Genomic DNA, 72,089 nt, shown 5'->3' with positions numbered 1-72,089 from the left:
TGCATGAACAACTACGTAAAGGAAACAGATGTGCTTTATGAGCAGGAGAATAATCTGTGGTTCACAGAAGTAGGTCAATGCAATTAGTGAAATGTTAAGACTCATAATGTAATGTAACATGTGCTGTCTGCCTGATTCCATCCACATCAGTTTCAGCAGGGATAACATTGGATAAATGTGTTACTTAACAAGCAAATAAAAGCTTTTAAAGAGAAGCCTTCTTAAAAACATGAAGCCCCTTCATCTCATCTACAAGTACTGGATGGTCACACTAGGAAGCCCCCAGGGAGCCCTGAGCAGGCACAGGACCTGTTTGCAGATATGCACTTTTACTTCAGCATTTTGAAATTTGAGACTTCTTAAAAATTCTCTTCATGCCATCCTTTGTGACTCCACTAAACGTATCATTAGATATCACAATTGCTTTCAAGGAAACTAAAGTGGATTAAGAAGAACGTTTAAAAACTTGATTGGGTTGGGTGGTTTTCATTGGTTGGTTTGGTTTTGTTTTCATTCTTTTTGGGGGGAAATCCTCAGGGGGTTTTGTTGGTTTGTTGTTGTTGGGTTTTTTTAATTTATTTTTTTTTCTTTTCTGAATTTTTGCTGTAGGAGAAGTCTTCTGTCCCCAGAAGTATGTGAGGCTGATCTATCAGAGTGGGACAAAAGGATCAGTGTCTAAACCTTAAGGTTGTTGCCCCATGGCTCCAGCAGTGACTTTCCAGCACCAACCACTCTAATCACAACGGAAACCAGTACTGGTAAATCCAACATAAATTCACTAAAGAATTGCTTGTATTTTGTCCAGATGACAGAACTTAGCCAGTTCCACAGCCAGCCCACCTCTGAAACTAAGTGTCCCCAGTGCATTGGTATGGTGAAGGAGGTTAGAGGAAGTATAATATATATTTTAAAAAAACCTATTGAAAATACCAGGTAACAAATTAACTTGTATAGCTAAAACACTGGATTCTTTTGATTAAGGAGAAATTTTCAGGAAGAATTAATGCCAATGGACTGAGGTAGTTCTTGGAACTTATTTCAGAGACAAGAGGAAAAAGGGGTAAATCTTTGTGCACCAGACTCAAAAACCAGGGAAGCTGGAGTGTGGAAGTCATTATGAGATTAACAGAATAGAAAATTGCCTTGAATTAATGAGGAAAAAAATGATTTATTTGTTCTTTTGTGCTTAAGGAGAAAGGGACTCTGAATGATCTGCTTCTCAAAATAAAAGTAATCTCACATTTGGATTGCTAGCTGTTCTTCCTTCATCCTGAATTAAGCAATAGTCTGAGGTGCTTAAGAAGAAGTTTCTCAGGTGTTCTTTGAATTTATAGTGGCTATGGAAAAAGTAAAATAGATAGGTAAGAGTGGTTTAATCTCCTCTGTTCTTTGCTCCTTTCAATCTCTCTGGTGGTTTCTGAAGCTCTTACACAAGTGCAGCTCCACCCCTGTGTTGCCAGACAATGTGTCTGCTGTGCATGTGCCACACGCAGCATGAGGTGACACTTCTGTCCAGCTGGGACTCTCAGGGAATTCAGCTGAAATGTGTGCCCCTGCCCCATGGTGCAATCCTTGAACTGACAGCTCAATCCTTGGCCTCAGCCTTTCCTTCACATCCTTTTTGGGGGGGATGCTGTGTTCAGACCAGCAGGCTTGTCTTTAACGGTGCTTGCTTCCAGTGGCTTGAAGCTCAGGGTGCAATCCCCAGGTAACTGTGGTAGGCAGCTGCAATCTTAGCTTGCCCATAGAAAGCAAAGATCTAGGACCATAGAACTGGAGGCCATTTCTAAAGCTAGTTACGAATATTTTATTTTCTTTATCTCTGTCTTGTGCTTCTCTGCAGTAGTTGCAGGCCCAGAGAACAAAGCAGTGTCTTTTGTTTAGTGGTTTAAAGTGCAGAAGAAGGGGAAGAAAGCTACCATTTGGTAGATATTAGACAGATGTAAAATACAAAATTAATTAAAAATTAACAACAACCAGGCACAATTAGAATGAGAATCAGTTGGGAAAAGTTCTTCAGGGAGAGCAACAGGGATTGCCTTTGGCTTCAGACTCACCTCTTGTGGCACTGCGGAGCGGAGGGGTGTTGGTCCTTTTCCTTTTTCTCAGGTGCCAGAGAGCCTAAAATAGCCATGGCAGCATGTTCTGGAAGGGTGATCTGGATCAAAATGCAGCAGTAGTGTTGTTCTCCATGTTCCAACTCTGATAACCAGACATGGTGGTCAATATGAAAGAGCAGAGCAAAACTGCACCGTCTTTTCGCATTGCTTTTGTACACACAAAATGGAAAAAACCCCTATCTTTTCTAGTAATGTGCTCATTTTAGCTTTGGGGAGGTGGTACTAAGTGCCTGATACACTGGATAGACAAGATGTGTCCATCAGCAGCAAGCAACCAGAGGTATTTACTCATAACGGTGCAGTTTCCAAAGTGACAGAGATGGCACCGAGCAAAGTGTCATAGCTGGAAGAAGTCTCTTCAGGGTGAAATGAACTAATACAAAACAAGTTGAATTTCTGTTTTCACCAATGCAAAATTATTTATTAACTTTGTTGATTTGAGATTTAATTCATATGAAGACCAGAGCTTACTCTGTCAGGATTCCTGGATTTGCCTTCTTCTCAGCATAGGAGAAAATAATGTGAAATGCCTCCAGCTTCCCAGAGATGGGACTTTCAAGGTCAGTATCAGTATTTTTACTGCCTCATCAAGGGAAGCCTGAAATTATTCAAGATTCCTGTCTGGTGAATTGTTCCTAAGAGGTTTCTGGTTTTGAGTTCTTGGTACTCTGACAATCATGATATTGTGAAAACATTTATTTCTGCCGGCCCTTCTCTTTCCAACATTCTTTTCAGGAGATACAGATGGCATAACAGTCTCTAAGAGATATTAAGACTTTCAAGCAGCCACTGTTCCTTCATTTATTTGCTTTTGTTCGTTTCTGCATACTTTCAGGGGCTAAAATTAGTAGAGAGCTTCCAGCTTTTCACAGATGCTGCCATATTACTGACTTCATCCATCCAGCAAATGCTGACTGTGACACTGTAAAGGGTCTACACCCATTTTATCATTACATTTATAGAACTTTTTGTTGTTGTTGATTTCAAAATACAGAAAGTCCCAGTGACAAACTGCAGTGGTATTTTGAGAGCAATTCCCTCTTCCTGTTTGCTGTAAGTGGCATTGAATGACTTAGGGGATGAGAGAAGTACAATTGCACTTCAATAGAAAGGTTTCTGGGTTTGGGTGCAAGTGCTTTGCTAGCAGAATGAAAAACAAAATAAAAATTGGAAATGCACTGAGTAAAAAGACCAAGCTCTGTCCTACTTTAGGTTTTGATATTTTTGTCATTATCTAATGCGGAAAGGAAAAAATCTTTGGATGTTGAAGTAAAATACTTGTTTTGAACATATTTTGGACTATTCTGTCTAGCCTGATAAAATTGTAGGAAGACATAAGTTGCTTGAACTACAAATTTTCTGATATTTATCCAAAATATTTGCTGTAATCTCAAGGCTTTTGCAACATCACCTTTATCAGTAAGTATTTTTCTTAGCAAAGATAGATCAATTTTTTTCCATGAGTTTTAAGTACCTGTGTAAGTTGTCCTTTTCTCCATGACGGTTTTTTATTTTACTGTGCCTATAACTAAGATTATTTCTTACCTGAAAATTGTTGTGATGTTATGATCTAGGCAGTGCTATTTTACTGCCGGCACATCATTTGACACTTTATTTTATGCCAAGCATCAGAACTGTGAGTGTACAGCAACCCATGAGCAATAGAGAGCTCCCCCCAGTCTCTATGTGGTAAATAATCACTGCACTTCTGCAGGGGTGCACTGAGAAACTGATAAAAAAAGTGAGACAAGATAATGTATCCATAGGTTTTCTGTTCCATTGTCGAGCTTTTCTGGGAATCCTCATGAAATGATTCACTTGTCCAGACAATGCTGCCTTTTGTTTCCACTGATTCAGAGAGCGCAGGAAGAGAGAAGCGGCCTGGAGGAGCTGGCTGGGTTTTTGAGGTGGGGTTGAACGTAGGTCTGCATCACCCTGGTTTTGTACCTAAAGATAAAGCAAAGGTATTGGTCCAACCCCAAACATTACACTGTCAGTCTGATAGGTTGCCTGCAGGCAGCTTTCTCGCATTTTTACCAATCTCATTATATGTCTGAGTGATCAGGGAGTTTTTGCTCATCCAGGTAGTCTCCTGAATTTGTTAGAAGTTACCCAAGCCAGCCTTGTCTCACACCCCTCTCACTCTTCCTGCTGATCTAGAAGAGAAGCAAGGGCTGCTTCTTTCCCCTCACATAGCAATGGCAGTAGCCCAGACAGACCCCTCCTGGAAGGGGATGGTTTGACTTAGAGTCACAGTCTCCAGTTGTGGCTAAGTGAAATCTGAGATATTCAAGAGACAGCCCTGGTCTGTGTGCAGGCAGAGTTGTAGGCTTGGTGTATGCCTGAGAGAGAGACCCAGAGCTCTGGTACTGCTGTCTCTTTTCAGATGACATTTTCCCCTTATCCTGTTCTCCACATTGCTGTGTTTCCCAACAGGAGAGGATGCTGTAGCACTTCCTTCTGTGCCTTGCATGAAAAACGTAGAGTCTCCTCAAGTGGTGAACATTCTCTTTTTATCATTGCAAAATATGTGCAGAAACATTACAGAATGTATTCACCACACTGTGTACATCTCCTCCTCCATACTAAAATATTTCCTGCTGAGTATTGTCTATTTTGAAATTTCTACTTTTATTAAGAATTTGCTACACTTACTAAGTCTCTTTCACTTTTTAAACTCTGCTTGTGTACAGGCTTCCAGTAATACACTGCTGTTTTTCCTCTAAAGAAATAGAAAAATAACTGGAGAGTTCTGACTTTTTTACCACAATATTAAAGAAATGAAAGTAGCTTTGTGTTCTTGATATATCATAGTTTGCAAATTTTTGAAAGGTGATGAGTTAGTAGCTGAAGTAGAGGAAGTAGCTGAAATAAGATATACATTAATTTCAGAAAGTTGTCCACTTACACCTTGCACTGCTGATCTCTTACCATAATCAAGCATTATTCTGATGACAAAGGAGATAAGAGTCCACAGATGATGAAGTCCAGCTAGTGAGGTAAGAATCCCTCTTTCCTGAGTTGTCTATAGAGATTTCTATCCCCAGTAGAAGCTGAAAAGTGACATTTCTCTTTCCAACCTGAGATGGATCAGTTGCCTTCTGATAAGAAGTCCTTCAAGGACCCTGCTTGAGACACAGCGCAAAAGGAGTAAAAGGAGTAAAAGTACAGTAAGAGTTTACCTCTAAGTATCTGTATGTCCACATTATTGTTTGAAAGCAAGGTAAAATTTTGTCACCTTCAGAAATTCATTTGCTTGTTTAGTTACTCAGTGGCTCAGGAATGTATTCATTTGCATTCTAAGGGAGAGAAATAAAGGTAACAAATTTTAGTACACATTTTCAAAGTCTAGCACAGTTTGTACTTTCTCACAATATTTATTTTGCATGGATCCTTCTAAGCAGAGAACTGAACTGAAAGCAATCACAGGCAATGCAGGGATTATCTCTTTTAGCACAGCAAGTTACTGGAAAGAGGATTTGCCCTTTGTATGACTGGTTGCAAACACTTTAGCTGACCACTAAAGCAGATGTCATGTTTGTTCTATTGCTGAAGCTATCTTTGACCTCATGTTATCCCCAACTAGAGGGCAATCAATTGGAACTATTTGGAGTTACTTGTAGCCCAATGAAAACTACAGACCATCCAAAAATAATGTTACCTGTGCAGGAACATAGCAGTAATAAAATAATTGTACAGTGTTGCTGCTGCAGATTATGGTGTTGATGGTAGAGTAGTTTAAGTTGGAAGGGATCTCTTGAGATCTACTAGTCAAGCCACTCTGCTTAAGCAGGGACAGCTCAGGGCTATGTCCAGTTGGGTTTTTAATAGCTCCACAACCTGTTTCTGTGTTTTACCACCTTCACAGTTTAAATGGTGTATCCTTGATGGAATACAGAACATGGAATTTCATGTGCTTTGCTGTATATCTACTGTTTCTTCTGTAGGCTGAACAGCTCCAGCTCTTTCATCCTCTCCACGTATGACAGATGTTCCAGTTCCTTAGATGTGACTTTGTGACTTTGGGCTGGTCCTAATCCAGTAAATTCACATCTTTCTTGTATTGGGTTGCCCAGAATTGTGACTGGAGCTAGTGAAGGTACACTCACACTCACTGGAAGTAACAATCTTAAACTGTTTGTGGACTTGTGCTGTTCTCTGGGCAAAGCTGGAGTACCCAAGCAAAGTACGCAAATGTAGGACTTATTCCAGGAAGGTGTTGTAGAACCTCCTTTTCTACAGAACTTGGTATGAGCTCTCAGAATTCAGCATAAGACTTTCAAATACTACAGCACAGAAATGTGGAAACAACATGGCCTCTTCATGATTAAGTTAGACTTAAACCCACTTATTCCTACATTATCTCCTTCAAGTGCCAAATGGTGATGGTAATTTTTCATAAATTGAGTAGAGAAGACTGTTCATCAATGTTAAAATCACTGACATTATGACTCATAGCTTTTTTTTTTCTCTCCTCTTTCCTCTTGAAGCACAATCCTAAAAGTGGCCTTTTCTCTAGGTTTGAAATTGATGATTCTCTTCCCAGTCACAGGATGGGAGAGTTATTTAGTGAGCCCTGAATCACTCTTTGATTCCAAAATAGTGAGGGCAGGAGCCTGAAAACAAAGTTTCACATTATTATGGATAATACACATGAGGAAATGTGATTCTCAGCTTATGAGTGCTGTATATATTCAGCCTGATGAAAGTTCATGAAAGTGGTGTTGTAAATAGATTTACCAGAAGAAATAGTTAACTTCTTTTTAGAGGTAAGTATTGATCAAGCAAAGAGAGTGAAGAGTGCTAAATAATCCAGCTGTGCTAGACCTCTATGCCTCAGAGGAATATTGGACCTTGATATTTAAATAAAATTTTCTTCTAGTAGCACATAGATTAAGAAAATAATAAAAAGAAACTTAACAAATCCCTTCTAACTCAAGGGAAATGATCAGTAATTTCGTGAGTCCAAGTGTTTACTTATCCTAATTCCAGAATAGTTTTCATATTGCAGAAGCCAAGGACTTTCCAAATTGGCTTATCTAGCCTAGAGTGTTCGGAGTAAAACCAGTTCTTTCAGACTGTGTTTTCCAGTGCTTCCCAGATGGCATTTACTACCCTCTTCCTGTCTCTCACTACTGACATACCACTCCTACATGGTAGGTAGGGCTCTAGTCAACATGCCAAACATACCAAGCCCCTTGGAGAGTCAGGACAGAAGCTGGATGTGAGCTGGTGTCCCTCAAAGACAGGCTGGCAGCACTCAGGCACTGCAGTGTGCTCCTCACATCGACAGGGACACATCTACTGCTAGATGTTTTCCTCCATGTGACCTCAGCTTACACACTTGGGCTTTTCAGTGGTCTGACAGGTTGGATTAAGGGAATTTCTCTTAAGTAAGCAATGCAGGTAAATGCAGCTTCTGAGGCCTTGTGCTGGCCCTGGAGAACAGAGTAGTAGTGAAGAAGCTACAAGGAATGTAGCATTTACATCAGGATCACTTTCCAGGAATGGATAGAAATGAGACCCTGACCAACAGACATGGACTTATCAGGGAGGATTTGAAGCACTGTGGACTTCAGCTGCTTCTGTGCAAAAGAGGAACACCTAAAACATAAGGTACTGTAAGCTGATTTGAGACTAATATTTCCACCTTGAATACTTGTGTTCTGGGTAAATATTACTTGGCTTGTTGAAAGCCAGCCAGTCACTTGTCGTTCCAGCCATTCCCCTGATTGGCAGGAGGGCACTTGCCAGACTGAAGCCAGGTCCGTGGGGCTGGTCAGATTAACTGGCAGGAGATGTCCTGCCTGACAAAGGCAGTGGGATGCCTTTGTGAGTGTCCAAGTGTGGTTGGACACGCCCTGTACACAGACAGGGCCTTAGGACTCCAAGAAACAGTTTATGTGTTTAGAAATTATTCTACCATCAAAAGGTGCCATCATATCAAGAAAATAAGATAGTAACGTGAGAGGAAACCTAAATCTGCTCTGAATTAAAAGGGAAATAAAGTCATTCTGTAGGCAGCAAGCTATTCCATATCTGCCTCTTTTAAGTCCTGGTGAATGTTCTTTCAAAGAATTAGTGGCTGTCAGTGTCAAAAGCAGGATACTGTGCTCTGGGTGAAGCTCAGCTCTGAGTGCAACTTCTACAGCTTGGATATGAATAAAGAATGGTTTCAAAAGAGATGCAAGACAGACTTCTGTCTATTATTGACACCTCAAAAGTAGGGCAAGGTTAATGTTGTGTGCCACTTCCAAAGAATATTTGTTAATCACAGAAGAAGAGAACATGACAGATTATCAAGGAATAAGCGTAAGGAATATTAGATAAAGATAAATCCTGTTGTACCCCTTGCTGCAACAAATGGCACCTAATGTGGGGTAGCAACTCTAAGGGCCCTGAGGCCCTGATGATACGATGGTCACTGGGGTACCAGACCAGTCCTAGTGCTGAATGGGGGGAAGCTTACGGGGACAAGGATAAAGGAGAAATCCATGGGAACAACAATTACAAAGGAGCAACAGGAGTTTTATAAACATTTTAAGTAGCTTTTAGTTTCCTTTGGGAGAGAGTTTTCTAAAAGGGATCTGAAAAAGATTGTTTGGTGGCTTTACAACACCTTTCCCAGCATGTCTTTAAACTCTGTCTTTAATATCAACTTTTGGGACATAGTTTGTGTGACCATATATGATTTAATAATCAAGAAAGACACTATAGTGCTTTGATTACTGCCCATTTCTTCTACCATCTGAGAAACCCTATACCACCATACAATGTGTAAAAATCTCCTGCTGTCAGTCACCTCTCCCATAAACCCCCTTCTAACTTCTGTGAAGTTCCCCTTATTCTCTTACCCTCTGATTTTCACACACCCTCCTTAGCCCTTTTCCGGGCTAACAACCTAACTCCTCTTCCGGAGTGGTGGTGGCTGTGCCACCTCGGACCCTCCTTTCCAAGACAGTGACAGTTGTGCCACTTGGAACCTGTTTTCCTACTCTTCACCTTCTCTTCCTGCCCCCGATTCCACCTCTGGCTCTCCCTTTTCCCCCAAATGCCCCAACTCTGGAGGTTGTGACCATTCCATTATAGGACATGCCTCTTACAGGTAGGACGGAACCAGAAGCCCCGCTCTGGAAACCATCATTTTGTTTACTACCCCCAAAATGGTGGTGCCCGTAACTCCCCTAATGGAGCCCCTGACAACTTACTGCAGTTATCCAGCACAGGACATCAGTGCTTCCACCCCTTCTTTTGAGAGAGTCTCCCACTTTCTTGCCTCTGCCGGTACAATATGGCCCCTTCGAAACCAGGCTGATCCAAATCCGACTCTAGCCATCAGTTTAAAGCCTGTGTTCCAGGGCCGGGAGCCTCCTTTAGATACAGCTCTTGCTATTCAGACTCTCCCAAGAAATCTTGTGCTCAACAAAATTGTGCCTGTGTTGGTGACCACCGCCCCGATTGTGGCAACAGGCATTCCCAGCAAACTTCTAACCCACGCTACTATTACCGAGAGCAAAGACATGTTAGGGCAAGCTGTGTTCAACAAAGTCTGAGACCCAGAGCTCTCAAGCGCTGCTGACAGAGAAGGAAAAGGAAAAACACATTATTACTACTACCAAGCCTGCTCTATACAACAAATTAATGCAACTGTGAAAGTTTTCTGTGCTAACCCTAACACTCCCCCTCCCTGGTAAATATGTTTTCAGTCATATTTAGATCATTTTAAGTGAGTTCTATATTATGTTGAAGATATGTTTATTTAATTATTTTTGTTGTCTCAAGTCTGAGTTTATTAAATTAAGCTAAATTATTTTTATAGGTGTCAAATTTAGTTTTGCTTTCATTCTCTATTTTACTTTAAAAGGCAATATATTGTTATTAATTTTAGCTTAACAGTATAAATTTCAAGTTCTCCTAAGATAATCTTTATAATACCTTCCTTTTAAGCTTTAGTCATTTAAACTTTAAGTTTCTTCCATTGTTCTTCTAGTTATATTCAAGACCTATTAACTTCAACTGAAATTGATTTTAAGTTCAGTTTAAAATTTTCTGCCGTAATGCTGATTCCACCAGCCTATCAAACATCCCTGCTGCATAAAGCAATTCCGCTGGCAACATCTACCTCAGTGAGTGCTTGCTAAGTGCCTCCTCTAGTCCCTCTGTTAGATAATCTTTTTAGCAGGAGCAGCCAAGAGTAACACCTACACTTCTTAAATACCATTCAAGCCTTCTCCTGCAACCATCTCTTACAGAAAACCATCTTTTACAGCCCCCCAGTCTTCATTAAAATTGAGTAGCTTGATTTAATAGTATTAATTTAAGTCTTATAAGTTAAGTACCTTTTTTGTCATGTCTCTATTCAAAGACATCAGTAGTTTATAATAACTAAAGTTGTATTAAGTATCAGTATTATTATTTAGTTTGTTAATGTTAATTTAGTTATTACAAATTATTAATATCTCTCTTAATTTTCATATATACATAATGTAAATAGTTCTCAGCTGAATTTACAAAAAATTAATGTGACACAAATAATCCTAACTCCCACTATTCATGTTAAGTTTTAAAAATTATTCAAGCGAATTCTATTCCCATAAAGCATAAAATCCCTCTATTTTAATTAATTTGAAGAATAAATTTTCCAGAATACACTCTTTATGCCCTGCCTATTGCCTTTTCTGCAAGGGGCCCAGCAGAATGACAGTATTCATGGCTCTTACGATAAAGAGTAATCTCTAAAAGATTTACTACACCATAACTATCACTTTCCCCCACAAACAATTAAATAATAAAAGAGGGGAGTATGAAGGCATAATAAGTCTAATTTGAGGTTTGAGTTTTCACCAGTTTAAAAATCTTTTTACAAATGATGAGTTTTATTTTGTGTTTTTATAAATGATGTGTTTTACTTTCGCACTTGATGTGTTAAACTACAATTCTTGTTAGTGGAAAAGTAACAGAAGTTTTAATGAGAATGAAAAAGCAAGTGAAGAGGAGGTGTATGTAAGCTGTTTGATGGTACGATGAGGGGTACTAGTGTAGAATACTTAAAAGACTATTAAAAGGAAGATAAACGGAGGAGAAAGAAGGAAAAAGAAAAGGGAGACAATGAGAGAGGGAGCAAAAAGGAAAAGGAGTGGTTTACTAAGAATAAAGGGTATTAAGTTGAGAGCAAAGAAATTAAAAAGAAGGCTTTAGTTATGTGTTACATTAATCATTACATGAAACTTACTTTCTTACCTATACCTTTTAATCTTTACATATGTCAAAATTGATTTCTTGTGTGCATGCCTTTCATGTTTACTCATATAACACCTTGTGTGAGCTTCAAAATAATCTAATCGGTGATATGAGTTCTATATTTCAGAGAAAAAGCAACAAACACAAACGAGGCAACAACTCAAGACAAATTCTAGCTGAGCCACCCTCGCCAAATGTGCTGCGTTTCTTGGTCTAAAAACCCTAACAATCTGTTCCTGAGTACCTAGCAGAACAGAAGAGAAGAAAATAAAGACCACAAGAAGAAAAAACTAAAGACTGATTGAAGGGACTTTTCAAAAGTAGAGTCTTTCCATTGAGACTGTTGTCACAAGTTCAGCTAAGATTATTAGTTTTATAATTGTCATTGTTATTTTAGTATTGTTCTACTGTTCTTTATGTCTCTGGGAAACCCTTTTTGAGTTGTCATAATCGCTCTATAAATTGTCCAATAAATACTAAGTAATTTAAGTTTTTAAGAATACCCTAGGGCCATAACCTGAAGACTATCCTCTGTTTTTAAAAGAAAATAAAAGGGGAAGTTGTGGAGTGCCCCCACCCCAGGAGGTGGGGATTCTACCTACACAGACAACACTGAGTGAGGGGCGTGACTTAAAGAAGATTCTGCCACTCCACCCTGTGGGGTGTGCCCCCTCAAGCCCGGGAAAAGGCACTCCACCCCATTTTGTCAGATAAGGAATGGCCCCAGAATGTTCTTCCTTTCCCATACCCTTGGTGGTTTAAATTTTACTGCAGTGTCCCCACCTTAGTTCTTCCCATTGGTTGTTCTCCTCAATCCACCCCTTTGCAGTCTCCTGCTTGTCTTGCTATTGAACCCTGACCCTAAACTCCACCCCTATACTGGCATATAAAACCCATGACTCTGCCCTTGTTCTTGTCTTGGTCCCTGGCTCAATAAAGGATCCTGAATTTTGCTAAACCAAGACCCATCCTGTGGTCATCTTTTCCTGTTGGTCATTAGTAGCTGCCTGAGGTACAAGACTTCAGGGCCCAGGGGAGTTGTTGCACCCCTCGTTGTGGCAGAATGCAACGAAATCCAACATAAAAAATCAGTTATTTGTTATAGGAGCACTTAACCATGAAGGCTAAGGCAAAATACTCTTTGGAATATGTCCATGGCAACTGGGACAAAAGTTAACATAAAAACAGAAAAGCAGTTTCCAGCCCACGTCACTTGCAAATACTCTCTGCAGGGGTAAAGATACATGCATATTTTTGTAGGGCTGAATCTTAACAACTTATTTCTCTCATTGCTAATGTAAGAATCTCATTTGTCTGACATGAATGTTTCTAATTATATATTCATGGAGCTGCATCTCGAACTTAAATGCATCATGGCTAAGTACTTTACTGAATCTAGATGTAAATGATAAGCTTGATATATATTTATCAATTTATTTATAGTTATTTATAATCTATAAATAACTCCCTTAAAAATCAGCTTCCTTAGGAAATCATGCTTGAATTAATGATTCCATTTTCCATAAACATCCACTCACATTTATGTGTTGCATGGAAAATTAAATCATTATTGCACAGCCACAAAAGAGCCTCATCGTGGCCTAACTTTTCCACATGTCCAGCACATTGTAATGTCTGTACTAATTAATTTGGTGTTTCATGCTTAGTTTCAGTTTCCAGAATACCTCACTGCACTGAAGGTGCTTCTGCTTTCAGCTCTGAGGAGGCTGAGCTCTTGTGCTGGCAAGGGCTTGTGCACTGGCAGAAGGTGAGGCTGAGGGTGGATTTGTGGATGGCCCTTGTCTCTTTGTCACAGGTTGGGAAGGCCCTATGAAAGCAGGGCTTTTAGGCACTCAGGAAAGGCCCCCTGGCTGGTACAATTGATCACACTGCTTTGGATGGTCTGGTGAACTCATTCATGGCATTGGTTTACATATGCTGCATGTCTTAATTTTTCCATTCTTACTGTGAATGGAAAATGCAAAATATCCTGAGTGCCTGCTATCTTTTGAATATCAACACAATATATTCCATAAGAAGCACATAAAATGACTAGGCAATGAAACAATTAATTGATTTTATAATGAAGCATGAAATCAAATAGACTTTGAGATAGAGTTGAGAGAAGCTGGTGTCTGATCTGATTAAGATCAATGTTATTTTCCACTTGTTAGAGCCCAGGGGCCACTGGTGAAGTCATTTGGTCTTAGCTTAGTGGTCATAGAACAGTTTGACAGGTTTGACTTAGTGGTATATGGGTGACAGCTCAGTCTTAGGAGGGTCATCAGTGCAACAGGGATGTGGTTGTTTTGATGTGGCCAGATTTATATCATGGGGAAGAAATGGGACTGGAAATAATTTGATGGGTTCTGTGCCTTTTGATCATGTAAGAAGTTTGCTGAGCTGGAATAGGGAATTCATTGTCCCTTTATGGTTAAACCAATGAGGGTACTTTGCAGAAATGTGAGACATCAGTAGAATCATGAATTTCTTGGGTTTAAATCATTACTGTGAACAGCAGGTCCAAAGAAATTCAAGATGCTCAGCTGCTTTTGCTCTGTGGCGTGGCTTGGTTTTGTTTTCTCCATGGTGCTTTCCATGCAATCACCAGCCTGGGAAAGATCAATTTAAGAGGGCAAGACTTCTCTGCTGTTTTGCATCTACCTGGTTCCCCATGGACTTATATTTGCACAATCAGGATGTAGTTGATGAATGCCTTTCTTTGATTTGTAGACCAATAGGGACATCTCAGCTCCAGAAAACTGCAGCTGTATCATGGAGTGGTAGCCTGGGCAAGGAAAAGTTCTTTACCTTAAAGTATAAGCAGAAAACATTAATAGAAGAATTTCTAGGAGAGTAATAATGACACCTGATGCATGCTACAGAAATCTCTCAGATTGAAGGGGACTATTATGAGAGCTAAGCAGGATTTAGAATTTACCCCTGTAAAAGGAAGTCCTATATTTGCATGCAGAGCTTTGCTGATATAAAATCCTCATGTTTCAAGCTTTTTCCTGGGGATCAAAATTCTTAAAAATCAGGAATTTACCAGTGTAAAAGTCTTTTCAGTGTCAACAAGATATTTTCATACTTCAAAGTCTGTAAAATACACATGACCTGAATTACTGAAAGGCACGTTTTAACTTCTCACCCAGATTTTTCCATTTTCAGTGCCTTGGAGGGGTGGCCAAGGGGAAAAGCATTATTTCAGAAAAAAAAAGATCTTACAGCTATTCTTCCCTTACCAGGTAATTTCTAATTAATCACTTTTTCCGTGACTCCCACACATCAAGCAGTTCAGGCAGAGAAATATTTGTGGTGTCACCCCTGGATGAGAATGGGAGTTAGTATATTCTATCTGGGTCAGAGGGGAAGGTAGTTTTCTGGTTTGTTAACTGCCAGAAATTGTCATGTCAGACAACACAGGAAAATTATTTACACTAATTTCTGTACAAGCCAACCTGAAGTAAAATAAAGGTTTTGATTTTATTTTTTTTTTTTAATATTCTAGTCTAATACAGTAAATTTCCCATGAAATCTGTGCTTCCCTGGAAAATAAAGAGCTCTTGGTTAGTCCGGTGTGATACATTGAAGATGTACCGAGTCCTTTGCTGAGTTCTTGATTTTATCACACTGATATTTTTTTTCATTACATTGCTAACTAAGGTATAACTAGGAAGCAGAATAAAATGTTTTAAATTTTTAGCCAGGATAGGAAACGTGAAAAGGAGCAGTAGGTTAAGTAAAGGAAATGTCTGTCAGTTAATTTTGGAAGACTGCTTGAGAGAGTTCTTAAGTGGGCAAGTCAAAGTTGAAATAGTTTTCACACAATCAAATATGGCTGCAAGAATTAATCAAATTTAATAATTTCTAGCATGTTAACACATGTGTAGCATGCCAGGCCCAGATGGTCTGGCTGGGTGCTACCTCAGGAGCACCTCCTTGGTCAGAGGTCCTCCAGAAGGTGATGAATAAATGAGGGATGGGCACGGTTCAGTGGCCTGAAAAATACTTTTATACAAAAATGACAAACACATAAGCTGGACAACAGTATGGGGTTCACTAAAAAGGCCAGGGTGCAGGGTAGAAAGTAATTTATACACGGTAGGTTGAGGGTGGAGTCTGAGGGGAAGGAACCAATTAGAACCAGGGATTAGGAATATGTAAAATAATGCACCAAATTCTAACCAATAACAACATAGAAACCATAGAACTTTCTAGCAACATTTACATACAACTATTCAGGGGGCAGTGTGGGTAATGTTTTGCTCTGCATGACTAATGGGATTTTTTCCTATGGCCTTAAGTCCATAAGTTAAGAGTTTTCATCATAAGTTAAGAGTTTTCATCATAAGTTAAGAGTTTTCATCAACCCCCAACACATGTGTGGATACATTAAACTTTTAGTGATTTGATCCTTGATTTGCCAGCAGTATTTTAATGTGAAGCTGGATGGTGTTTTGGCACCAAGGGACAAGAGTGTGGGACTGACACCAGGATGTGAACTACTGCAGGAATCTCTCTGCTAAGGGGGGATATCTGTTAGCTAGCTAAGTGAAGGGGGGACCATAGGGTGAGTAAGGTGTCAATTTTGTTGTGAAATGTCCCTCTGGAATAGTGGCACTATTTTAAGATCAAAATGTGGCAGACACTTTACTATGGGAGAAGACAGTGCTCCGTAACTCATTGTCTCTTCACTTTTCACAGATTTATAAAATTTCATCAGTTCTCCACAGCTCAGTGAAATCATCACAGATCCATTTTATTCAGCTGATTCTTGCTGCTCTGTGTTTCTGTTTTGAGCTATGGGTGAGTGCAAAGCAGTAGGTGAGTGTAATTCCATTTTATGAATGTACAACCATTTCATGCTAGACCTGACTAACAAACAGCACTAGCTTTGTTAGCAGACTTTCCTTGTTCTTTATACTAAGCAAAAATCCAGAGGGTTTGAAGTGTCATGGAAATCTATTACCTAACACAGGCTAGCATGTTTTGAGAAATCTGGCTTTTACTACAGTAGTAATACCCTAAAGTTTTAAGCAATTTTTTGTTTAGTGAACATTAAAATTTTATGTATGGATACTTCTTTGGTTTTATCAAACTTTTATTCTTCAAAAGGTACATGGTAAACTTAGAGATTCCATAAACTTATGGAAACTATTGGTCTCTTTTTGGGAATACTTTGCTTCCTATAAAATGTGAAGGACATGCACTAGCTAGCATGCTCATCCTCAGAAACTCTGCTTTTATACTTCTCTCTAAAATCTACCAAATATCCTTTTCTTCAGACCACTGAAGGTTTAGTAGAGTATTTTTTAACTTCAGTTAACCTTAACCAAGAAATTAATCTCTCAGTATAATCATCCAAAACCCCACAGTTTTGGAAAATAAATCTAAATCTCAGGCTAAGTTTCCTGTGTACATATTTCTCAGACCATGGAGTCAAAAGTTTTTTGGAAGATATTTTTGGAACAGCATTTGTAAAACTAAAATTAGGAGTTTGCTGACACCCTGGTTGTTAAGGGTGCTCTCTTACCTCTCTTAAACAAAAATAATTATGAATCATTACATTTTCTAAATCAAAAAGCAGTTCTATATATTCAGAGTTTTGACTGTAGTAAATCTTTTAATGAGACAACTATTAAACCAGATCAGTGGCTGTAATTGTTGCACCACAGAGGAAAGAAAAAGATGCCTTCAACTCTTCTACTTTGACTTTAAAACTTTTTTTTTGTTTCTGCCTGAGATGCATCTTCCCTGCATGATGAGATGTATGATATCACTCAGAATTACCATGTCCAGAAGAATATGGTACCAACTCAACCTTATGTTTCTTGTCCAGATGTGACCACTTCAAATAGGTGGATGTAGAGAAGCTGTGGGGTCAGATAAGAGGTTACAAAATTCTCTGGAGAAAGTAGGAGGCTCTCTGGGTAACACAAAGTCAGTGGTGATCAGGAAGCAGGGAAACAGAAATGCCAGGAAGTGGGTGTAGAAGTCATTATATGTGCCAAATCTGTTAAGACTAATAATTAGTGTTAGCAATAAGTTACGCAGTTATCATCAGATCACGCGGAAATTGTGACAGCAAATTTAACAAGATGTTTATGTAGTTATTCCTTTGGTTGATGTTTTGTTTATAAAGTGCTACAACAGTAATGAATGTGTCATGCCTTCGGTGAGGCCTCTTAAGTGAAATAAAAACAAGTCAGTGCATGGCTAAAATTGAGGCTGCACAGCTTTGCCTGGTGCCGCCCTATGCATCATGCCATATTCCCGTTACACCAAAGCAGGGTCAGGGAGGTCTGAAGCAAGAGACACTGAAAGAAACAAGAAAAGGGAGAAGATACAGCCTCAGCTGCAGAGGGCAGACTTTGGCCTATTCAGGATGTTGATTCCTGTGCCTGGATGACCAAGAAAGCCGATGGCATCCTGGCCTATATCAGGACCTGTGTGGCCAGCAGGACCAGGGAAGTGATTCCTCCCCTGTTGTCAGCACTGGTGAGGTCTTAAGTCCTGCGTCCAGTTCAGGGTGCCTCAGTTCAGGAAGCACATACAGGTGCTGGAGCATGTCCTGAGAGGGGCAACAAAGCTGGTGAAGGGTCTGGAGCACAAGTCCTATTAGCAGTGGCTGAGGGAGCTGGTGTTTAGCCTGGAGAGGAGGAGGCTCAATCACCCTCTACAGCCCCCTGAAACGAAGCTGGAGCCAGGTGGCAGTTGTTCTCTTCTCCCAGGCAACCAGTGACAGGACAAGAGGACACAGTCTTCAGCTGTGCTAGGGGAAGTTTGGGTTAGATATAAAGAAGAAATTATTAACAGAAAGGCTGATTAGACTTTGGAATGGATAACCCGGGAACATGGGAGAGTCACTATCCCTGGAGGTGTTTGAGGAATGACTGGATGTGGCACTTAGTGCAATGGTCTAATTGACAAGGTGGTGCTGTTGGACTTGGTAACCTCAAAGGTTTTTTCCAATCTAACTGATTCTATGACTCAGCTCTGTGTTGGGCAGACTTTTAAAAAGTGAGCTAAGTGAAGGATATAGAACAAGAAGGGCCAATTCTGTCAAAGTAAAGGCCAAATCCTGGTGATTTGTGCCCAGAAATAGCTCTCTTTAGAAAATCCAATAAGGTGTTTTTTTAATGCTTTTATGAGGATCGGTGTTGTAAACCAATTTCTGTTCTCACTATCCTAACACAAATAGATAAGCCAAATGGAAGCTTATGATTTAACAGAAGAAGCTGGTTCCATGACTTAGGAAAAGTGATTTGTTACTCATATCAAAGGCTGAAAGAGAAACTGACAGGAAGGATAATAAAACTGTATTTGTATCAACAACTTTCACTGAAAAGCAACTTAATATTTCTCCTGTGTAACACCAAATCTGAATTTCCCGTCATTCAGCTCAACAAGTTTGAGATGGATGAAGTGACTTTTGGATTTAATTTTTTAATTTAATAGTAACAAAACAACTATGGCAAATCTTGCCATTTGAGCACAGGAATTTTTCCCTCCTTGACTTCTAAAGGTACACTGTGGCTGTGATGCTGAATGAGGTATGTCATCTCTTTCCTCAGCATCAGCTGCTGGTTCCTGGTAGAGCTGCAACACTGAACTTCATGGTGTAGCTGGACTAGTACTACAATTCTAAACATACCTGAAAGCTCACAAACCTGTGCTCTCTGCCTGACAGAATCTGCTATAGGCTGTTTTGATTACTCTGAAGCAAATTGGATTACTTCTTGTATTACAGTTATAAAAGGGAATCCAGTCATTCCTTGAATGGCAGTATGCCATTCTGACTCGTGGAGCTGGCTAGAGAGGATGGATGGTCTAAGATGGAGATGGTTTTCCATCTCTGAATTTTTGGTTTTTCACTGTTCTACTTCTTTATTTTCATCTATAAATTAGTTTGGATAGAAGCGTAGCTGTCGCTAAAGTGTTTAAACCTCAAACTCATGTGCCTTGTTGCCAGAGTGTAGCTCTGACAAATAAACATTGCTTCCTATTCTTTGTGTTGTTTGGGAAAAAGGTGGGGAGAGTACTTATGACTATTGGGAAAAGCTTAACAAGAATAAGGAGACTCAAGAATTTATTTAATACTGTTTATCTGTTGTAATATGCAGCTGTATTTAATGAGTTTAACTGTAGCAAAGCTCACTTTACAATCTAACACCCCTTTATGCTTCTGAAAGAGCAAAAAAATGTTTTTTCTTCTGTAGACCAGCCTTCTGGGCCGAGCAGTTGGATGGAGAGTTCAAAATTGCAGCTGCCAGAATAAATGATCAGTAATGATAGAGATAACTTCAGGAATAAGGCCTGTTCCCTATATTAGGAAATGTTTTTTAATTTAAATTAATTTTTGTTGAAGTATGTGTATGTGTGCACATGCATGCAGGCACTCCCAGAAATTGAGAGTCTGTGATCTGACCTGTGTATAGTTCTAATGCAAAATTTTCTGTAGTATTTCTAAATAAAACTGTGGTTTAAAAAACCCCAAAACACTCTGTTTAAAAGGTTTAGAAGAAACACAAAACCTCTTTTAGTCATACATAAAATGGTCCCTAAGTTGTTCTGTGTAGTTCTCCACATCCCCTGACAAAAATGTCCTTTAAGCCTGCTGTTTTAATATCTTATTCTGTCTTCTTCTCTCTGCCCTGAAGTTTTGAGCTCTGGGGAAAAGTATCCATTCCTGAAAGTCCCTAGAGCAGATAGTTGTTTTTTACATTCTGGCTATCCCTTATTCACAACATGTCTGCGGAAGAAAAAACCAACTCATTTCAAAGCTTTATTTGTTAATGATTTCTAGACCAAGCAAAACTTCGTCTCCTTTTCAGGAAATGTGCATATTTGTCTTATGGTTTCTGTGAGAAAGACGGGAAAGAAGCTACTTGTGGGAGTACCTGTTGCAAAGGGAAGGGGGACACCAGGTGGTTGAAGAAGCCCAGACTTCTGAGTCCCGCTCCAGCTTCTTTTGTGGTGCTCATCAAATCTCCTCATTTGTATGCCCTGCTTCCAGGCAAAGAGTTTTATTCTGAAATGTTTCATTTTAGTGAAGTGCTGGATTTTTTTAATAATATTTGTTTTGCCGAGTAATGTAAGTGCATCCAGATGACATCTGTACCAGATGGGAGAGGGATTACAGGAACTCATGTGGCATTAGACCAAGAAAGCTGAGAAATTATCTATCTATGTCTGAAAGAGAGGGAATTTTAGACCAGAGAATGTTTGGTGAAGGGAAGAACACGTCTTTTACTAACAGGTTTTTTTGTTCTTTCTTCTGGAGAAAAACCCCGTGAATGTAAGTATGAAATCTTTTCCTGAGGTATTACAACCAAGTAGTGTTTCCTCCTTTTCTTCTGGAAGTGAACTGAAATTTTTGAAGACAAAAAGGCAGAGAAGATCCCATTTGAAAGAAAGATTAGGCAATTTGGGTTTATTTTTCTTTACTTTTAGCACCTGTATTTGAAAACCAGATTCACATGTGATACTGGCGTCCAGAAGGTATTAGTGATGGCTTCTTTTTCTAGCAGAGATGAAATTCAAGTTTCTTCTCACCTCAGGATGAATGTACTACTATGCATCTACTTCAGTTACTAGAACACTATTGCTTCTGTTTTCTGAGGTAAGAATCAACAATGGTTTTGGTATTTGTCACTGAGTCTTGAAGATATTCAAGTCAAGAATCAAGCCAAATTTTTAAACAATTTTGTAGTTTAAATTTCATTTTTTTCTTCTGGTTCAGCCAGTGCTTTAAGGGAATGTTATCTGATGAGCAATTCAAACCATAGGATTATTTGGTCTGAAATGGCTGAAGAAATTGTGGGGGATTTTTTTGCATCACAGTACCTCCTGAGATCTTCTGAAGCACATTGCCGTCTCATGCCCATCATTTCAGCAGAACCTGGATTTTAATTCCCCTAATTTAGGAGGTGACTGGTGAGAATGGTTTACACTGCAGGTTCCTGCAGAGCTGGAACTGGTGTCCGATCACGGACAGGGTGAGGACAGGGCTGAGCTCAGAAAGGTCACACCACACGTGCTTCCCTCACCATGCTCTGCAAAGTGCCATGGTTGGAACAGGGCAGAGCATCACCTGGAGCGCACACAGAGCCTGTGTCACCGTGTCAGCAGGGACCATCAGAGCCATGTTAGGGGCTGTGCTGGAGCCCCTGGAGCCAGCACTTAACAGGCCACAGCACTTTCTGCTAAGTGTTCAGGGCAGTAGCACAGCTATTGCCTAACATGTATTCCTTCTGGATCGTAACAGTTGTCCCTTTTCAAGGACATGTGGGTCACATTGCTTTACATCCAAGTATATTCTTCCATCCTTTGTCATATAGGAACTGAAGATCTATAAGGGCTTCCTTGTTTCGATGTTTCTTTTAAGAAGAGTGTCTAAAATAGGGAGCCAATACCAAATTTGGGGTTCTTTTTTATAACCTCATTACCTCTCTAAGCATTGATAGGACTCTGATTCGTTCAGCTGCCAGGATGAAATTCTCCAGGCTGGCTTTTTGCACAAAAGGATTTTGTTTTAAGCATTTAAAGTGTGAAAATGTTTCTGTTTTTAGAAAGAAGTCACCTTTGACCAGAAATGGAAAACTTCAATATAGAAGATAACAAAACAACAACAACAAAATCTGTGTGACTGTCACTGCCATAACTTTGACAGCAAAAGTTGTGACTTTTAGGGTTTTTCCATAAGCTGTTGGAGAAACTCTGTGATTGAATGAGGCCAGAGAAAAAACTTGTGAGTTAGTAAAAAATCAGAATGTCATTCCTGTGGAAAACACTGGTATAATGAAAAGTGTTTTTAAACTGAATCTTGAAAGTAAAAGAGATTGTCTTTTGAATAAGTTTACAGTATTGGTGGTATAGCAAAATGTTGATCTGAGGTCCCTGTTCCAGGACAGGTCCATTTCCATTCCAGTTCAAACAGCCTTTCCAGAGGGTGCATAGCAGTGCTGGAAGTGGTAACTAAGAGCCCAGATTCCTGTCCCCAAGATGAATGTCTCCCCCAGAGCCTTATGAAGTTGAATTCCTCCCTCAGGTCATTTGACAGTTGCATTTCTTCCCCTGCCATTTTGTGTCTCTAGCAGAGATAACATTCCTTGGCTGTGGCTTGATGCTGAGGACCCTCTCCTTGGGAGGCAGGGTGTTCAAAGGGCATGAAGATTATAAGCCATGGCTGAAAATCCTTTGCTGTACTTGAGAAAATGAATGTCATCAGCTGATGAATGAGATTGGGTGTGGATCTCGACTGGGTTGTTCTTTCCGTGGGAAGGACTCTAAAAGTGAGCTTGGGATGAAAAGTTGTGTCTGAGTCCTGGTAACTCATTGCTGCTGGTAGAATAAGGGAATAGGAGGAATATCAGCCTCTGTAAGAGAAGGGGCTTGGAGAGAGGGATAGCAATTATGCTGAAGCCCCTGTTCATGCAGGGACAACCACCTCAGGTACTTTCAGCTTCTCACTCTCAGAATGAAAGCAGGAAAAACTTCTCTAGGCTTAGCAGAGGTGAAGGAGAAAGGAAAAAACAAATGCCAATTAATCATTGCCATTAGAATATGCTCTGTTAGTGGAGGAGGAGGAGAGAGTCAAGCTTGTACAGATTTACATTTTTGCTGGTGAGACCTGTGCATATGATGTGTCCTAGATAAGCATTGTTGGGTCTTCTTTGTCACTCAAGAGCAAACTGTAACAGAGATTTGCATTCTAATTCTGTGATTGTCTAACTCACACCTTGATGTTAACTGGCTGCATTCATATCCTAAAGCTGAGATTATACTGTAGAAGTTTAGTGTTTGAAAAACTGCCACTTGTCCATGACGACTAACCCTACCTTGAGAAGCACTTGGCTAAGCAACTGCTTGGCAGGTTTTCCAAGCCCTAAAGTTTCTATGGTTGTTTCATTCACACTCAGCTGGCCTGACCCATGCTAACACTTTGTTTTCCTTTGCAATTAAAATATTTCAGCTGCCATATGAAATATGTGAGACTTTTTAGACTTGTCAGAAGCTCAGCAGGATGACATTGAGTGTTTGTATAGCAACTTATAACAGTCCCAAGAATAGTTCCTGGATCAACCTTGTGGCTATTTTTTAAACCAGTGAAAAATACGGACTTTTCAATAAATCCATTCTGCTAATTGGCATATGATTCTTTTCCCACTTTTTATTTCACTGTTGGTTATTCGACAGCCCAAAACACATTTTCAAACATGCTGCTCTTCCATCCCAAAATTAACATGTAACTGTGGATTACCCATCAGACCTTGACAGTCTTTTGGTCCAACAGCACATCTGGAAAGGGATTTTGATGTTATTTCTTTTCTTTTTAAAGCTAGAATGTACCAGTTCAGTGGTTATGTGTTTAGCTTTCATTGAATTTTTTTCTTTCTTCCAGTTTCTGTTGTTTTGTTTATAGTTTTTTAATAATCATGCTGTACTCACCTTGTTTTTCACTCTTCAGTGATCAATAGCCATAGGTGTATCATCAGTAGCCATTATTGGACAGAAAGAGGACAGAGATCCCTGATGTGACTGTGAGACAAGGGGAGTGTGAAACTCGCTCCATCCCACTCAATCTGAAGCTCCTAGAGGAGCTTTTCAGTGCAATTCTGCTCCCTTTGCCATTATAGATAGTAGTCTGTAACCGAATTGAGCCTGCTTTGCTAACCTCAATGTTCAGAGACTTCCAAGGATCTGGTCAGGTTGTTGTCAGACCCATGTGCCTTAGGAATCAGCATATGTGAACAGTCTGTTGTGTGTGAAACACCTTTGACACTTTCTGTGTTGCCAGAAATACAGCTGCAATGAGAGAAAGGCTTTGGTGAAGGCTTAGATCAAAGTTGACTGTTTAAATCAATTAAAAGGTGGTTGGTTTAGATTACATATAAGAAAGAAGTCTTTTGCAATGAGGGTTGGTAGGGCACTGGAACAGGTTGCTCAGAGAGGTGATGAATCGCCTGGAAATATTCAAGGGGCTCTGATCTAGTTGAAGATGTCCCTGCTAATTGCACAGGGGTTGGACTAAATAACCTCTAAAGGTCCCTTCAAACCTAAACTGTTCTATGATTCTACATTTCTCAGTGTGCAGCATCTCTTGATTGACCACTGGGTCTGTTTTCATGCCTGGATGTTTAGAGTCAATCTCTGCTCTCGCTCTGTCTGGTGAATATAACACTCAAGTGTTGCAAGGAGGAGGATGGTGGCATGTGAAGGCACCTCATGCTGAGGAGGGTGCCCAGAGGAGCTGGGTCATGAGAAAGCCTGCCCTGGGCATGACAGCTCTTCAAGATCTGTGATAAAGTCATCATCACCAGTGGTAACTGGAAAAATACTAGCAGACTACTTCTAACCACTGATTAATCCAGGATTCAGCACTCATCCCAGCTGTTGACAATTTATGCTCTCCCTGTGGCTTTGCTGAGATGTGGTGTTTGTCACAATAGATGTAACCTGTTAAACAGATACCACTTTTTGCTCCAGCAAGGATGCTTTTAGTGATGGATAAAATGATTCCAGTGTATGGAGGACAATGTCCTTCAATTTGTTAAATTTGCCAACTGCTTTGGGAGCCTGTGGGATGAAAGGTGTCATAGAAATGTAAAGTGCTATTATTCATCCTAAATCACTCTAGTCTATTTTCCTAAAAAAAACTCCAAACAACCACATATACTTATTTCCTGTATTTTGTTCAATGTTTGGTTTGTTCCTTTAAATCTGCACACAGAACTGCTACCACTTAGTGCTTGGATCTTGACTGTCTCAGGCATTTTATCTGACCTTTTTTTAGGCAGTTATTTCCCTTACCTGTTTCTCCAGTTACTTGAGCAATCTGTTTTCTGTGACTAATTTTAAGACACTGATTTTCAGTGCTTTTATTTAAATACACAGTGAGTTTAAGCATGCAAGTGCAGTTCATAAAGCTCAGTGAGTCCAAACACTTTGGTTTACTGCATTTTCTCATGTTCTAGGATTAATTACAAACAGCTGAAATAGAGAGGCCTAATGAAGAACTAATCTTGATATCAGAGGAGGAAAGAGAGATGTGGGGGACGGGAATTCAGTAATCCTCTGGCTGGAGGTTTAGTTGTACCTAAACACTGTCATTCATGGAGCCAAATTAAATTGTCAGTCAAGAACCTGTCAGTCTAAACAAGTCTGAAGCATGAAGAACTTTGCTTTATTTGGCAGTTAACTTTCCCCTTGGTATCCAATTCTAAACTGAAATCAGAATATCTCACAGAAGATAGGGTTCAGTTTGATCCAGCTGTGTGAGGTATTGTATGTAGTGGCTTGTACTCAGAGAAGTTTCAGCTCCAGCTTGCAGATGTGGGAGTGAACATGAGCAAAGAAAGCAGTTCCTCAGGACATCTGGCTCCTCAGTTCCATTGGGACATTTTCAGACCTCAGAGAGCAGCATTTCCAGTATTTTAGTTACTTCTGTAAGGAAAGGAAAAAAGAGAACCCTCCTGTGCATGTTAGAGGGTTGATAATTTCTTGTGTGATATCTGTTGCCATACAGAAAATTTAAACTGGAGTTGAGAAACATTATTAGCCAACAAATTATATATCAACAGGTTCTAAAACTATCACTAATGTATATAGTAGCTCCAATATTGTGTATAGATTTTCCTCTGAAAGGCAATATTTATGGAAAAAGTTGTAAGGTAACCAAAAAAATGTAACTGTAACAATATCTAATGTATGTGTATGGTGGATTTGAACTTGGAGAATATAAAGTAATGGAAAGAACTGAAGTTCACTCCCAAACAGATCTACAGCCAGCAGATCACAGAGATCAGGTCAACAGGTGGACCTAAAAGATGCCAGTGTACAACTGACTGAAAGACAGCAGCTAACAGCTGGGCATCTTCAGAGCAGGGAGTCAGAACCTGCCAGGTCAAATGATTGAATGGAAATAAGGTGGATCAGTAGGGAATGAAACCCAAGGATGAAGTCATAATGATGAGCAAACAGACTGGTGTCTAAATTATGTATGACAATGATACCATAATTTGACTTTTATAATACAGTGCATAACACCATATTGTGTTTTCACTGAATAGTTCTGGGTTTTTTCTGTTCTGGCTGGCTGTTCAATATATTCTAACATATTCATTGTGTCTTTGGGTTATTAAATGTCAAAGTAAACTTTGTTTTGAAATCTAGGCCTCCAGTCTAGAATCTCCACCATTTGCAGATTATCTATGTGTAACTCACAACATTCTTGTAAGTTTTATACCTGTAGTTCAATATCTACTGACTTTAAAATCATCAGTTAAAAGGGTTACTCTGTGGGCAGAAACAGTTTTCTGATTCTCCTGAGGAGCTGTGACCAGTCATGCCCTAGATGGAGGGAGCATGTAAGTTCCTTGAACTTTGATTAAATTGTAGTTTCTACCTCCTTTCTCTACTACTTTAAACCTTTTCTTGTCCAGACAAAACTCATTCTCACACATCCTCTCCATTCCCACCTTTTAAAAGGGGAACACTGAAAGCAAGTATGTGGAAAATATTAATACATTGAAAATAGAAATGATATAGAGATCGAAACCTATCTCTAAGTCTAAAGACTTTTCAAATGTCTTTCTACCCTGGGTGAAGGAGAGAGGCTCTCAAAGAGCATGCCTGCCATCAGATCCCTGCTCTTTTCATCATGTTCCAGTGCTTCTGAAATGCTCATCTTTACAACCATGACACCAACAAGTTGGTGTGAGGTAAGAAATTCCTGTGACCCATTCACTGCTGCTCACTAAACTTTCAGTGGCTATTCAAGCACCTCTGTGAAGGGAAGTGCTTGAATGTTAAGGCATGTTGTGCAAATGAAGTTTTGGTAACTGCAGGTTGAGTTTCTGGGAAGTGGTTCTGTTTTATACCATTTCTTGGCAGCCCTGCAGGAAACCCATGGCTTAGGCATGTTTCTGCTCACTTGTGCAGCAGGGCAGAGCCACCCAAACCTGGCCAAGGGGGCTCATGGGTCGTGGGGATGGAGCACAGGCTGTGCAAGAGGAAAGCTGGAGCCAGGTTCGGCCAGCCAGTGGAGGCTGGGGAAGAGGGGCGGCAGGGGATGCCCAGATGCTGCTTCCAGCCACCTCAGAGTGCAGGGCAGCAGGCACAGCCTCAGGTGCTGACTCTCACAGGGTGCCCAGCCTCGGTGGTAGCACCTGTAGGGGCTTGGGGTACAGTCAGGATGGGCTGGGCAGAGACAGACAGCGGGGCTGCCCTGGAAACGAGCTATTCTGGGTGTCCATCCTTTTAACAATTAAACAAACAAACAAACAAATAAATAAATAACATATGTATGTATGTTTGTATGTATGAATGTATGCATATATATATGTATGTATGTGTATATATATATGTATATAGATATATAGATATAGATATATATGTATTATTTTTAAATTGTGAGGTATTTGGGTGTGGATAGGGTTTGTTGATTTGTTTGTTTGAAGTCATCTGTTTGCACTTGGAGCAGCAGTCACTGGGGGTGACTGACGGGTCGTGTGGCTTGCTGGGGGCCACGCTGCGCTTCGATCGCTGCCGGAGCTGGCAGCCTGGCAGCCCAGGAGGGGCTTGGAGCAGCTTTTAAAAGCCTGGGATTTCCAGCACTCCCCAGGATGAGTCGCAGCTCGGCAGCCCTGCACAGAGCAGATGTGCGGAGGGGAGGGAAATGCTTTCGGCTGAACCCAAAAAGTACGTGCCAGGAGGAAGGCTTCAGGAAGCGGGAGCTGGGCGGGGAGGAGGGAAGGGAGCATTTATCTTCTGCTTTATTTTCTAAGGAATGATTTAAATGAATTGCTTCTCCTCTGGAAGGAAAATCTCACTGAAGTTGTTTTAATGTGAATTTTGTTATTTATTTTCTCTGTGTGTGTATCTGTGTGTGTGTGTGTGTTTGTCTGACCCGGCTCACCCAGAGGGAAATCTGTTTTCTCTTTTGTGCTGTTTTGTTTAGATTTTTAGGATTGATTTGGAGTTTAGGCTGATGGGAGAACTGGCTGTGCAAGGGGTTGATGTATTAGGAGATTTCTTATGATGGTATTTGTTGCATCATCAAGAGCTGATTGATTAAACCTTATTGTGATCTGATCCATAATAGCAGGAGCATTTTTATGAGAAAGGAAATATAAATGAAGTCCCAAAGCAGATTTTACTGTTATCCTTTTGTGGAGCCGATTAACAGAATGTAAAGTGACCTAAATGAAGTGCTGTAGAAAGGCTTGTCAATACAAGCGTTATACATTAAGCTAGGATTATTTGAACACATTCATAATGAAAAGAGGATTTTCTTGTGCATTACAAATTAGTTATGATGATTTGAGGCAGAAGACTGAGATAGGTCAAAGCCCAGCAAGCTAAATATAAAGAATTTGTGTACCTCTGTCCTCATACAGCCCCATCCCTGTATACCCTGGCCTTACACCATTACAATATTTTGTAGAGATTTTAGGTCAGAAGATTTACTGCTAAATCTTTGGCAACTTGTGTGGACTTATTTTCATTAGCCAGCCCAGCCCTGGCATTCAAAGAAGTCTACCAAGAATATTTATTTCTAGTCTGAAGAGCAGAAAAGGAAAGTTATGGGAATTCTGTGGGAGAAACTCCAGCCTGGGAGGGGAAGCTGCAGATTTTGTTTCATTGCAACAGGTCCTGGAAAAAGTGAGACAAAAAGTTGGGGCAAGCTTTTTATAGAGTCCTTTTAAGTAATAAGTGGCAAGTGAAAAGAAATTTGAGCATGTAACTCATAACTCAAATTTATTTACCAATATTGTGTTCTGTCACTGCTGAAGGTCTTAATTTTCAGTTTTTCTTTTTAATTCAATTTTTACCTGTGACCCTTTTTGCTGTTAAATTTTCTCTAAAGTTTTTGAGGAAATCCAGGTTTTGTTCACTGTCATTATATACTCACCAAATTTTCAACTAGTTCACATCCTGTATTGCTTTCTCTTGCCACAAACTTAGCTGTGCAAAATGATATGTATATAATGTGTATATATGTATATGCAACTGAGTAAGTTGATCAAGGGATCTAAATTTGAAATTTGGTTGACTTTGTTTGGCTTCCTTCAGAGGTTGCAAATTATCCCCCCCTAGGATGTCCTGTGTTTCCAGTGCCCTGAGGTGCCAGCCTGGAGAGAGAGGGTGGCTGCTGAAGATGATCTGCTTAGTCCAGCAGTCCCTGGCTAGGCAGCTGGGAAGCAAAATTCAGTGCACAAACAGGACCCAGAGTAGAGATGTGTGTCTGCATATTGTTGCAGGTGGTTAAGCAAGGCTGGTCATACCCCTGAGCCCCCAGGGCATGACAAAGCAGTGTTATGCATAAGATAGTTCAGCCTTTGGTATCAGTGTACCTGAGAGCTTTGCAAAGTTAGGCAAACTTAATAGAAGCATGGAGTTGCAAGACATTGCAGGTGCAGTACAAGTCAAACCCTCTCAGTTCTGAAAAGCAGGAAATCTTAGTGTACAGATGCAAGGCAATTTTAGTAGCTACTCATAATGCAGCTGAGAGGAAGCACCAGGCTGACTTGCATGAATTGATTGCATGCTGCTAGACACTCTTTATAAATTCTGTGATAAGGACAGCCACCTTAGGAAAGGTTTAAATAAAAATATATTGTCCTGACTTCACATGCAGCTTTGGTAGGCACTGGGGCTTGGAAGCGTGCTTAGCAGGTAAATAAGTCAGCAGTCAGAAATGCCTGGTACAGATGGTAGTCAGTAGCTGAACGTGTGATGTGGCACATGCAGAATGCAGGGCATGGTTCTAGGATGCAGGCTGGGGCTGCTGTGCAGCTGGATCACCCCGTGTGCCTGGGCCAGCTTCTTGCACTGAGGTCTGAGCTGGGAGTTACCACCTGATCCTGCTGAGAACAGCCCAGGGAATGGTATTGGCAGCTTCGTTTGACAGATTTGCAAAGTTCAAACATGCCCTAAGCAGAAAACCCAAGAAATAGGAAGATGGACTGCCATCAGCACAGCTGTGCTCCCAGTGAAATGACTGACTAGGTGAAACCAAGCCCTTGCTGACTGCATGATGAAATGGGCAACATTTAAAGAGCTCTAGCTAATCTAGATCTGCTAAAGCAACAGGAAAGAATTCACTTCGTGCTTTGCAAAGTTAGTAATGCCCAAAAAAGGACTTTATCTCAAGTGAGAAGGAAATTTATTTGGGTTTGAATTTAAAATAGGACAAAATACTTTCATCAAACTTTCTGCAACCAATAATGTAGTGCTCAATAAATTACTTGCCTTTTGTTGAGAAAGAAAAATACACATAGTTTCTTATATACCTGGTATCTTTTGCTACAATTTCTGTACTGAAACTCGTGCAGGTACTCAAATGATATAAATGACTTTGCTAGGGAAAGAGTCAGCATGGCTTACAAACATGCAGCGTTGTTGTCACTGTGCAATCACTGCCGTAAGAGGTCCCTCCCTCCATGGTGCTGCAGAGACCATTGCACCATAGCTGAGTGATGGCAAATGAAGGTGACTTCAGGAGCACCAGGGAGACTCTTAGTGGATCAGTGCTGGTGCTACAGAAAACTCCAGTGGCACTGCTGTAGGTAAGTGCCAGTGAGTTACTCCTCAAGCAGCTGGAGAGGGAAGGCAGCGTGGCTCAGATGCTGGAGGGCTACAAAATCTGCAGTGTTTGCCATCCCTCCTCCATGGCACAGGAGGTAGCAGTCTGATGGTGTCCTGGGTAATGCTTAAAAAAACTTAAATAACCCAGTTGTAACAGAATTATTTTATATTTTGAATCAATGGCTGTCAGATTGCTTTGCACTCTGTCATTAGCTCAGTGTTTGATACAAGAAAACTAATAGGAATAAACTTTTGCTGAAGTTCAATGCAATTTTGCAACTAATAGTAGCTATTTGTGTTCAGCAGGCTTTTACTCCTGGAGAAAACTCAAATATCTCTATCTACCCCCACAGCTGTTGTGAGCAAATTGCTCCTTCAGCCATTCTTCCATTGAGAGATGCTCTTTAATGTGATGCTTTTCCAGAATTGGGTGGACAGAGGAAGGTCTAGTGTGAACTCAAATGACTAAAGGCACACACAGGGCTTTGTTAGACTTCCGTTTGTTTTTTGAGATTCTCTGGTGCATATTACTTTGCTGGCTTTTTTATATGCTTTTTAACATAAAGGTTCTTTTCTGTAAATGGCACTTGTCTTCTTAACTCAGAAAAGGGAGCTGTCTTGTGCTGAGATTTTCTGTTCATGATTCCAAGGTTTTCCAAGGCGATGTAGAAGATGCTTCAAATCTACACCATATCCAGACATAATCATGAGGGTGAGAGGGAGATGACGTTTCCTAACATTGATGTGCCAGAATTTCTGTTAGTTTTTGTAAAGTCTTGAAAAGTGGCCTGTAGAATTAAAACAAGGGACTACATTAAAATAACTGCATCATCCCTACTTTTAGTGGGTTACACATTGCAGTGGAGAGGGAAAAGATGAAGCTCCTTTCACTGCTGTCTCAAAATTTTCTTGAAGCTTCTCCAAACCAAAGTAAAGGCATTTGCTTTTGTGTAAGATATTGGTTCTTCTCCCAGGATAAGCACTGCCATGAGATAATTTTCTGAGAGATAGAGACATTACTTACACTATACACACCTATTTCCACCAAATGTCTCTTTTTATGCTTTGTTAGTTTAGTACTTTAGAAATCTAAAGTTCTTTTGATTGCTTTAATTTCTCTCTAATTATGCTCATATTGCAGGGGTTTTTTTAGTTTGCAAGTTCAATCTTTGAAATGTCTTCAGTGCTGCAGTAAATTTCTAATTGTAAATGGAGCAGCCGGTTTCAATTGTTCTTTTGGAGACATTGGTCTCTCTTCCTTTAGCAATGCTAAATCCACAAGAAATGTGTGAGTTCTTCAACCTCCATGGGACTAGAAAAGCAGTGATTTCCTTCTGGGATGAGAGTTTGTTTTACTCTTGTTTTAGAGTTAAGGGGAGTTGTGCTACTGCCAAAAGGTTTCATTTGGCAACAAAGACTTGCCTTTTGCTGCAGAGATAGGTCTCCTTGAATGTATTTCTCCCAATAACTTCTTTCTCTTCCCAGCCATCTTGATTATCTCCATTCACTGTGGTGGCTAGGTGCTTTATATCTAGTGGGAATCTATCAGACTGAAATGAATCAGGCCATTGGACTTAACATTGTATCAGTGGTCCAGTTAGATTCTCTAAAATCAATCAAAAAATACTTCAAAGGCAGATTTTTTTGTGATGCTTAGGCACCTAACAGCTCAGATAAACACCAGGGAGTATTTTCATCACCACAGGAAAACAGTAGGTGTTTTGCCAGCAGTGCAATCAATAGGTGTGAAGTGCCTAAGACCTCTGGAAATCATTCCTTTAGTGTGGGATTTAAAGCCACAGTAGGAAAAAGAGTTGCAAATTAGGTGGAGCACTTAACTGCAGCCTTCCCATGCAAGAAATACTGTCTCTTCAGAGATTATCAATTGAAAGTGTCTAAAGTCTCTGGGCATAAAACAGCATTTAGGCTATGATTTTCAGTTTACTGAGACAGAATACATGTCCTTGAGTAACTGAAATTGTATTTCAGTTCACTTATGGCTTTAACCCTTATTTATTAACTGTGTGTTTGGAGATTTTATTGCTGGCATTATGGAATATTTTATGTTGGAATGGTGGTTGTCAAGTCCTACTACCTGCTCCAAGCAGGGCTCACTTCAACATTTTGACCCTCTTGACGTTCATTCCCTGTGCACCTCTGGGAAGTGTCTGGCTCTGCCTTTGGCACACCCCACCTTCCATGCATAGAGGAATATTAAACAGAAGCAAGCATGTATAACATGGAAGAATCCTCATCTTAAAGTGATCAGACAATTCTTTGATCTAAACAGAAACTGAATGTGACAGTGTTTATACCGATATCACAAATGTGCTTGAAGCAGATTGAGAATGTTCACTTGCTCTGTTCCCCGTGTTCTTCCTCTTAAAAGCATCTGTTGCCAGACTCTGCCAGGTGTGAGACACAGGAGATGGCGGGGCTCTGATCTGACTACTTTTAGCAGTTTTCACGTTCCCAAATGTACATGATAGAATGACGCAAATGCCAACAAGATGTTGAGTTGTCTTCCACCCCCACCCATGTCACCCATAGCCAAAATTTCTTTTTGAAATATGGAAATTACCCTAGCTGGTGCAGAACATATCTGCTTTCAGGCCTTCAGCTAAGAGTATTTCCTGCAGAAGAAAAGTGGGTTTTTTATAAATAGTGAAAAGTAGAGAGGGAAATCTACAGATCTTTATGCCTAGTTAGTAAAAATTGTAAAAAAGCTTCATTATAATGTAGCTAAAGAAGTGTAATTCTACTAATACTATTATTATTTGTATTTCCTTCGTCATGTACCACTGCTCTTTGTAGGTGATATGACAGAAGAAGTCTAAAGCAGAGAATCCAGCAGGAACCAAATTACAACATTGGTGAAGATTTATTATCTGTTTGTATTTTTAAAAGTAGCATTAGAAACACCATATGGGATTAGTAAAAGTTAACATCTTGCCTTAGCTGATTTAGTGGGATGTGCTTTCATTTTGTAATCAGCCTTTGAAAAGCCAATGTCAGCTGATGGGATTTTTTTCCCATGGCCCTTAAAAGTAAGCACAATATTTGATGGGATCTATTTAAACTGCAGGGCACTTTTCTCGGAGCAGTTTCCATGCACAGATCTTCCAGTAGCAGTTGAGTGGGACTCCCTGAGAAGCTGAACAGTGGAATGAAAAGACTGCTAACATTAGACAAGTGCATAAGGCCAGAGGTGGCTGGTGAAGGATGTTCTTTCAGCTATCAAGAGTAAGGAAGAATTTTATTTTTTTTTTGGAATTAAAATATAAAAGTTTGGTTGTCCAGAAGCCAGAGTATATGTTGAAACCTCAGAGCAGAGCTCTCAGAAACCACTGGCAGAGATCAGAATTTCAGTGTGTTGCCAGCAGCTGTAGACAGGCAGACATTTCTTCATGTACTTCTGTTAAATGCAGTAATATGAGTCTCACTTGGGAGCTGAGCTCGTGCTGCTGGGGCTGATGGAGTGGGAGAGGGCTCATTCCAGGCAGTCCATGGGTGTTGTGGCATTGCCTTGTCACCAGCCAGCACTGGCAGCCAAAAGCTGAAAAGGCTTTTGGCACATGGTGGGCAGGCTGGAGCAGGAGCATCCTAGTATGAGGCATGATGAAATGGGAAGAGCCATCATCTGGTAGCCTGGGATGAATGAACCAGAGCAGGATGAGCTCACAGAAGGCAGAGGAGGGAAAGCAGCTCAGGTGAAGAGCACAAGTTGTCCCCAAGGGTTACAGAGCCAAGTGAGTTCAAAACACTCTCGCCACTGGCTGGCAAACATAGAAGAATGAGATTTCTTATTTAGCTGAACTTTGTGTGATTATTAAAGAACTGCAGTTAGCAGCAGGATGCTCAGAAGGAGAAAAATAACGTATTAAAGTATGCTGCATAGTAAGATTAAAACAAGTATTTGCTGTAGCTTTTCCCTGATGACTGCTAAATTTCTTATATTGAAGGACTTAGCCAGCATATCGTCTTCTAACCACCCATGTTTTTAACTAACACGCTCCAAGTCTCTAAAAATATATAAATATATGTGTGTGTGTGTATATGTATATATATATATATATCCTGAGATTTCTGCCTACTGCTTTGTTGTTGCACTGTGCTAGCAGTCATCTGTTCCCTCATGGCCAAACAAATATGCACTGAACTGTGATAGTCCAGCTAATTTTGATGCAGTGTCAGCATTGATTAGATTTGTTCAGTGTGCTGCCTGCCCGAGCGTGTATAGCTGGGGCTGTGATTTGAGGTGCATTTGGACACAGCATCAGATAATTTTGACGTCATTTATGGCCAAGGGGACAATATGGTGAGTGTCTCAGGGGTCACATTAAGGAACTGTCTGCGCTGGGATGCAAGCCTGTGAGAGATGATAGGGGAAAGATGGACTGAGCCCCCAGCTTAACTGAGTGTTAGCAGCTTCTGGTAGTGGGTTTCTGTTTGCTTGTTTTTCAAAAATTCACAAGTCATGGTAGAATTTGGTTCTTTTAGGTTTCAGACTAGAACTGGATACATTTAAATAGAACATAAAATTTCTGTAGAGGAAAATGTTGTGAAGACCTTGTTAATGTTACCTGTCTGGATTATACAAGTACACTAATACTGGAACAGAAATGTTCTCAGGAAATATGCCTTTGGTACCTTGGTTTAAAATTTTGAGGTCTTCAAATTAAAGTCCATTGCCTCAAGGTTTGATCCCCGTGGCATGGATTCAGGAAAGGAAACCAAGTACTAATTATTTGCCAGGTCTTCCCCACAAAGCAAGACTGGGCTGTGCAGGCATAGAAAAACTTGTCAAACATTGTGTAATCCCTCACATTTGCCAAGCCCTGCCCAAGCCATGCAGAGAGCACTCGAGCTGGAGCACAAGTTTGTTTTTCAGCTGGGCTGATATTTGAGGTTGGATTTTTTTTTTCCTTTTCCTTCCTGCTCTGACAAACAAATGTGTCTTTTATCACTGATTTCAGCAGCGTAGCTGAAGATGTACATAGAAAACAATGTCTCTGTGCTTTCCAGAAAAGGCTATACATTTTAAAGTTCTTTTAGTCAGTCTCCAGAGAGATGAAAATATGCCCTTTGAGAGCTTTGTAACTAGCAGACTGATATTAAAACTTAAATTCTTTTCATTTTCATTGTTTGTTACTGATTGTTATGTTTTCAGAAGCATCATTTTAATATAATATGATTAATTTAGAAGACGTCTGAATTATTAATATCTATTGCTTATACTGACTCATTAAGCTGGATATGTAAAAATCTGAGTATGCCTACTTGAAGTATCTGATGATTCTTGTATTGAGAACTTGATAAGGTTTTGATGGTTCTTCTCTTTGGAGTTTTCTGGGGGGGTTCAAGGGTTTTTTCTGCCATCCCCAGCCATGCCTCATTAGATTGCTTGCAAGAAGTTTAAGCACAGATATTAAGGGCCTGAAAGAAAGCATCTCATCAAAGCAGAGGCTGTGCTAAACATGAGATCTTAAGGATACAAATGAGTCCTGAAATCCAGTGCTGTTTTTCAACTGGCCAGAAGCCCAGAAGCAAATTTCTGGAATGGAATCAACTAAATACGTACTGTATTGTTGGAAAAAAATTCTTGAGGTTTTTCCCAAAAATTTATGACAGTCTGGGTGAACACTTGCCTTGGTGTGGGGCAGATGCCTGACTTTGCTACTTGTCCTGTTATACATAGGCAGTTCCTGTTCTTCTTTGTCACTTTTGGATAGACTGCATGGAAGTCACATGCGTCGAAGTCCATTTGCTAAACCAATTTTCATTTTTATTAAATACATACTGTAAATGTGTGTTTGAGTGCTTCTGGCTTTTGCATGTGAGCTGACTGGAACAAGTGTGGAAGAGAACTGTCACCCAGAGGCTGATAAGGAAAGCAGCTTCTCCACATGTGGATGATCACGGTTTGACTTGACTTTCTGAGGGCCAAATTATCTGACCTTACTGTGTGGTGTTGGAACTGTCAGCCAGAACAAGCAAAGTTGTTGTCTTGATTTTGTTTGGGGCTTTTTTAAAAGCCCAAAGATATTAACAATATTTCCCAAAAATCTTTATTTTAAATACATCATCTTTTATAAAATATTTGACTATATATACTCTATATATACTATATATATATATGTAGTTCTGTTATAGTCTCTACACAGCAACCACCTTCTGTTTGCTGTTTCAAAGAGCTCCTACATACAAGATATTTCATTAAGCCCCAAATTTTGTTGTAATTTCAAGCCAGGTGGTGTTTCATACTGAAATTACCTGGATTATATGGACTATCAGTGAAATTAAAAGGAACTTGGCAAGTACTATCTGTTAGCTGGCACACTCAGATTTCTCCCATCTCAGCTAACATACCTAAGTATTGTTTAGTATTTTTCTTAAAAATTTTCAGGTGTACTGGTATAGACAAGATTTTGAACAGCAAATCAAACTTCTACGTTGTGAATCCACAGAGCAGTTCAACACAGGGAGGCTGCTATGTTGTTAATTTATTTCCTTGTTAGTGCACATAAATCCCCCATGTAAGCAAGCCCTTCCTTAAGCTCATTTCAGTATAAATCATTTCCACAAGATGAGCTTGCACCCACGAGCAAAATCAGAGGGTAAATAAAGCTTTGGGTAATCTTTTATCTACCTAATGCAAATCATACAACCATTTCAGTCCAGTATTTTCTACCCCTACCCACTGAAGGGGACCTGCCCTTGCCCTCCTTTTTTAACAACAATTTTTTTTCTTCTGCATGGATTAATTATTTTGTCTTTTTATTAATCTTAGTGTCTGAAAAGCAGAAATAGATAACTCTGATTATTCAGCCATCATTTTGTCACAGAAATTGAAGTACAAAAGCTTTCCTAGAATGACTTCCTTCATCTGTTTGATGGTTTCCATCTTTATTTTGGGAGAAATATGAGAGAAAGTTTATTTTTATATCTGGTGCCTGCTTCCTTTGCCAGATAGTTGAGGGACAACTGTTAATTGTTTACCCTCCATTTGGCTGCAGATCTGTTGACTACCCTGCCCAGGAAAGCCCTCCAAGCAGCCATGTAGGTGACAATGTTTTGGTGTTGTAGTCATTTCATATATAAGGGCAAGGCCACATCATAATTTATGTGAGTTGTCAGGTCCTCCAACAGCTCAGAGTCAAAATGCAAATGATTGTAGCATTAATTCAGAAGGAGTCAAACAGAGCAAGCACAGGGTCATGATGTACACCAGAAGCTGGCCCTGATGCAATTACTGGCATCTTCATGGGCTGCTTGTTTACATTTGGATTTTTGACCTAAACAATCCGGTCATTCTGGATGGTGGCTTTTGAATGTTCACTCAGGAAGAGGATGTGTCTTCAGCAGAGTGCTCAGGATTCTTTCCCAGGACCAAAATATGGAGAGAGGCAAAGCGAGTCTGGGGGAAACAATGGTCCGGTGAACTCATTTCAAATGAGCACTTGAAAACTTGGTTCATCCATTAAATATTCCATATATTCATTGAATAAAATGTAGTGCCTTCCTTCATTATCATTATGTTAAATCACACCCATAAAGAGAAGGAGCAAGACTGAGGCTTATACAGAGCAGGCTTTTCACTCTACATGACACGGCTGTGATGATACTGAGCACCCATAAATACAGCTGAGATCCAGGCATGTTGAATCCAGGTCCGCTGTACATCACCATGGCAGTGTGAAGCAGCTGAAGGGGAACTTCTCCCAGCATGCCTTTTAATTTTTTTAACTTTTTTCAGTTGCATTCTCAAGAGGTCTAAGTTTGCAGTTAATAAAACAAAGGTGATCAGGCTAAAGTATAAAGTCAAAGTATTGCAAAGTATATCTCAGTGACTCGAGGTGGATACAAAAATCTCTGCTTTACTAAGTCTAAAAGGCAGGATCTTCCCCACAGTACAAACTAATCTTTTGCTGATTCATAGCAGCTGTCATTGACCATTTGATACATAATTTTGGTGCTAAGAGAGGCTAATATAGACATAACACAGTATGACTCATCAGTGTCTATAGTGAATGCAACCTGCTGTACATAGCTGCTGGCCTGCTTACCAAGTTATCTGGAAAGATTTGTAATAGTTATTTGAGCTTTCTTGAGTAAAAACACTCATAGTAACCTAGAATATTCTCCTATAATTTAATTTTATTCTTACTAGTTGTGGGAAGCTAAAAGTAGAAAAAGGAAATGCATAGGGAAGTAACAGCTTTTGAGAAGATCTGCAAAAATGAGCTTCTCCTTAAAGCTCATCACTAAGCTTGTAATTATTTTTTTCGTATTTCCAGCCCTCATCTTTATACAGTAAAATATTTGCATTAGCAAGTATTTAGCTTGTTAATTAAAACTGCTAAAAGGCCATCTTATCAGAGTTGACACTAGGAAAAGAGAAAAATCCTAAATTTAATGAATATTCTAAAACCTTGATGATAGTGCTACTTGTCTCCAGGTGGGTATTATGCTGTATGGAGGACAGGTCTGTATTAGAAAAGCAGCATTTGTCCACCAAAGTAGATTTTAAATTCTCAGCCTTAAGAATACTTGAATATTTTAATTTAAAAGTTTCCTATAGTGAAAACATGCCAAACTGGGGAAATACATTATGTGAGAAAAATGAGGTGTATATTCTCCTTGATTAGCCTACAGCTATTTGTACTGGTTTAGCCTGTTTTATTTAGAAATCTTCCACCTGTTTAATGAAATTATTTTTTATCCAAGTTGAGGTTTTCTGTTGAAATATATCCACACACACACACAGATTTGGACATTTTTCTTCTCAGATTCAAATGACAGTGTTATAAATGGCTTTTGGTCTTTGTCAGCTTGCCACATTTAATACAGCTTGGATGCCTCCCACATCCTGCTCCCTCAGCATAACACCAGCAGAGGGAATGAGTAGCTGTCTTTCCATTTAGATCTGAAAGTTATCTAACTGCTATTAACATTGCAGCAGAAGTGGCTGTGGTATTTCATGGACTCCCCTGGAGGCAAGATCCAAAGTCTGTGTAATCTAAACATGCCTCACTTTAGCTTCTCACTGAGATTGAAGGCTCTGAGTAATCCCTGGTATTTATTGCCTTCCAGATTCCACTCTGTAAGCATCAATAGTTTATATTTCATCCAGTATTGCCAGCAAACTGTAAGCTGAGTTTACAAATGTGTCATTTGAGATATTTTTCAGCTTTTGACACAGCTCACCACCCACAAATGAGTAAACGAGGCCAAAATGTCCAAGTCAGCTTCTCTTCAGCAGAGAGATAAGGTGAGACACCTTTGGGTGTGAAATTTATCCATTTTTCAAATTAATTTCTGCAACTGTGAATTCCCATATGTTGAAGTAAAGCATAAATCATGACAGGCATATACTTGCCCTGAATTACATTTATATAATAGCCCTCTATATAATAAACCTCTAGGCAGAGGCAAATCCTTGGCATGCCTAACAGATAAGCTGGAAAGGAAGTAAAAATGAACCCTTTTCCTTTCTCCCCAGTTTAGCTTCTTTGGTATGCATTGCCAGAATTGTGGCAGGGTTATAATTCAGTGCACACACGCTGCTGAGATTATTGGGTTTGAGAGAGGAGGAGAGGCATTACAATGCTTAACTTGCAGGCCCAGGCGGCCCTGCTCTGAGAGCATGGTGCTGGCTCTGCCTGGTGCCACTAAAAACCATGACAGCTTTCTTTGCTGGGCCACCTCACCATTCTCTGCCTGCTCCTACATGACCTCTCACGCCTTTCTCAAGGGTAAATGCTGTACACAGTGACATTTTTTATTGCTGCCTAAGCACAATAATATAACAGTCACAGCCCCCTGGTGCAACCAGTGCCAGCTGATGCTCTCTTCCATTGCTTCCTGCTTTTACAGTGATGTGATCTCTGTATGGTGAAGTGCCATGTTGGCAGTAGCCATCCTGTCAAGGGTAGAGTCTGTCAGATGACTGAGAAGGCTCAAAAGCATTTTCCTGCTTTTGGCTCAAAAGCCATAGCTTTTGTAGTTCTTACTACATCACTTCAGTCCAGGGAGCTTTGCTGTCAGCATTTCCACCACTGTTGTGCGGATGCTCAGGGTGTGCAGCACTCTTCACCGTGCCCTCCCCATTGCCCAGTGCAGCCTCCCCAGGGCATGTCCCAGGAGGGTCACAGACGTGGGGGGATAATGGGATAATGCCCACAGCTAGGGCTGCTGTGCAGGGAGGGAGCTGTACTCTGTGCACCTCATAGATGAGTGAGGAACTTAAGGCAGAAAGGAGAAGCAGCAGTATGGGAGATCAGAAGGTAGCAATGGGAAAGAAAGGGTGTACCCATCATTTAAAAAATGGCTGCTTGAATACTATCTGTGGTTATCATCACATAGTTATCATATTAACCTGTTCTATCACCCAGCTCCTCTCTCACAGGCCAAAATCAGCCTTATCACACACTCCACGCATTGCTGAGCTGTGCAGTGGAGAAAGGGGTGAAGTAAAGCAGGTGCCCAGCTGTGGCAAGGTACCACACCTTTGATTCAGCTCTCCAGGTCTGATTGCAAGTCTGAGACTTAACTGCTTGTGACTTGGTAAATAAGAATCTTCACAAGGCAATTTGGACTCTTCTTGTTGCTAATGCTAATGTGAGCTGATTGGATTAGCTGTAGGCTGCCTTGCTGCTGAATGTAGACAGTGATAAATATGAATTTGATTTAAAAAAAAAATACAGAGGGAGCCTATTCATGTGGTGAAGATACAGGGTAGTGAAAATGGTGTCAAAACTATTTAATATATGTTTTCTTACACTGGCAGTGTTAGTGCTGCTGTTATACCTCTCATCTCCTCTCCTTTGCATAGGGAATTCCCAGGTTTTGTAGCACTGAGTTAGTGGATAATGAGCCTGGGGAGATCCAGGGGATTTAATGTTTGTTAGTGTGGGTTTTGATATCACTTCTCCTAATAAAGCCAAACTGTGACAGGTTATTTGATGCTGTCAGTCTGTGTTGTCAGCCAGCTCTGTGCCCCAAAGTGCAGCAGTTACCCAGAGCGAGTTTTATGCTTGTGCTTCTTTGCGTTTTTCACATCATTGTAACTTCCTTGTTGTCTTTTCCAGTCTGCTTTCTCTGTTGCTCTTTTCTTAAGATAAATGCCTACTGTCAAAATTATGAAAGTTATCTGAGAGAAACTTGATTACAGGGGATATGATAGGAGCTCAGAAGTATGTATTTGATTTGCATGAGCTGTGGAAGTGAATGCCAACAACCTGAGCATATGTTCATGGACTGAGTCCCAAATGGGCTAAGCTTTCCTTTTCCTCTGTTTTCAATTCAGGGTTTGAACATGAGTACCCAGCCACACACTGTGACCAAGGTAGAGATCCCTGGCCATGTTCTTTACACCGTAGGAACATGTGTGCTCATTATTGGCTCCATTGGCATCATCGGAAACCTCCTAGTCCTCTACGCATTTTACAGGTACAAAAATTCCTTTTGTGGGTGATCTGAGTGGCCTTGAGTTTCACCTGTGCCCATGTACAGATTTCTGCACTGCTTTCCACTTGGATTAAATCTAATGGCAACAATCATGGTGGAAAGAGAGGAGAAGGCAACCCTACACACACGGAAACACATCCATGTGCATCATTGACAACCTCAGTGTAAATTCCTGATGTTTTAAAGAATCAAATAAAATGAGAAAATAATACCTTGTTCTACAATTTCCAATTGAAAGGTTAAAGAATGGTTTAATACTTCTAATGATAGAAACCACAGTCTCGCAGCAGCAGATTTCTTCACTAACCCTGTAGTATTTGCAGAAATACTCAACAGTGACGCTCTTCCCTTGAGCCCAGTGGTCCTGAAAGGACCAAGAAGGCAATCTGCTACATGAAATGAGCTCATGCCACCAGTGTATTTCCTGCTCCAGGCAGATCATAGGATTTCTGTCAGTTTGTGTGCTCTCTTGGCAGAGTAATAGTCAACCAAAGTTACTGCAGCTAGACTGTGCAAAAATCCCATGGAAAAAAGAAACATCTGCCCTCTGTCCCACACTGTGATGATGGATTTCAAAATCCTCCTCATTCGCTACTTGCTGTCATTATGCATGGTGATGCAGTGGGGCCTTTCAGTGTTAGAGACACCAGTGGGTTATGAACCAATTGTTAGTTTTCCTATTCTTAAATGTTTAAGACCAATAAATGAGTTATTTTGATTAACCAATTTCTAATATGATTTAGAGAAATTGAATTCCTTGCAACTGTAGATACCTTCATGATATTTTAAAATGCAGCACAAGCTCTGTATTTCTCTTGAAATGTGTGTGGTTTAGCAGGTGTAATAAAGGCATTAAATTGTCAAAGTAGGAAAATCTGCACTGGCAGATTAGCACATTAACTCAGCACTCTCTCTTACCCTGTTTTTGCAGGCAGTTATGAGACCCAAGAATTTATTAGAATTGCAGCAGCACTGAGATGTCTTTCTCACTTTCTTTTTCACTATTTATTTATCAGCATGAGGAAAGAAATTCATATTAGCTGCAAATACTGATATTGCAAAGCACATCAGAAAGGTCTCAGTTGTTTTCCTTGGACAAACTTTGCTTGCAGACCTCTGCTTTCACACCTTGTTGTGGTGTTTAATGTTGCCTGTTCATCTGCAGCTGAGAGTTTTCATTCTCTCTTATGAGACGTACATAAGCAAAAGCACTTTCTCCAAATCTCAGTGTGTGCTCTGCTCATGCTGTAGCACTTTGAAAAGGATCATTTAGTTAGCGGCATCTCAACCATTTCAGGCCAACTGTGTCAACACAACACCTCAGGTCAGCAGTTTTTTAAAGTATCACCAGAAGCAGATCCTTTGGCTCTGTAACTTTCTTCAGATTTTCCTCATGTGCAGTGCAAGGCACAATCAATATTACAGCACTCCTAGGGAACTGCTCTTCTGAACAAATCCATATTTATCAAGACAGCTGAAAATCTCCTTAGCCTGAAGAGAAAACAATTCATTTTTTTCGCTCCTGTTTTTTTTCAATAATTTAGAAATGACTACAGCTGTAGCTGCAGTAATTGACTGATGATTAGCAATTGATTCACTGCAAGTAACCATCAATTCCAACCTGGACAGTATTTGTTTATGCTAGTAAGCAAAGTTATAAAGTTAAATTTCCACTTTGTCTTTTTAAAACTATGTATTTCTCATGTTTTTAAGCAACAAGAAGCTGAGGACTCCCCAAAACTACTTTATAATGAATTTAGCTGTGAGTGACTTCCTGATGTCGGCTTCTCAGGCACCCATGTGCTTTGTCAACAGCTTGCACAGAGAATGGATACTTGGAGACATAGGTACTTTTCAACACTAATTCACACCTTGCCAGCTTTATGCTGCCTGCAGCCTGTTTCAGCACAACGATCTTGGCTTGTGCCACAGACAGAGCAGCAGAAATCTCTTGAGTCACAGCCCCAGACATCATCAGTCAGCGTGATGTCAACATGTTTTGAATTACAGCTGTGATTATTCTATCTTACATATTTTGGAAAGGAGGGAGTCAACTTGCACCTATAATCATGTTACCTTTAGCTTGTAAGGGAGGTATTATGGCTGAAAATAGGTAGAAAAGTCTTAGTAACTTGTAAATAGTTTTTCTGTATCATTTTGAGGGCTAGTTACTACTTTTATTTAGAAATGTATGCATATCTATTGGCATGCTTCTAGGAATCTCATATTTAATTCAGAGATTTAAATAACAATAGTCATTTGAGGACTCGGCAAATTCAAGCTCCTTTCTTTCCTACTGCAAGAACGGAAAGGTGATAAATGCTGTAATTATAGCTGAAATGGGGGTATAGCAAGAACCTCAGAAGGCCCAATGCTGTTTGGCGCTCCTTATCATATTATGGATGAAAACTTGCACCCACTGGTGGCTGTACAATGGTGGAGCAAGTCAAGAGACCATGTACTGTTCAGCAGCAGAGAAGGGACTCTTCCTAGTTTGAAGGTATTTTTAGTCTTGTTCATCCCCTTAGATAAAATCAGTGCAAATTATCATGCTGCCACAAATGAAGCATATGATCTGAGTTGAGTGGGATTTGGTCCTTAGTTGGAAGTTATTTTTATAGACTTTAGAACTCTGCTTTAAGGTTGGAACTGGTGTTTTTGCTGCTTGTCATTCCTAGTGGGCTCTTGTCTATAACCACATAGGGCAATGCAAGGTTTCAAAGAATGGATACTCTTTCCACACAGGTTTCTCTATTAAATTCAGTGTAACTTTTTCAGTTTCAGTTTCAGTGCCGTGCCTGAATGCAGAAGGGGTTAAGGGGTCTGTGTCATGTAAAAAATGTAATTTTTTTAAAAAGTACTGCCATTAAATATAGGAGTTGGAGCTATGTTTTTAATAGAGCTGGTCTCTTAGTCACCAAATTTAAACCACTTCTACATTTTTAAGCCACATAAACCAAAGTAATTTCTTGAACCACCCATCCATCATTGACAGATGTCTGCTGCAGCATGTTAAGATCAATATATTGGGCAACAGTCCAGGAAAATATAACTTTAATTAGATTGGATTTTCTTTGAGGCAGTTTTCCATTGACAAAAGGTTCCCAGTTGCAGCCTGCAGTGAAATAGGACTCGTTTAAATACATATATTTGTATTTTATTTATATTTGTGTTTTTCTAATAAACATTTAATAACTATGAAATTGTGAAGCTAAGAAAATGCTTCTATTGAGACAGAATATATCCTGAACAAGGATAAAAAAGGGAGGTTTATTTCAGTGGGGTCTGAGAGAAATCATGCCTCTTTTCAAGAAAACCCCTGACATTCCGTTTCCTTCTCCAGGCTGTAACCTGTATGCTTTCTGCGGGGCTCTCTTTGGGATAACCTCGATGATGACTCTGTTGGCTATCTCTGTTGACCGCTACCTGGTGATCACAAAGCCCCTGCAGTCCATCCAGTGGACTTCCAAGAGACGCACCATGCAGATCATCGCTCTAGTGTGGCTCTACTCGCTGGGATGGAGCGTGGCTCCGCTCCTCGGCTGGAGTATGTTGTCTGCTCTCTCTCTCTCCCCTAGCAGTACCTGTGTGCTCATTTAAGTCTTCCTTGGGGGATAAAAAAATGAGTTTTCTCATCAGTCATTTTCTCAAATCAGTCCTCGTGAGGATGCCCTGCCACCACCTGATGGTTTGTTGTTGTAGCACACATCTGCACCTGCTGTACTGCACAAACCCTCTGCCCCCCTATGCCCAAGCAGAACAACCTGCAGGTGGAGTATTAGTGTGTACCTGAGAGTTCTGTAGTCAGGACCTCCTCTCCTCGTGGGCACTCACTTCTCACATATATGATGTGTAGTTTGGCTGGCATGGCTCTTGAAGACCGTGGATACAGGACAGGGTTTATTTTAAGTGCTCAGTGGTTGGATCAGCACCGGTGCTAACTTTGGGTGCATGTGTGAATAATGTGTTCTATGTATTCCATAGGTTCCTATGTGCCTGAGGGCTTGATGATATCCTGTACATGGGACTATGTAACCTACTCCCCTGCAAACAGAAGCTATACCATGATTTTATGCTGCTGCGTGTTTTTTATCCCCCTGATAATAATATTCCACTGCTATTTATCAATGTTCCTGGCCATAAGGCGTACTGGCAGGTAAGCAATACAGCCAAAAGAAGTACATATCCCTTTTTATGTAATAGAATATTTTCTCAGTTTCTTTAGCTGCAGAAAAATCTGGATCAAAAATTAGTCTGAATTGAAATTGACAGCTGTAACAGGAGATTTTTTTTTTTACTCATTTAAAATTGGAATGGATTTGTGAATTTCAGAGTAGAAGAAGAAGTCTCTGGTGGTTCTGATCTTATTCCACTGTAGTAATTAATATTACATCAGATAATTAGATTAAGTTATTTGTATTTCAGATTTTCACTACGAAAAACAATGTCCTTGTGTATTCCAGCAGTTTTCAGCCTCAAGGGATAATAAAAAATATGTAGTGATAGGGGAATCATCTGCCTTAGAGCAGATCTGTAAACATAACAGTTCTCATATTTTTTGACAGTTTTATTTAAGGCAGGCATCAAAAAAAACCAGCCTGCATCACCCGAGCATCACAAATACATGCACAATATCTGGCTATGCTTGCTCAGCTGTTTTTCCCCAAAAAACTGTTGGTCTGTATTTGAAATGAAAAATCATCAGGGTGTTAGATCTATAAACTAACATCATTCTATCAGTTATTTGTCTACTAATGAGCACATGGCTTACCTTTGGTCAGCTTATCTCACAGCTGGTGCTGTGAGTCCTTCCTGCTGCTCAACTGTGTCATCAGTTCTGATGGCTTTTCTCTGCTCCTGTGTGCAGGCACTTGTTGAAATCATTTGGCTTTATAAGCCTAAATTCCACTTTTATAAGTACATTTATATATGCCTAAAATGAAGTTCTTTCTAAACTCTATTTTTTGGCCTTTGTCTTGGCTTTTATTGTGCTTTGTGTGTGTATACTTCATACCAAGCGAGGGAATGCATCCTTTAAATAATGGTGTCTTGTACACCTGTGGAGCACAGTGGACATAAGCTTTTTCTATGCCTCTTTTCAAGGCCAGGCTGGATGGAGCTTTGAGCACCCTGGTCTAGTTGAAGGTGCCCCTGGTCATGGCAGGGATGTTGGAACTAGATGATCTTTAAGCTCCCTTCCAACCCAGGCCATTCTATGTTTCTATATTTACAGTGCACCAGCAGAGACTTTGTTTCCCTGCTGGCTGGTAATTAATGTCTTCAGTGTGAAATGTATCTCCATTTTGCAACACTAATACGTAAAATTTGTTATTTCTATGCTAAAGTATACAAAATGCCTGACTATATAAAACTTTTTAAAATAAAATGTGGGGGTGTTTGGTGTCAGAAGAGAATTTGATTTTTCATGACAAAAACAATAGGATTGCCTGTTGTGCCTCTCACTGAAAATACTCTTTAATAAATAAATCTGCAGGTAAGTAAAAATGTCCTTGCAAGTGTGTGGGACAGGTTTCTCAAAGCTATCAAGGTATTCCAGCATATGTTACCTCGTGAAGTGGAATTTCTGCAAGGTGTTCCTTCATCAAAAAGGATAAGATTTGATTTTCCCATCCAGCTGTGCCTTTTCGTACTCCACCTCTAAAAGCAATGAAGGGCAAGAGATATCAATTTCTGTATCTTTGCAACCTGAAACCCTTTTTGTGTTAGGGATAAGGACACAACAGTCCTGTCCTGTAGTCCCAGGGGTTCTGGCTCAGTCTCACAGGCAAACATAACACTAGCAACCGCATTAATTACCTTACAGGGTTTTTAAATAGCAGAGGAAAAAAGAAGAGTTAGAGTGGTGAAATACAAAGTTTACTGTATTTTGCATATTGCTGAGAACATATTGCAGATGTTGCTTTTTCATTGTCCTGCTGAAATATCTGTATTTTACCCCTCTCGCAGGGATGTTCAAAAGCTGGGGTCCTGCAGCCGGAAATCCTACCTCTCTCAGTCCATGAAGAATGAGTGGAAGCTGGCAAAAATTGCTTTTGTGGTGATCATTGTGTTTGTCTTGTCCTGGTCTCCATATGCTTGTGTCACCTTGATTGCCTGGGCAGGGTAAGTGGAAGAGGAGTCCAAACAGCAGGGGTTATGCAAACATGATTTGTACTGACATCCACATGAGGCAAATCTCCTTTTTGAATGGGTCTTAAATAATCACTATAATAGAGGTGATATTTCATTCTTCGCTATATCCTTGTGAATAAACCCAGAAAAAGGATTATTTGTTTATGCATTTTGAAACTATGATGACTTTTTAATGTTAATATTTGGTACACGACGTTTTCTTTCCCACATGATGCTTTCTTTGTATAAATTGGAGGACTTAGCTCCTGCATCTCCTAATTACCTCCTTCCTCCCATAAACTGCTATCTCCTCCACCCATTCTCCACTCCAAATGCACCTGGTGTCTTGTCAATGCATGTTCTACTCATCAAGGCCAGGTTGGATGGGGCTTTGAGCAAGCTCATCTAGTGAAACATGTCCTTGCCCATGGCAGAGAGGTTGGGCTAGATGATCTTTAAAGGTTTTCTTCCAACCCAAACCATTCTGTGATACCATGATATTAACTGTGCTTATGCTGCACTGACACTGGTCACACCTGACTGACTGTGAGAGCTTAACGTCTAAAGGATGATTTCAAACTGCTTCAAGTCCTCTCTTCCTTCTGCAGTGCTCAGAACTGAGTCACTGACACACATTACTGTGCAGCACGCATGCCGCTGCTGCTGAAAGGTTTTTTAGGTTTGATTTTGTTTTCTTTTCTATCACCATTCACTTTTCCCAGATGGCCACAATGGTTCTTTTGTTGATGTTTTGGTTGGGGGTTTTTTTTGTCTATTGCAGAAACATGGGAGGTGATTCTTGTTGTTCCTAGTCAGCCTAAAATTACTTCGTGCATGTCTTCTATCTAATGAATGAATAATCTAATGAATAAATGAATGAAACCAAGAGCATGCTGTCAAATTCAAACCTGTCATCTGAGCAAAGAAATCGCTTGAATGAATCAACTTTACAGGTGTATTTCTTATAAAAAGATAACAGCACTAAACCAATTTAAAAGAGTAATATGTTATAGTAATGTAGTATCCATGTAATCCATGGTATAGCTGTGTGTAATGTTTTTGCTTTGTTTTAGTCGAGGCAACAGCCTAACACCATATTCCAAATCTGTGCCAGCAGTAATTGCCAAAGCTTCTGCTATCTACAACCCCATCATATATGCAATAATTCACCCAAGATACAGGTACAGTAAATATATAGGTATGTGTTTAACTGTACATGCAAATGTGGATCTTTTATGGAACAAACTACCCTCATTCCTTCAGCCTCACCCCGTGCAGTGCATGTTCCTGTGCTGACCAGGCCATGATGGGCTCAGGGTGGTCAGACCCAGCTGGTACATGGCAGCTCCAGATATAGCCTTGGGAGTGGCCAAAAGTGGCCCTTCACCTTTCCTCTCCCTCAGCGCCCTGCTCTGCCCTGTGAAGCTGCACAGCACCGTGACTGACAGGAGGAGAAGGTGATGCACAGGTCACTTTTCATCATACCAGAAACAGCCACTACAGAGCACTCTCTAAATAAAAGGTCCCAACCAGCAAGGCTCAAAAAATCACATCCTTACCAATTTAAGCAGCTATATATGCATATGTTCAAGGTTTGGTTTTCTTTTGGGTTTTTTTTGTTGTTGTTGTTGTTGTTGTTTTTTCACAAAAAACATTTGAAACATTGGCAGCAAAAAATACTTTTTTATGTAAAGGGGATATACTTGTAATAGAACTGCTATCCAGCATACCTGTAGAATTTTTTGCAAGTCTTTCTTAGAGTAGCTACCACAAAGTGACGCTGTGTCGAAAGTTCTAAGAAAACACAGGGATGCCATGGTGGTAAATGTGATAAATACACAAATACCACTAGATGGCAGGGTTAGTCATTGGTACGAGGCTTGTTTCACCCAAGAAGTAGAGAAGCTGGTAAATTCCATTGCCTGACAATGAGGACTTGGGAGCTAAAAATTGAGTTCATTGTTTAGGATGTCTGATGCATGACAGTGTGGTTGTAAGAAAAGTGAAGGTTTCTCAGAAGGCTGGTCAAACCATGACCAAAAAGGGTGAAAACCTGTTACCCTATGATTCTGTAGAATCATACAATGGTGTGTGTTGGAAGGGACCTTAAGTGTCATCAATTTCTTAACACCCACCATGGGCAGGGACACCTTCCACAAGACCAGGTTGCATAAAACCCCATCCAACCTGGCCTTGAACATTTGCAGGGATGGGACATCCACAGCTTCTCTGGGCAGCCTGTTCCTGTGCCACACCAGCCTCATAGTAAATGCCTTCCTAATATCCATTTTAAACCTTTCCTCTTTCAGTTTAAAGCCACTTCCCCTTGTCCTATCCCTACATGCCCTTGTGAGAAGTACTTCTTCAGCTTTCCTGTAGCCTTCATTCAGGTACTGGAATGTGCTGTAAGGCTTGCCCAGAGCCTTCTCATCTCCTGGCTGAACAGCCCAACTCCCTCAACCTACCGGCAGAGCAGAGGTGCTCCAGCCCTTTGGTTATGTTCACAGCCTCCTCCTTGCTGCCACAGGTCCATATCCTTCCCAAGCTGGGGACCCCAGAGCTGATGCAGCCCTGCAGGTGGGGTCTCAGCAGAGCAGAGCAGAGCAGAGCAGAGCAGAGGGGCAGAATCCCCTCCCTCCCCTGCTGGCCGCACTGCTCTGGATGCAGGACACGATCCAGGACGTGTTTGGCTTTCTGGGCTGTGAGTGACCATTGCTGGGTCATGTCCAGCCTCTCATCCACTTCCACATGTCCTTCTGGGCAGGGCTGCTCTCAATCCATCTCTGCCCAGCCTGTGTTTGTTTGGGATTGTCCTGACCCACGGGCTGCACCTTGCACTTGGCCTCACTGAACTTCCTGAGGTTCCCATGGGCTCCCCTCTCCAGCCTGTCCAGGTCCCTCTGGGTGCCCTCCCTCCCCTCCAGCGTGGCAGCCACACCACACAGCTTGGTGTCATCACCAGACTTGCTGAGGGTGCTCCCAGTTCCACTGTCCATGTGGGACAGTGATGTTAAACAGGGCTGGTCCCAACACCCACCCCTGAGGTCACCACTGGTCACTGAGCTCCACTGGACACTGAGCCATTGACCACAACGCTTTGAGTGTGACCACCCAGACAGCTCCTTATCCCCTGAGGGGTTTGTCTGTCAAATCCCTGTTTCTCCATTTTGGAGACGTATTTTATTGAAAATGTCTGCTAGCATAGCTAACACCTTTTTGCATCCCCTAAAAACCATCTGAGATTTTTTAAGTCTGCAGAGCATTTTAGTTTAGAGTAGGAGAATGCCAACTTTCTGATGGGTTGCAGAAGTTTGAGAGTTTGAGAAGTTTTGCATGGCTGGCTGATGTGTTTAGGGCCCATTATTTGTTTCTGAACCAAAGTTATTGTGTTCAGCTTATTATTACTTTGCAAGGAACAAGGAACAGCTGCCCAGAGAAGCTGTGGATGCTTCCCTGGAAGTGTTCAAGGTCAAGTTGGGTAGGGCTTTGAGCAATCTGGTCTAGTGGAAGGTGTCCATGGCATCAGGCTTGGAACTAGATGGTCTTTAAGGTTCCTTCAAGATTCCTTCCAACTCTCACCATCCTCTGGCTCTGGGACAGTGAACTGCTTCAGTCAGTCTTTTTCCTATCAGCATCGGCTTCTTAAGACTGTTAAGAAAAAGACTGGAGTCCACACCAAGCTTTCAGAAATCTTCTTAATAAGTATCTTGTTTTATCTTTTTTTATTTTTCCCCCTGCTTTCTGATCTGTATTTCTAGACATATCAACATAGACATATCAACAAGAGAAATGGACTTGTTGTGAAGACATTTCATACCCTTGCGAGCAATCCAGTCAGGAAAAGAAGTAATGTTGGGTCCCTTGTGATGAATCAATAATGCAGTTTCAAAACTGAAAAAGCCCTACAATACACCAATAAGTCAGTTGGTAAAAATATGTTGGCAGGACCAATTTTCCTTAACCAGTGAATAATGAATATATATGTTAAGGTTATTGTTTCTGGATAATTTCCAAATCTTCTAATTATTCACATTATGTCTTGAAAGTAATTTATTCAAGCTCAGATAAGTGGGCCAGTCTGTTCAGGCTAAAGGGTTAAGGGTATGAACAGGGGATAATCTGTCATTTTATATTGGAACTACTGAGCCAAATTACATCTAAGTTATTTTCCAAATCTTTCTAGAAAGAAGCATCTAGAAATCAGGATCAAAAGTGTTCAAAACAAGTTCAATCCACTAGCAAAGTAAGATGCTTTTTTGCACAGAGACTTCCTGACACTGCATCTTAACAAGCCAACAAAACCAAGCCTTTTTGTGGCATTTCCTTAAACAACAGGGGAAAGAAAAGTACATTATATTGAATGTAACAGTGATCTTTGTGCTAGCACTTGGCTTCTAAAAACTGGTTTGAGAGTTTTTTATATTTCTTCTCATCTACCTATCCCCCTGTGCACCCATTCCCCTCCAGTAGAAAGGAGAAAAACACCACTCCCTCATAGGACTCACAGGAAATAACGAATGTAAGTGAGGAATGTACTCAAAGTTTTAATTAGTGAAATGCTCTTCTGTGGGGAAGAAAGCTTTCACATCTTTAACAGCTTGTATTCCGTCTCTATGTTCCACAATAACTCCAACACATTGCTATATTAGAGTTATTGCAGAAACTCCCTTATATTTTGAAAGTTTTAGGTTTTGGAATCATTCTTTTATAGCAAACAGGAAATTCTGCTACTCTGTTTCCAACTGGCTCCCAAGCAAAGCAGAATTACACAAAAAATATTGGTTCAAAGCTCTGACATCATAAATAATGAATAATCACAAATAACTTCGAGTTGCAGAATTTTTTAAAAAGTTGCTTGCAATTACTACATATTTAACTTTAAGTGACTCCTTTATTTCAGACTATAGAAATATCATTAAGTACCTCACTTTATGCCTTTTATCTCATGCATACAATATTAAAACTCCCTTCAAAATCTGTACTTTCATCCCAACCAGCAAAATGTCCCTCAATAGTCCTCCCAAATATTACTAAGATAGAAATTCTGGTCCCTCAAGACATTCAGAAATGTTCATATGTTTTCCTTGAAAATTCACCGTCAGACATTTATTTTCTGAATCTACATCATTAGGAGACCTCTGCACCAAATCCCATTTAATAAATGGGATGGTTTATTTTACACTAACTTGAATTTGTCAGAGGAAAGTAGTTCAGCTTCTTAGCTGGTGAAAAAAGTTAGCAGCTGCTTTTCAGCACCAGACTGAGGTCTTCAGCCTGAAGGAAATTTATGGAAATTTATGAAAGGAAATTTTCTTGTGTCCTGTAAACTCTTTCTCAGGACTTTTTATTTTGTGCACAACATTAACCATCTTTTTTTTGCCCAGCACCATGTGAGGAGCCTTCTGCCTCAAACAGCTCAGTGGGCCCTGCCTGGTCACCAACAGGCATCTCTTGGCAGGATCAGGAATGATGGTACAGGCAGCTCTTTTCAGTCCTCATCTCCAGAGTGGACATGGAGCTGCTGTTCTCTTGTCTTTGAAATTACAGAGGAAAGAGACACAGAACTATTCAGAGAGTGGTGATGATGCCACATAAAGAGGTTTGGTGGTGGTGGGTTTCTTACAAGAGAGTGACCTCATTTCATGATGCCAGAGTCATGTCTCTGAAATTTTAACATGTGTGATCTTTTGTGAGAATAGAAATGATGATTTAAAATGTACTGGTTATTCAACAAACACGGTAACTATAGAAGCAAAAGATTTTAAAATATACATCTGCTTGACTTGCATCTCAGTGTAAAGTCAATGTACTGACATCCTCCAGTGATCTGTCGCCCCCTGCATCAGTTTCTTGCTATATGTCTTGTTGCTGTCTCACTTCTTGACTTGTTCATTTAGTTTTTTGCCTCTATTAGCTTCATCTGTTGGGCTGATATAATGGACTGGGAAGTGCTGGGGAGGTGTTAGACCAAATGAAGCATTCTGACCAGCACTGCCCTGTGAGGAGAAAGGCCAGCTGGCATTGCTCAGGGGAGGCTCTTGGACACTTCTGCTCCATGCAGGGCCAAGGTTGGGGTAGCAGAAATACACTCACACAACCATGACTGAGATTATTATTTAATGAATAAGGCAGATTTGGGATCTAGACCATTCTTCTCTTCTATGCTTGCACAGTGCTAATTTTCAATAGGAGTTTACAGTAGCTGCCATGGTACAAATAAGTAACAACATCTGATTCTTCTGGCCCTCTTCCTCTTCCCTTGTTTTCACTCACTCTGTGCCTTTGCACAGTAAAGACCTTTGTACCAACTAGCCTGAAATTTTCAGGGTTAACATTTAAAATAAACCATATGCAATCATGCTCTTCAAGATATTTTCAATTCTTACCACTTACCTAGGCAGCTCTTCTGTGTATGTTTTGACACAAGGCCCAGAAGGACCTGTTATTTCCTTCTCAGCCTGTTAAGTTGTTTGCACCAGCTACCGTGCTGTTTGCATGTAATCTTTAAGACCCCCTTAATCAAAACAGAAGCTGTTGTGAGGTGATGGAAAGAGACGGCATTTTCACCACATGAATTTCAAAGCCGTGTCTTTGGTGTGACAGGTTTGGCTTTCTTTTTTCTTCACACATTTTCCTTCAGAAAAACCATCCACAAAGCTGTTCCCTGCCTGAGGTTCCTGATACGAATATCGAAGAATGAGCTCCTGAGGGGATCCATAAATGAGTCATCATTCAGAACCTCTCTCTGCAGCCACCACTCTCTTGCTGGCAGGACCAAGAGCACATGTGTTTCCTCCATTTCTACTGGAGAAGCTGTAAGTCCTTTCTTGTTTCCATGAAAGAGAATGAGTATAACATTTCTCAGACTCTAAATAAGCAACTCTATAAATACATATTCAAAATTAGAGAACAGAAAAGGGAAGGAGGAGGGTGTAGCTAAATTTTTTGGGTCATATAAGGTCATTTCTGAAAAGCTGGAAGTTCATGCACGATGATTTACAATCAAAAAAGCATTTAGGCCAACATATTTGTGTGGTTCTGATGCCTGCTGGGACTAAGGATGTTCAGAGTAAGTCTTTAATGTGAACTAAAAAGAGCCATTTTCAGACACTCCCTGTGTCACTACCGTTCCTACTAGCTGTGTTAGGTATCTTGCTGGTCTTCCATCCAAAGTTTTATAACTTATCCAAAAGCTCTCTTATTATTAAAAAAAAAAAGTCAATTTTCTGGAGATTGGGAAATTTTTGACTTCTTTACCCGGATTTTAACCATGAGGAGTGAAAGGCTCCTGACTCTAGAGCATGGTGGGGAGTTTTGTAAGAACGTACCCCAAGCATCAGTAAGGCTGGTGACTGAGATAGAAACAAAAGATCCCCTTGAGACTCTTCACAGCCTCTCTCACTCACAAGAAGTTGGTCTTGCATGCAGAGGTGATGGGAAGGTGGCTCCTGGGGGATGGCAGCCACAGGAGAGTCTGGGCTGGGGCTGGCCCTCCTGGAGACCTGTGCTGCTCCCCCTCAGTTTGGGCATCAGAAACTTCCCAGAGTGACAGCTGCCACCAGTAACCTCTCACAAGATTATAAATCCTACGTATACCTTTTATACTTTAAGGTATAAAACCCTAAATTTTCTCCCATTACTCCTTTGTTTGATGCCAAATGAAGTAATTTCAGCTGCATCATCCTGACCCAAAAGCTTTCACTGTTGGTCACTACTCAGTTTTGATTTGTCCATGTTAGCAGGTTATTGCATGTATTTCCATGTGGGTGCTGCTTCAATGGACAGGATAATGAGGGTAAGAGGCTTCAGCTTTTGGCACAGCTTTGGCTTAGGAGTCTCGGTTAAAACCCCTGCTGTTAGCAGTACACTGTGCTCTGCCGACTTGATGCAGCCAAAGGCAATTGTCCTTGGGGCAACTGACAGCTCAGTGCAGCTGTAGAGGTTTTAGCTGAAACAGCAGCTGCTGAAATAAAAGCTAAGCTCTATGACTTTGGCATGACAGCAGGACTGACTGAAATTTTGGAATGCTCCAATAAAATATTGACGGGCCAGAAATGACACCAGGAACACTAAAAGATGCAGCTGTTGCAACCAACATTTTGCTCTGTGTGTTGTGTACATGTTAGTGAAGGGAACAAATGAATTTGTGAGTCATGTCAAGGAACATTTCATTCAAGTAATTTTATTCAACAAGTGAGGGGAAATAACCATGTGGCTACACATAGATGTATGAGCAAGGTGATGCAGAGGAATTATTCAGTATCTTCCCATTTGTGTAGAGCCCTGGCTGGCTGGCTGCCTGTCTGGCTGGCCTCTGTCTATCCATATCTAAAAGCTAGTGTTGGAGTGGAATGATCTTATCAATTAATACTCAATCAAAAAGTCACCACAAAGTAAAGGATGACAGATGGCCTCACCCAAGCCTGTAAATGGAACAGCACTTTTGTAATGTCCCATTTGTGCTTCATTACTGACATGCTCTTAGAAAATTAGAGCAAAGCCCACCATCTCCCATGCACTGATGATGGTTTGTAGAATCAGCAAGCTCATGCAGATTGAGAAGCCCTTGTTGTTCTGAATATTCTGCTGGGATGTATGCAAACATACTTTTGGATCTGTCCACGTCCATGGTTTTGTATCAGCTGATGGTCACACAGAATGCTGCAAGACATATTGAACAGATTGATTGTATTGGCTCCCATCTTTAGAATTCAGATGCTCTGCAGGTATAAGTATAGCATAAGCAATGAGATAAGAAAAGGGTGAAAAACATCCTGGTAAAAGGAGTTTAAATATATTTTCATTATTTCCAAGTTGGTTTTATTTTTGGTCAGCAAGCAAAATAGTCCAGGGTAAGTGACAAGACTGAAAATAAAAGCTCTCCCAGGGGAGTTTTGAGTGTGAGACCTATGTTAGAACAGCTTTACTTTTCTGTGAATGTGCATGGGTTTTGCTAGAGTTTGAGAACTTACAAGAATTTGCAAAAGGATGCAGCTGTCTGAAATCCTTCATCAATTTGTGATTAGATCTGGAGCAATGTGGAGCTCGACGCTGTAGAGCCAGCTCAAGAGAAATTGAAGCCTCGCCGAAGTCACTCTTTCTCCACAAGTCTGAGACAAGAGAAGAGAGACCTGCTCCCAAAGACCTGCAGCTGCGATGCAGCCACTGCCAAAAAGGTACAGAAAAAGGTCTCAGTTGAGGACTCTGTTTTAGTGCTAATCTTGCTGCAGGACATCATCACTGGAATGATAATCCAGCCTTTATGCCCATCTGTTTCATCTGTAGGCTTTATTTATACTGATTCCAACATTCTCTTTCTCCTTTGCTGTTTTTTTTTTCGTTGTTTTTTTGTTTTTGCTTGTGTGTGTGTGACAAATGAGAGAGACAGTAATACCTAATTAACTTTTTTCACTGATATTTGCCTGTTCTTGGAAAGCCAGCTCTGCTTATACCTCTAAAGCTTCATTAAGGCATAGTCAATAGCATCAGATGTAAGAAGATGAGTTCTTTGCCTCTCTGCCTGTTTATCTACCCCAGCTTTGGTTCCTGCCTTCATGGCTCTTGTGTCCATACTGTGGCAGTCTCCTTTTAGAGTAAAGTCAAGTCTGCAAAACAGAGTTTGACATGATAGAAGCCACCTTTTTCCTTCTTTTCAGTGTACATTAAAATGTTTTATTTTTGTTGAGGGGGAAGATGAGAAAGAAACTCCCATTTCTCCCTAAGGGTGGGAGAGTCTGGCAACTGCCACCCTTCCCTCACTGAAAGAGGAGATGGTGAGTACTCAGTGCATCCTCTGCAGATGCATCACCCTCATTGGCCAAACCACTGAGGTTTGGTGTCCTGCTGTTGAGGAGCACCCCATTCCCTGATAGGAGCAGTAGGTCTCCCATGAGTCATTTTCTGCCAGATTGTAACACCACTTTCCAAACCAGTACTTGTATGGGTGGCACAGCATCAGCCATACACCAGTGCTGCCTTTTCAGGGAAAGACAGATGTGGCTTACAATTCCGTGGTTGGACTGAGTACCCTTGTTTGATGGAGGCACCCTTTCTTGGGGTTACTCTAGTGCATGTGGACAAACACCCCACATGTCTGGGTGGGTGCAGCTACAGCATCTGCTTCTGTCCCCTGTGGTCCCTTCCAGATCTGATGGAAATTGTCTAGAGACATCATGGTTTAAAGCAGGAACTGCTCTGAAAATTTCCAGCCACCTGATGACCCAGTTCCTGCATGCTTTTGTCCTGTCTTTTCTTGTGTGTCATTAAGACCAAGTCCTGAGAAAACTTGTTCCTTTCCTGTAACTGTTGTGACCAGTATTGGTGGAAAAACAGTGGCTTCAAATGTGGTGTCAGGCAACGTGGGCTCAAATCTACTACTTAGTTTTGTTGCCTTCTTTCAGCAGCCAAGCATGTCCAAGGCTGTAGGCAAGTGGCAAACGCAGGTTATAGGGAAATGGCAAAGGTTATTGTCTCCAGGTTCTCAACAATCACTGGCTTTCAGTCTCACAAGGAAGGAGAAGGGAAGTAAATCTCAGGTGGTCTGCATAAACAGTTCAGTAATGAAATAAACATATCTGTATCTGAAATTTAGCAACTGTGTAGCCCACAAGAAGGCCATGTGCCCTACTTTTCCTTTGAGAGACATCTCTTGAATTCCTTTGATAAATAACCCTTCAGACTTTCAATGGCATACACTGAGCTATGAGATTATTTACATTGAATGTTCAAAGCCTCGTTTGCTTTTCTTACTGTTTTCAGCAGAGAGTCCTGTGTGTTGTGAAGGTCCTTTTTGTGTTCAGATAAATCCAATGCACCACTATTCATACTATCAGAATAAATACTTATTTGTCAAGCTCAGAGGGTTTCCCATTGAGACCACCCATTTATCCTCAAAAAACAAACAAACAAACAAAAAAACCAACATCAAAATAAAAAAAACAACACCAACAAATCCTAAGGAAGCACCAATGCATTTTTTTTTTGTATTTATGTTAAGGCTTTGATAGCATTACTGGATTGCCTTTAACTGAATTCCAACTACAACCCTTCCAAAAACTCTCAGTTGTGGACAAGCCAGTCAGTATCCCAGGCTTGGTGCATTCCAAAGCATTAAAATGCATGTGACTGTTTTCCTTGCTGCCACAAAAATATGCTCCAGCCCCATGGACCTCTTCAGTTATGATAGTAACAAACTTCATGTAGGCTGACACCTGGAAATTTAACATGGTAGTGAAGTAGCTTTTTTGGAAGTATTAGAATGTGAGCTTGGATACTTGACCTCAAAGGAGAGTGGTAAAATGTTCTCTCTGCATCCAGGTGTTGTTTCAAGGAAATTACCCAGTGTGAAAACTATTAAAAACATTTGTAAGTGGGTGTTGTGCCCACCAAGCCACATCCAAAAGAAACTTACTCTTCTCTTGCAGTGAAAACAGCACTTGAAATAGGGAGGAGTGGTTTTTTAATTGGATTTTTTCATTCTACTATTATCTTTGATATGGAAGAATGGACTTTTCTTCTCTGTCATACTGATTTAAACCACTTTTTTAGCACAGTGTGCTTCCCTCCACTTGGTAGGTAGAACAGCTGGAGAAATCATTATCAATAGGGATTTGTGAATGATTCCTGCTTGTGGAGTAGAATGACACAAAACTATGGGAATTCACATAGTAATGAAGTAAAATATGCACTTTACTTTAAATGTTGGTTTTCCCTAGAAAGGAGGGACTTCCAGCTTATCTCTGTATCTGACAGAGTGACTTTATCTCCTTAATTATTTTTTTTTTAAGGAAGACAAAACTGATTACTTGTGCCTTCCCTAGCCTGAATATTAACTGACACTTTCAAAGCTTAGTTAGTTGACTCTGGATTCGCATATTGGGCACAAGACTTATGGAAAGAACACAGAGGTCTTGCCATCAGAGCCAAGTTAGAAATCAGAATTCTCTCAAAATAGGCAGAAAAGAAATTGTTTGCAAAGTGAGTATTTATTACTTTTTTCTTGGAGGAAGCACTTTCCAATGTGTGAATGCAAGGCCACCACTTCCCTGAGGTATCTCAGGAGCCATTTGGAGAGAGACAGAGGTTGTCACAAAGTTGACAAAACTTCAGGAAAATAAAATAATTGAGTGAACTTGGGTCTTATCTGAGATCTCTTCCATGAGAAGAGAGGGAAAAGCAATAATCCAGTACCCTGATACCCTTAGATGTGTTAAAAATGAAGTAATACCATTATTTAATGATTAAATAAGTTGGATACAGGGATGAGCTTTTTATCTTTTGTTTTTGTTTTTTTCTTTCCAGTCTCTGCTGATATTTGAGTACTTCTTCTTTTGCTCCATTTAACATTCTGCTATCCAAGCAGTACATGTTAGCACATCATGATTTTCCCTCAAGTTAATGATTCAAGTGTTCAGAAAATTGGCCTGGTGGCTCAGATATTGACTAGAGGCAAGCAATGTTTCAAATACAAAAATTCAGTCACATGGTGTCTGGCAGTGCTAAATCTTATGTCTCCACTCCAGGTTTCGCTCTCCTCCAGCTGTTTGGAGAAGGTTCTTGGGCAGCCTGTCCTACCCAATCCCTCTTCAGCACTTGTGACCAGCTCCCTGAGAGCAACTTCTCTGCCTGTCAGATTGAATAGCAGCAGTGTCACCAGAGGAGACTCAAGTACTTCCCATATGGAAACTCAAGGAAGTCAAGTGAATGGAGTTGTGGATTCTGTTATTAGCAATGCAGTCCCTCGCATCATCATCATTCCTACCTCAGAGACAAATCTGTTTCGGGAAGAACTGGAAGAGGAAGAGACTGAATTATTCCACTTTCATGACAAAAAGGGCAATCTGCTGGACTTGGAAGGGCTTAGCTCATCCATGGAGTTCCTTGAAGCTGTTGAGAAATTTCTATCATAAGTTTGTCAAAAGAAAACTTTCCGGTAATTATTTTCTTGGCATCTTCTCCACTTAATTATACCAAATAACTGAAGCCTTGTGGGTTAGATCATCAGATTTTTTTGTATGTTTATATGGTAGTCACTAGGCAGCCTTCAGAGTTTTCTTTGTCCAGACCAGCTCAGGCATGGAAACAGGCTTTCTTTCAGATTGTGCCACAGGAAATGAGCAGTGGAAGATCTGGCAGCAGGATCCAGTGGCATTGGTCAAGGAGGCTGCCTGATTTGTTGCCACTGATGGGGGCACCAGCAGAAGGGAAAAAGAGTGACTGAGAGCAGGGTCAGCTGCTGAATGCTGCTATCTGCACATGGAACAGCATTCCTGTTTTGGCAGCCCTGCTCTGGACAGTGATGGGAAGCACCACAAGACCACAGCTTCCACCAGCCCCAGCAGTAAGGCACATGGCTACATGACCTCAACTAGAGTTTAATCAAATAATTCTCAGCATTGGTTTTGCTGTGTTTTCTTTTTTAAATAGGCAGCTTGCTAAACATAAAGAAAGAAACTGGTGTTTTTTCACTGGAAATTGACTACTTCCCAGCTTATAATCCTCTGAAGTTTAGTGGTAGAAATCTGGATTTTACCTCAACATTAGCATGGTCACTTAAATGTCAAAATGCAAGGTGCTATATGCTAAAACATACACTACTGTAGAAGCATTCAAAGTACCTTCAGAGTTACAGTCCTGATTAAATATGTATGTATCCTAATGAGTCTGTGATTGAAAGGGTGAATGCTCACAGCTGGCTTGACAAGTCATTGAAAAAAATAAAGCCTTGGCTGCTGTATATCACCTGTCTGATCAGAGAAGGTTCTTCTCATCTCCTCTAAAACACACCAGCAGATGTCTTTTACAGGTCACTTACCAGAGGCCTTCAAAGTGGGTAAAACATCAACTTGGGAAGAGAACCACACAGTACTGTGTTTGCTACAGGATCTGCACTTGCATCTTTATCTGTGGTTACTAACTGTGCTCCTTTTTATCTGTGCTTCACATTATGGCTCAGGCTCACAGGACTCTCCTAGCATTTTTTTCCTCTTTATGCACTCTTCCTTTTTTACTCATTTTCCCATTTCTTCATGTCTTCCCTTTCAGTCTCTGATTTTCAAACATAGTTTGAACAAGTTGAATTACATTGTTCTTTACATAATTTCAATATATATTAGTAGAAATCAAGGTACTCCTCTGGATATAATAGTGCAAATATTTGGTCCAGGGAGACTAATAGTATTCAGACATTCAACAAGAGAGTGAAAGTTTATGTTCATAGTCTCAGTTTATTTCCTTGACTGTATCCTAGATTGTGCAGAGATCACTGAGAGAATTTCCAGGTTTTGTGTATTGCACTGGCTGATCTCAGGAAGTAATTTCTCTTTGCCTGTTTTCCTGATGCAAAAACCAGATGGGAAGCATAGAAGTATTTTTAATTACTTTTTTCACCACAAAAAAAGGCAACACAAATCTTGTTTGCAACAATCTAGACAGGAAAGCTAGTAAAGAGCAAATGAAAACCCACAGCAGCACAGGAGAGAGAAGAATGCCTCCAAACTTGCACACCTGAGGCACTGCCAGGTGCCAGACCTTTAAGAGGAGTGGGTCACTCGCTTTTGATACCATTTTTAGAAAAAGGCCACTGGTGGGTTACAGAGGCAATTGCTGTGACAGGCTGCCTAATGCAGTGCTGACACTCCACATGCTGCTATTATTTGAGGTGCTCTGCTGGCTAGAGACCCTCATACTTCCTTACTGTGGAAAGCAGGGAGGAAATTGGGTGTGGAGCCCCATCCTGCTGCCTGTGTGTAGCCCTGTTGTGTGGTGCTGGGGGACCAAGGCTCAGCTGGGGCAGCACCAGGCTGCGGTTCCTGCAGCCAGGCTGCCAAAGCCTGTGCCCACTGAGTGCTGAGTTTTCTGACAGGGCCAGGAATCATGCCAAGGTCATCTACAATGAGCTCAGCAATTCCAAGGGCAATTCCTCCATTTGAGGACTGGCACAGTGAGCAGACAGTGCAGGACAGCTGCAGGGGACTGGGACAGGGACGTGCTCACTTGCAGTTCCACAGTGCCAGGTTTTCATCCACTGCATAGTTTAGGCCACAATGTGTTATCAAATGTTAATTATGTATTATGTACATGGGAAATGGGGCAGCCTTAGTCCTAGGCTAAACATACTGTCCTTCCATCTTGGATTCTTGCCCTTTTTCTTGCTGAACCTGCCCTCTCTGATTTTTTTTTTCCCCTACACCAACTGTGCAGTCAGTGACCTTACTTCTTCTTGCATTTAATATCCTCAGCTGCTGTATCTCTTTTCTTCTTGAGCCATATGTTAGGAAAAGAGCATACTTTCAAGGCTTCCAAGCCTTAGACCTGACTTTTACTGTTGTAATGACTCCAAATAACAATAGAAAATGCACTTGCTGTTCCACGTTATAAAAACATGACCTGGAGAAGATTTTGCATTCAGATTATGACAGACTTATACTGGGAAGACTGTAGGCAGAATGGTATTGCCATAGGTTTTGGCAGGATGAAGAATGGAAGACCTGAAGTCATAGTCAACAAATTCCTCCATATCTGAAGTCTTGCATTCTACCTGTTAGCCTACAGAAGGCTCTCCAGTGATTTCTTGTATGTGTTTGGTGCTTATTACTGTGATGGTACTGAGTGTGTCTCAGAAAATTAGCAGGCTTGAGGTATGTGCAAACGATGTTTCACTTTTATGCTGTTAGTGTCATACACTGTTAGTATCATAGCTTCAGAAGCTACTTTAAAATTACTGCTTATTTAAACTGATGCAGGCTAAAATACCAAATGGTATAGAGAGATAAAACATAAAGTTGTATGAAATATCAGATAGACTTACTGCATCATTGTGAGACTTCTGCAGAAACATCAGTCACAGAGTAAATTAGTCTCAAATTGAATACCACAATGCAGGAGAATTTTGCAAGCTTCTCTGTTGCCACATTAGGATAGATGGCACATAAAAATGTACACTAATTAATGTTGCTTCCCGTTTCACAGATGAATGTATTGGTTCACTCAAGTGGAATAAAAAATACTTAGGAGTTAAACTGAATTATCCATTGTTCGTTTGTCTTTTCTTACTTAATCATTATCTTTGGAGCCAGGAGGAGGAATAAAAAAGCTGAGTCAAAGCTTTTGAAACCTGTGCTCTGATCCAGTTAATAGTAAGATACATACACACACACACACACACACACATATATATATATGACATTATTTTCAAGTAATTTAGATTGCTCAGATGCAAGCACTCATCTGCTTGAGTGCATAACATCTAAATTTCCATAACATCCAGAGTTCACTGGCTTGGTAAAACCTGAAGTTGTGCAGCTACTTTTGAAATACAATGATTTCAGCTGGGATGACAGGTGTCAGGTGAGCAAAACTGAAAAAAAGCAGCCAAAGTCTACTACAACAAAATTATTATAGCAGACTTTGATCTTTGTCCTAAATCTGAATAAAGGTAATGAGTAATTGTTTCTGCTAATACTCTGTATAGCACAATTATAGGATGTGTTCCAGTTGTGAGAAATGAACTTGTAAAAATTCGTAAAAATCTAAATAAATGTATATAACAATACTATAAAATATAAAGTACAGTATGACACACAAGCCCTTCCCAGATCTAGTCACGAATTCCCACTCAAAGGATAACGATCCTAGCCGGCGCCCATCAACAAAAGAATAGACAGGACGCGGCCCATCAAGCTGACAGGAAAAAAAAAACTCCTCAAACTGACAAGGACAGGCTCGGTGACCATCAACGGGGAAGAATAGGCAGGACACGAAACATCAAGCCAAAACGGAGAGGCACCGACGAGATATTCATCACCGGACCCGAACACCTCGCCTTGCGGGCTACCGTGGGGGGAAGCCATCAAGTAAACAAAAGAAAAAATCCAACCGAAATATTCATCGGCTCAACCCGGATCCGGCCATCCCATCCGGATGGCCTGAACCACAAGAGCCCCTCAGAATTTCTTTACATATGAGGAGACTCGGTCCGGACGTCCATTCGACTCTATTCTCCAATGCCAGGAAATCAATTCATACGACAATCAAGGACTGTTGATGAATGGTGCCTGCCTGGAATTTGGCCTCAAGGCTAAAAATCCCTATAAAAAAACCTCCGGACAGTTTACCCTCCTTCGTGGATTTGGGAACACCTATACCTTTGGGTATAGACCCCCTGTCCACCCAGCGCTGCGCTGTTTGTTTTATTGTGGTTTTCCCTCATTGTTTTATTTTTTTATAGAAATTGTTTTATAATAAATTGTTTTTATTTAACCCAAATCTGCCTTTGCATTTATAACAGATTGGTGCCGTGACTCGGATCGGAGAAACTGCGGGGAATCTCGCTGCCCAGGACGGGTACCCCCGCTGATTTTGGCGGCCTGGTGAGTTGAGAACCCCCGTAGTTCGTTCCGATATCCGAACCAAATTTAGGCGGAGGTAAAAACCACAATAAAAAGGATAAATCCGGATCGGAGAGCTCGGGAAAGCACGGAGCCTTCGGGAGCCGCGGCTTACTTTGCTCGTAAAACGTCTAGTGCGCACAAGGGACACCCACGCAGGAAAATAGCTGTAAGTACTGCTGGTTGAGCGGGCGATCGGGCGAGTGTGTGAGACGTGATCTGATCACGAAGCGAGTGCGGACTTCAAGGTCGCGTTTCCATCCTCCCGCGAGGGAATTGGCCGGCCGCGAAGGAAGCGATACAGAGTGAAAGTTTTTTTTTTTTTTCCCTCGACACACACTGGTAAAAACCTGAGACCAAAGGGTGTCTCGGGAACTGGTGGCAAGGTACTAAGAGGGGAAGGGACGTCTTGTCGAGCTCGAGGCTGGTAAACCCTCTTTGTAAACGGACCCCGGGGGAGGTCCCGGGAAGAATCAAAAATTCCGGTTACAAGAGACCTCCACTCAGCTCGCTGAAAGGTGGTATCGGCAAATTTTGATTCCTAAGTACACAACGCAGAAACTGATATCGACTCACGGAGAAGTCGAAGAAAGGTAAGAATATATTTGCGAAGTATAGGGCAGAAAAGAGTAAGCTTCAAGGAAGAAGCACAGGAGAAGATTCCTCCGATCAGGGGGAGGAATCACCAGACATCCCACTGGAAAGTCCCTTGGGGTGGATGCTAAAACACTGGGAAGATTGTCCCCAGAGGAAGGGGAAATCAAAGGAGAAATTAATACATTATTGTATAGAGGTTTGGGGAGGACAGGAGTTGAGAAGTCACCTCACTTGGCCAGTGTTAGGCACATTTGAAAAATGGACGTGTAACAAGTTGTTCTCCTATGTGGAGAACAAAGTCCCCTCAGATCCTGAGGAGAGGGAATACGCCAAGCTCTGGGTAAATGCCAGAGTAGGGCTATTTCCAATAAAGCAAAAAGAAAAACGTGAGTCGAAAACTGAGTCCTGGGAACCCCTCGATCACTTACCACCACCCCCGTATCGAGGACCAGCGGGACCTTCCTCTGTAGATCAAGAAATGCCCACAGCACCCTTGGGCCCCCGAGACCAACCCACTGAGATACGTGTGTCTCAGACGGGAGACTCGGGGCAGCAGCGATGCCGGCAGCCCTTCCCCTTTCCCCGCCTGTAAACACCGTAACCACAGCAACCTCCTCGGAGGTTTTTTTCTGCGCAAGGCTGGGGAACACCCTATCCGTCCCTGCCGATCCAGCCGCCACAACCGGACCCTCCCATACAACGGAGGGGACTCCTCCCTTCAACCGGGTGGCGGCAAAATTCCCACCATTAATAACAGGGAGGCAACACACAATCACCAATTCCCCTCCCGCAAGTAGAACCCGTTTAAGAGCGAGAATGATAGATAATGAATGGGGAGAGAGTGAAGAGGGGCACCGGTTGTTCCCTCTTAGGGAAGTACCGACGGCCCCGGGAGTGGTTCGGTTTGTGAATGTCCCCCTTAACTCTGGAGATGTAAGAGCATTTAAAAAAGAGATGGGGCGGTTGTTAGATGACCCTCTCGGAGTGGCTGAGAAGTTAGATGAATTTTTTAAGGAATAACATTTATACCTTTGACGATCTTATGGCAATCCTGAGATCACTGTTTAATCCCGAGGGAAGAGAAATGATTAAACAAGCCGGGATCAGAGACTGGACAGACGCAATCCACAGGGGATGCCAGGTTAACCAGAAATGGGCCTAGCGCAAGCCCGAGCTGGAATGCACAGACAGAGGAAGGCAGACGGAACATAATGGATTTAAGGAGCATGATTGTACAAGGTATAAGAGAGAAGCGGTCCCTAGGGGCCAGAACATTAGCAAAGTTTTCAAAGAGAGTCAAGGAAAAAAGGAACCACCCACTGAATAGATCGGGAGAATACGGCGAAGTTTACAGATTTACTCTGAGACTGACCCCGAACTCTCCTGTGGGGGAGGTTCTGTTAAAAACACAATTTGTTTGCTAAAATCTTAGGAAGATATTAGGAGGAAATTAGAAAAAGATTGAGGGGTGGCAAGATAAAAGTCTTCAAGAGCTCCTAAGGGAAGCTCAAAAAGTGTACATGAGAAGAGAGATGAGAAGCAGAAATCGCAAGCTAGAATTTTAGTAACAGCGGTAAAAGAAGTCCAGAAACAAGAACAGTGATGCAGGGTAAGTTTAAAAACACTACCCGGAAAAAGTCGAGGTTCTCCACTGGGCAGCCCGGCCCCACGGAGAGAGAGCCCGGAATGCTACTACTGTAAAAAAGTAAGACACGTTCAGCGGAATTGTAAAACAAAGAATAAAAAAATGAGAAAAATTTTTCAAGAGATTAGAGTGTCAGGGGCTCTTTAATTTAGAGACCAGAACATCCGAGAAGCCCTTGATAAAATTAAAAGTGGGCCCCCTAACGACAAGAAGTAAGTTTTCTTGTAGATACTGGGGCAGAGAAAAGTACCCTGCAGAAATTGCCATACGGATGTGTGGCTAGCAGAGAAAAAGTTTTTGTTATCAGTGCAAAGGGAGACCCCTTTGAAGTGCCTGTAATAAAAGATGTGGAAATAGAATCTGAAAATAAAATTTGCTTAAGGAATTTGCTATTAGTAGAAGAAGCAGATTACAATTTACTGAGAAGGGACATGATTGTTGCTTTAAGAATTAATATCTTGATTAAAAAATTCTGAATTAGTGGTGAAAATATTTAAGTTGACTCCTAAAAATGAAAAGAAAATAAACCCTGAAGTATAGCATTCAAAGAGAGAAGGGAGTTGAAACAAATAATTGATTACCTCCTAAACGAGGGTACTTTAGAGCCTTGCATGTCTCAACACAACACCCCCATCCTAGCTGTAAAAAGACGGATAGTAGTGTCCGATTAATCCAGGACCTACGAGCGGTAAACGCTAAGGCCCGGACTAAATTCCCGGTGGTAGCCAACCCCTAAACTTTACTAATAGGACTCACACCAGAAGATATGTGGTATAGTGTGATTAATTTGAAAGATGCTTTTTAGACTTGCCCTCTGAATGAAAGGAGTAGAGATTATTTTGCATTTCAGTGGAGGACACAGATACAAACCGTAAGCAACAGCTAAAGTGGACGGTCCTCCCCCAGGGGTTTTGTGGAGTCTCCGAACCTTTTCGGACAAGCTTTAGAACAAATGTTAACCCAATTTGCTCTTGAAGACAGGACAAAGCTTTCACAGTATGTAGATGACTTGCTAATAGCTGGACCGACTGAAGAGAGTGTGAAGAAAAGCACGATTGCCTTGTTAAACTTCCTAGCAAGCAAAGCTTTCAAAGTCTGAAAATCCAAGCTGCAATTCACAGAGCCTGAAATAAAAAATAAAATACCTCAGACATTGGATATCTCAAGGAAAAATTAGACCCGGAGAGGGTAGCAGACATCCTTGCATTGCCTGCACCAAAAACAAAAAGGCAAATTAGACAAATTCTAAGGCTCTTGGGATATTGCAGGCAGTGGATTGAGGGTTTCAGTGAAAAAGTGAAGTTTTTGTATGAAAGATTAAACACTGACAGGCTAAAGTGAACTGAACAGAATGAGTCTAATTTCCAGAAATTAAAAACTGTTCTTATGACTGCCCCAGTACTAACTCTACCAGATACGAATAAAGAATTCCAGTTGTTCGTGAATGTGAGTAAAACAAACAACACAGGGAGTCCTGACTCAGGAATGGGCAGACAAAGGGAAGGCCTATAGGCTTCAAAGATCTTAGACCCAATCAGTCGGGGTTGGCCTACGTGTTTCCCAGCAATTGTAACAGTGGCACTGTTAATAAGAGAAGCAAGGAAAAATAACTTTTCCTCCCCTAGTAGTTTACACTCCCCACGATGTGAAAAACATATTGCAGCAAAAAGCAGAGAAGTGGCTGACTGATTCCAGGCTTCTAAAATATGAAGCCATCTTAATCAGCTCACCCGGTTTAGAATTGAAAACCACTGCACAAAAAATCCTGCTCAGTTTCTATTCAGAAAAATTAGAACAATCATGTACTAAAATCGTAGAGCTGCAGACCAGATAAGTTACATCAACGCAAACTGTGATTGTTTTCCATTTATACATTTTAAATGTGCTTGTTGTAAACAAATTTGAGTAACCCACTGTTGGGGAGAGTACAAACCTAAGAGACTGTGTACCAATTGTCTGACTAAAGAACAGGAGCTGACTAGCCGTTTCTTAATACTTGCCACCAGGGCGAGATTGTTGGAACTCGACTCTCCTGAGTGGTTCCTACTTTTTCAAAAAGGAGATAAGAGGGAAACTAGACTCCAAGGCAGAGGCTTTGGAAATTGAGTGCCGAAAGACAGTAAAAGTACCGTGCAGGACAGACACGATTAAGTCGTCTCGGTGGGCTACCTTTAAAAGGAGATACACCATAAGAACTACAAGGGCCCCTGAAGAATATCCCTGCTGCCGGGAAGATGGTAATCCCCGCCGTATATTTTTATACGGGCGAAGGGCAAGGCAGAGGGATACACCGGTGGGGAATCCTGATGTTCCTGAGTCTAGCCGTGTGCTTAGCCGAGAGAAATGATTCCCGAGGTACCTCCAGGGGAGCGTCTCCTGGGGAAGTGTGAGCAGTGTCAGACTGCCACAGATACCAGACGAATAGTTAACTACTGTCCTCCGGAACGTTGTTTGTCTAACAGCACTCAGTATAATCTATGTGAACTAAAAGGGGAGGTCTGGTGTTATCACCCAGCGGCAAGGCTTAAGAACGGGCAGTCTAAAACTCCTATGAAAAGAAAGACTGAAAATTCCCATTTCAGGTATAAGAGAGAAGTGGAAATGATTCCCCCAATTCCAATCTGCAGTCAATGTAACAAAACGGTCTAGATAGGGGGGGAAAAGACAATCCACCTTTTTGGCATATATGCGGTTAACCCTTTATGTTACAATAAAGCGAATTTAAAAATGTGTACCATGGGAGGGAAAGTATATTGGGAAAGTAAAAATTTAAAACATGAAAAAAAAGGCTTTTTTTAATAATGAACCGATAATCCTTGATTTGTTAAAAAGTAGTGATGACCGGGGATGTTTGCAATTCAACCAAGGATTTTGCTTCTCCCTGGGTGGGGAAGGGGTAGACCCTGAAAACAAAATAAAACAATTAACCCTAGAGTTAAAGAGGCAAGAAGCAGAAGCTCAGAAAAAGAACTAGAAACAGGAGAGGCTTAACTCTCTTAGTGAACATTATGAGCAATTAGAGAAAACAATACAGCAATTGGGGGTTGCCAAACCCCAACCAGAATCTTTTCATAGATCTAATGCAAGAAATAGCCACAGAATTAAGTCTATCTAACTGTTAGATCTGTGGCGGTTTAAAATCAGCTGAAAGATGGCCTTGGAAGGGAGAGGGGACTAACCCCAGAGTAACTTCTAAAAATGAGAAAGCTCTAAAATATCAAAAAACCAAAACAAAAACCAGAAAAGAAAAGAATTCACTGATTTAGTAAGCTATACCCCGTGTGTAAGCACACTCACGGTGAATTCGGAAAGCAAAAACAAAAACCTGGCAACCTGAACCACCCGCGGGCTATTGAAGTCGCTCCCGGGGGAATAACTGTGAATGGATGGAAATAATTGAACTTTACTGGTACAAAAAACTCTGGGCCAATCCCTTCCAAGAGCTAATAGGATTGAAGGAATATTAAGATGATCCAGCAAAGTTGAACAAGGGTTAAAAAGCTCCTAATAGTATATATTAGATATGTAGAAAAGGCATACAGCGAGCTACCCAGAAAATAGAAAGGATCCTGCACACTTGGAATCAATTCAGTCCTTTTTCTTTACTCTACCTAAAACAAAGAGTAAATCAATTGAGCCCCTCTCTTTGAGACATTAAACAGACAAAGGAAGGAATTAAAACGGAAACTACCAATAGCGGGAGGCAACCAGAAGTAGAACGAGGAAGAATGACCTGCCAAAAAGGGTCATTCAATATTACGGGCCGCTACTTGGGCAAATGATGGCAGCTGGGGTTACAGAACCCCCATTTATCTCCTCAACAGACTTATCAGATTACAAGCGGTGGTAGAGATAGTTTCCAACCACACTTCAGAAGCCCTAGAACTCCTAGCCAAACAACATTCA

General features: G+C 40.8%; 1 protein-coding gene across 1 annotated transcript; it reads left to right on the top strand.

Annotated features, from left to right (window-relative positions):
- Positions 1-42,270: 42,270 nt before the first annotated feature.
- On the top strand, positions 42,271-62,036 carry LOC102102920 (melanopsin-like). Its single transcript, XM_005517468.2, has 9 exons — positions 42,271-42,404; positions 44,136-44,269; positions 45,766-45,969; positions 46,407-46,578; positions 48,390-48,545; positions 49,628-49,735; positions 55,195-55,369; positions 57,581-57,730; positions 61,076-62,036. Exons 1-9 carry the CDS (start codon positions 42,271-42,273, stop codon positions 61,460-61,462), a joined length of 1,620 nt encoding a protein of 539 aa, XP_005517525.2. The 3' UTR covers positions 61,463-62,036.
- Positions 62,037-72,089: the final 10,053 nt, after the last annotated feature.

The sequence above is a fragment of the Pseudopodoces humilis genome, chromosome 6 (genome assembly GCF_049639895.1).
Source record: "Pseudopodoces humilis isolate 2021_Gansu_Grassland_sample_001 chromosome 6, ASM4963989v1, whole genome shotgun sequence".
Lineage (NCBI taxonomy): Eukaryota > Metazoa > Chordata > Aves > Passeriformes > Paridae > Pseudopodoces > Pseudopodoces humilis.
This window is presented reverse-complemented; position numbering and strand designations above follow the sequence as displayed.

Bases quoted from the DNA above. Each gene is read 5' to 3' on its own strand.
- LOC102102920 (XM_005517468.2), top strand. From the start codon at position 42,271: ATGAGTACCCAGCCACACACTGTGACCAAGGTAGAGATCCCTGGCCAT. The intron at 49,736-55,194 runs GTACAGTAAATA...ATTTTCCTTCAG, and splicing joins ATAATTCACCCAAGATACAG to AAAAACCATCCACAAAGCTG. The intron at 57,731-61,075 runs GTACAGAAAAAG...TCTCCACTCCAG, and splicing joins ATGCAGCCACTGCCAAAAAG to GTTTCGCTCTCCTCCAGCTG.